At 35.0% G+C, this 72,089-nt stretch overlaps 4 protein-coding genes and 1 non-coding gene across 7 annotated transcripts; 2 read left to right on the plus strand and 3 right to left on the minus strand.

The window, feature by feature from the left end:
• The first annotated feature begins 27,400 nt into the window (after positions 1-27,400).
• LOC141683567 (non-specific lipid transfer protein GPI-anchored 31-like) lies at positions 27,401-31,147 on the plus strand. 2 transcript variants are annotated; one of them, XM_074488312.1, is made up of 3 exons: positions 27,412-27,846; positions 28,319-28,339; positions 30,850-31,147. In XM_074488312.1, exons 1-3 carry the CDS (start codon positions 27,507-27,509, stop codon positions 31,026-31,028), a joined length of 540 nt encoding a protein of 179 aa, XP_074344413.1. In that variant the 5' UTR covers positions 27,412-27,506; the 3' UTR covers positions 31,029-31,147. The 2 variants fall into 2 exon arrangements, with proteins under 2 accessions (XP_074344414.1, XP_074344413.1); XM_074488313.1 differs by lacking the exon at positions 28,319-28,339 and having other exon boundaries at positions 27,401-27,846.
• A 204-nt stretch (positions 31,148-31,351) lies between these two features.
• On the minus strand, positions 31,352-32,392 carry LOC141683566 (PLAT domain-containing protein 3-like). The gene is made up of 2 exons (XM_074488311.1): positions 32,234-32,392; positions 31,352-32,083 (listed from the first exon to the last, which is right to left on the minus strand). Exons 1-2 carry the CDS (start codon positions 32,312-32,314, stop codon positions 31,613-31,615), a joined length of 552 nt encoding a protein of 183 aa, XP_074344412.1. The 5' UTR covers positions 32,315-32,392; the 3' UTR covers positions 31,352-31,612.
• Positions 32,393-34,358: 1,966 nt separating this feature from the next.
• On the plus strand, positions 34,359-39,020 carry LOC141683455 (F-box/kelch-repeat protein At1g22040). Of its 2 annotated transcripts, none has more exons than XM_074488188.1 (2): positions 34,359-34,517; positions 37,363-39,020. In XM_074488188.1, exon 2 carries the CDS (start codon positions 37,401-37,403, stop codon positions 38,820-38,822), a length of 1,422 nt encoding a protein of 473 aa, XP_074344289.1. In that variant the 5' UTR covers positions 34,359-34,517; positions 37,363-37,400; the 3' UTR covers positions 38,823-39,020. The 2 variants fall into 2 exon arrangements, with proteins under 2 accessions (XP_074344289.1, XP_074344290.1); XM_074488189.1 differs by lacking the exon at positions 34,359-34,517 and adding an exon at positions 35,826-35,982.
• A 1,160-nt stretch (positions 39,021-40,180) lies between these two features.
• LOC141684771 (aminotransferase ALD1, chloroplastic-like) lies at positions 40,181-43,317 on the minus strand. The gene is made up of 10 exons (XM_074489889.1): positions 43,138-43,317; positions 42,893-42,918; positions 42,720-42,808; positions 42,506-42,622; positions 42,294-42,356; positions 41,977-42,081; positions 41,844-41,894; positions 41,043-41,363; positions 40,740-40,946; positions 40,181-40,660 (listed from the first exon to the last, which is right to left on the minus strand). Exons 1-10 carry the CDS (start codon positions 43,245-43,247, stop codon positions 40,370-40,372), a joined length of 1,380 nt encoding a protein of 459 aa, XP_074345990.1. The 5' UTR covers positions 43,248-43,317; the 3' UTR covers positions 40,181-40,369.
• Positions 43,318-53,006: 9,689 nt separating this feature from the next.
• Positions 53,007-53,113, minus strand: LOC141688588 (small nucleolar RNA R71). Its single transcript, XR_012562022.1, has one exon. It is a non-coding gene; the product is annotated as a small nucleolar RNA R71 (small nucleolar RNA).
• Between the last annotated feature and the right edge of the window lie 18,976 nt (positions 53,114-72,089).

Consider the following 72,089-nt stretch of genomic DNA (forward strand, 5'->3'; position numbering starts at 1 on the left):
ATGTGTTAAATAATCTTCATAGATTGATAGGTTTGAGGGTAGTACTCTTGAGACGGAGCTATCTAAATCCTCTTCAATTCAATTGAAGGTTCTTATATAGGGACAACTCCCCTCAAAACCCTAGCTGAAATTGCCTTAACAATTGAAGCTAGGAGTCCAATTGCCAATGAGCCTGTTATAGGGGATGCAAGTCAGGCATATTCAAGTGCTAGCTCTTTGCAAGAAGAGCAAGGGTTTGAGGCCATGGTACATGTTAATCTCTTAACAATATGACAAGAATTATAGAAGGGGGTTGAATGGAATTCTTGAAACTTTTTCTTGAAATAAAAATGTTCTAACTCGAATATATATATAAGTGTGAATTGATTAGCATAATGCGGAATAGTTACTTAAATGAATCAAAACACAAGTAATTAAAAACACGAGTCTTTAAAAACTTTCTTGTGGATTTGAATGATTCCACCAGAGATATATAATATATATCGAGAGAACTCTGTGTGCAAAGAGCTCAGAACTGCTTACAAATATTGAACAACTAAGAATGCAGAGAAATGCTAAGAATTCTGCTTACAAATGTTTCTCTACTTGTATCTCTTAGATTATTCCTTAGTTGTTACTTCTTGGTTTATATATCACCAATATTATAAAGTAATGAGACAGGATGATAAAACAAAAACTATCTAGTCTATTACAATACTACTTCATTACTCTATTCTAGCATCTTTTAATATCTTCATAATAGCATGGAAATGGCAATGCTTCTTTGTTCTCGAAAACCCAGTTGAATAGGCTACCATATTCCATTTGCATCCACTCGACGCATGTGACTGTGTTGTCACTGTCAACAGATATTTGAATTTTTTATCCGTCGGGTTCATGATCATCCGTCGAGTTATTGATCATCCGTCGGGTTGTTGATCATCCGTCGAATTCATTATTGTTTATCCGTCGGGTAGTAATCAGGCACTTGACTTCATTTCACTTATGCAGAATTACAAGACATCATCTATGTACAATTAATCAACCTATTCTGCATATCTAACTAAAGTCAATCATGACTCAAATACTACTATAGATTCTAAACAATGTCATGACTCAAATACTACTATAGATTCTAAACAATGTGTATGAAGAAATGTACTACAGACTTATTGTTACATAAGCTACTCACTCGTTGGATAATAAGTCATCATCCGTCGGGACTATATTGAGTCATCCGTTGGGACTGTAAGCCTTATCCGTCGAGTGCTACATAATTTCACTAAGTAAAATCTACCAAAGTGTTTTATTCATAAAATCATCAAGTACACAACATATACACACCAATCTCCCCCAATTTATGTCTACTGGAATTATAGCCATAAATTAAGAGACACTTGATGATAACAAAACACCTTAAAAATACAACTTTTAAAAGACAGTAGATAATACTGAAAAGTGCTTCAATTAACAAAATGTACAAAGTTTTGCTCACAGTCATTTTCAAGATGCTCCTCTAGCCTGAGCAGATTTGTCTAGTTCCTTGAAGGTCTGGATCTCTTTCCAAGCTTTCTATTGTTTTCCTCAATCTGATTTTAGAGCTGCCTGTGGAATTCCAGTTCATCAGATTCTGAGAGATTTAGCTTTCCTTGCATTTCCAAAAGAGTCTCATTGCTAGAGATGCTCAATTGGTCTTATAATCTGAAAAATCTTCTCACTTCTTTGTCATCCATGAACTCCATCAGCCAGTAGGGCCTTAGATGCACTCTTCTCCCTGTGTAAGGGATGATTAGAGTCTTTGGGAGTGCATCTTTAGCTCTAACACTCCTTAGCTTTTCAATCTTCTTCAGTACCAATCTTCTTACAGTAATATTGAACCCAAAGTTCTTCTTGAAGGATGAATAAACTTTAATCAGTACAGCTTGGCTTTCTTGAAGGATCCTGTGAAGTGGCCACTGAATCTCCTTACCTCCTTTGTACTTGAACACTAACCTTTCAGGTAGGTTTCTGTATGCATCAATTCCTCTCACTTCATCTATTTCATCTAGATAGAGGTTTAGATCAAAAAATTCTTTGATGTCACACAAGTACATGTAATCTCCCCTATTGACTTTAGATTGAGCTTTGACTACTGATTTGGATTTGAGAGGCGACAACTTCACTTTCTTGACTGCTCTTGACTTTGTTCTCTTTGGCTTGTTAAGGATTGGCAAATAGAAGTCAGGAATTTGTATGTTCTCCCAATCTACTGGTTCATCCTTAGGCACAATAGGTTCACCATGGATATTCCTGTAGGGATCCACCACCTTGATATCTTCAAATACCACAGAGGGTTTTGATGCTTGAGTTGTAGTTGGAGTGGATTCCTTGGGACACTGATTCTCCAATTCCTTATCAACAATGTCTAGTTTCCTTGTAGTTCTTTTAGCCAATTCCTTGATTCTTGGAGATTTCTTCTGTTGTTCAACTTGCTTCTTTGATTCAATAACTTCAGATGGCTGAGAAGGAATTTGTTGTGATGAATTTACAGCATGTAGCTTAGCCAAGATAACAATTTGCTCTTTCTTTTGTTTAGTCTTTTTAGCATTTAGAGCAGCTTACTTCTTTTCCTGCTTCAATCTAGCCTTTTATTCTCTTTTTGCTTGGGCAAATTGAGGTTGTCCAGCCACCACACAAATTTCTTTCCCATTCCTGAAAATTTTAGCAATTCTCCTTTTAAAAGCTGAATCAGCTGGATCTTTGTAGAAAGCAATTGACCTTGACAGAAGCTTCTTTTCATCAGGCTTAGGTGTCTCATACACAGTATCCAAAGGGTTCTTCAATGATGATTTTGAGTAGTTCACCCTTGGTTTCAGAATTATTTCAGCCTTTGGAGATTTTATGCAGGATGACTGTCCCTTTTCCAGATAGTTCATGCTCATCTCATTCACACTAATTTTCTTGACTTGAGAGTGATGGATGGCTGACTTAACTGGCTCCTTGACAAGTTCAAACTTCTTCTGTATTTCCTCATCAATCTTCTCCCAGTTGACTAAACTCAACTTCTCCTTATCAGCTGCTTTTATGTTGGCTGCTGCTGCATTGATCAGATCTATATTGTCTGTAACTGGTGGCTTTGAGATAGTAATTGAAGGCACAATTACTTTACTAATTTGAATTTGAAGCTTCTCCCCCTCACTTGGTCCTTTCTCCCCCTTTTTGTTATCATCAAGTTGATTAGAGGAGGGGGTTTGAGCAGCCACCAATTTTTTAAGTAAATCTGTCTATTGAGCTTGATGAAGATGAATGGCTGTCAAAGATGCTTCTATGGCTGACATTCTTGTATCCAAGGCATCTATCTTGGTTGCAAGATCAGAATTTTTCCTTAATTGCCTCTTGATGTCAAGCATTGTTGCTTCTGGAAGCTTAGAATCCATTTTGTCTGAAATGGCCTTCTTCATCTCCTCAATATCACCCTTTATGGTGTTTACATCCCTAGCATGTTGGAAGCCTTGGATTTGTTGAAGTTACAGGGAGGCTAGGTGTGCCTGAAGGAGTTTCTTGGTGCTGACATTAGTAGTGGTTTGAAGGGCAGTATTTGTCTGATTGATTAGCTGGATCAGGGTTGTCTTGAAGTAGTGCTCATCACAGTGCTTTGAAAATGCCCATGATGGCATACCTGATCTTAAACTTGAACCTACTTCTCCCCCTATATCTATTGCCTCATCTTCACTTCCCCACTCCCATCACCAAAGAAATCAGCTAAACCACCAGTCTCATAGTCCACATCACCAGCTGTAGAAAGCAAAGCTATGATGGCATCCTTGGCTCTTAGCATTGACTGAGTGGTATGCACCAGATTGAGCATCCTTTCTGCATTGTCATTGCCCTGTTCAGCTAGAAGTTGATAAGCTGGAATAGGGTGAGTAAATGCCTCAGCATCAAGGGAGGTGGAATCTATAACAGCTTTAGGTTGCTGAGATAGTCCCTCCCTGTCTGCATCCTGGACATTCATTAACTCACTAGCAATGACATCCATCCTTATAGCTCCAGTACTCGCATTTCTCTCGTTTTCTCTCTTTTGTTGCATCAGGGTCTCACCCTGGTTCCCCACCCTCACACCCTCACCTTCACCTACTAAGGTGGGACTCCTCTCACTTTCTTTTGCCAATCCCGAAGAAATGGATTGCATAGTTTCACTCATTTCCTCTCCTTTTTCTTGGGAGCAACCCAGACTCTCACTCAAAACACTCTTCTCTCTCAATCCTAAGAGTGACTGTACAACCACTAAATCTTCTGCACTTGAAATAAATAAAGTTTGAAGCTGTGCAGAGATACTCGACGGATGAGTGATATCCATCGAGTGAGTGGTTTGGCTATCCGACGGATAACTGCTGTTAAGCTTATCCGTCGGGATACAATCACTACTCGACGGATGAGCAATATCCATCGAGAGGGTAGAAATGAATGAACTAGGAAAAGAAACTATTGTTGACTCTGTGCTGATTGAAGATATTTTGGGTACAGATGATACAATAGTTCCTGAAAGAATTGGCAAGTGAGCCAACAAATCATCTAAAAGATGATGCTCACTTGTACTACATTTTGGCTTCCTCAACAGAGTTAAAGAAGGGGAATCAGGAATTGATGTGTTTATCATATCCATATCCAGAGAATTTGTTGGTGAGTTTGGTGTTTGAGGTGCTTCTATGAATAGAGATTTTGGCTGTGACTCCACATTTATTGGAGCCACATCAAACTGAATTTGTGAAGGTGCAGTGACTGTGTCTTTTATACCAGTTTGCACAGTGTGTGCCCTGTGCATCCCCAAGGGTTTTATACTTCTTCTTTCTGGCATAAGTTTGGGGTGAGCTTGTGTCCCTAACCCTCTTGTCCTGTGCTCTTGGTTGAGAGCTTTGTTCAATAACTACATCCTTTTGGGAGGATGCAACTAGAAATGAGCTTTTATCCTTTTTAAGCACTGCAGTTTGTTGGGAAACTGCAGTGTGGCTAGGCTGGGATCCACTCAACTCTCCATCCTTATTCTTAGGGTTTCTTTTATGTTCACCCCTTCCCTCACCTATCTTTCCCTCCTTCACACTCCCCTCTTTGGTTTTAGTGGATTTTGCAACTAGCATCTTTTGAGAGATACCAGAGGGGGCTTTCTTAGATTTGAATTTTGAAATAATTGCAGGTTTGGTGGCTTGGGTAGGCAACTTTTGGGTCATTGACACAGTTGCCATTTCCACACTAGAACTCAAAGAAATTAGTGAGGTTGGAATAGTGGTAGGGATAGATGAACTTGCCTCACTTACCTGAGGTGCTTCCATTACAGGAAAATAAAACAATGGCACATCCTTGTGATGATTGGCCCTGTTCAAATCTGCAATGAGCCTTCTCTCTTGAACCCAACAATCTAATTTGTTGTTTGGGTTCTCAAGCACAATCTTTTCACAGAGGTGGTTAGCTAACATCATAAAGAATCTAGCATAGTACACATTCTTACCTCTTTTATTTAACTCTCCTAATTTAAAGCCTAACTCAAACAAGACAAGGTCACTGAAATTATAGAATTTATCTGTAACTAGCATGTAGAGCATGTTAATCATAGATATATTGACTAAATCAAAATTACTGATTTTTCCTGAAAAGACCTTTGTCACACCATCACACATAAAACTCCATTATTTCCTAAGACCCATTCTCCTAATGTCACTTAAATTAGAAGTAGAAAGAGCATAATTCATGGAATTAAGCATATTGATTATATCAGTGTCAGTGTATGGTGAGGTCACAGTGTTATCAGGAATCTTGAAACATGCTTTTATAACATCACTATTGATACAGAACTCTTTACCTTTAATGGTGAGTGTGATTGTCTTATATGTTGAGTTGTAGGTAGCAGTGGTCCACTTCTCTTCAACAATTTCACATAAGATTGTGGGTGATTCCAGCATGGCATAGCTAAGCTTGAAATTCCTTACAAAGTCCATCATCTTGTGATGGTCACCAGATTGTTGAATACCCTTATTCACTAGTGCAGTGAAATTGTTCTTCTCATAAATGAACCCAGTTTGAGACATAATCTTTACAACATGTGTCATTGTTAGAGAATAAGAGCTTGAAGAGAAAGAGAGTAAGTGATTTGAGAGAGAATGAAATTTGAGCAGTTGAATTGAGAATGATAAAAGAAAAGCAATTAAAATGAAATAAGCTTTTATACTATCTCAAAAATAACTGTTAAAAAAATAATAAAGTAAAATAAAGTAACCAATAGAAATTGCCTAAAATAGCCGTTTAAAAATAAACTGTAAAAATTCCACCCATTATCTATCGTGTTATGCTTACAAACTGTAAGTATACTCGATGGATAATGTACAGGGAATTAACGGCTGAGATTAAGACAATTCGATGGATGAGGATAAACTGTTATCCGTCGTGTCATAAAATATTCCAGAAAAATAATTGATTTTTATTAGCAATAATATACCGACGGATGATAAAACTCGATGGATAAAGGTCATCCGCCGAGATGTAAATTTTGACTTAGCCAAAATTTCATCTAAGACTGAAAAATCAATTAAATTTCTGGCTGCATTTCAACTTGCAAATTATCTCATAAAGATTCAAGAATAATTAAGCATACCTAACTCACTTACCAACCTTGAAAAAGTGGATTCATCCAGTGGCTTGGTAAAAATATTTGCAAGCTGCTTCTCACTTGGAACAAAATGTAGTTCCACAGTACCATTCATTACATGTTCCCTTATGAAATGGTACTTGATATCTATGCGCTTTGTCCTTGAATGTTGTACTGGATTTTCAGTGATGGCAATTGCACTTGTGTTATCACATAAGATAGGAATCCTTTTAACTTGCAAACCATAGTCTAGCAATTGATTTGTCATCCATAAAATCTGTGCACAGCAACCGCCAGCAGCAATATATTTAGCTTGAGCTGTAGAAGTAGAAACAGAATTTTGCTTTTTACTGAACCAGGACACAAGCTTGTTTCCTAAAAATTGACAGGTTCCTGTTGTACTTTTTCTATCAATTCTACAACCTGCATAATCTGCATCTGAATAACCAGTTAGATCAAAATCAGAATCTCTAGGGTACCAAATGCCAAGTTTTGGTGTTCCCTTGAGATATCTGAAAATTCTTTTAATACCTATTAAGTGATATTCTCTAGGATCAACCTGAAATCTAGCACATAAACATGTAGTAAACATTATATCTGGCCTACTAGCTGTTAAGTACAAAAGTGAGCCAACCATGCCCCTATAACTTGAAATATCCACAGACTTTTCATTAGTGTTTAATTCAAGCTTAGTTGCAGTGGCCATGGGAGTTTTTGCAGATTTGCAATCCACTAGATCAAACTTCTTTAAAAGATCAAAAATGTATTTAGTTTGACTAATGAATATTCCATCACTAACTTGCTTAACTTGTAAACCAAGAAAGTAAGTCAGTTCTCCCATCATACTCATTTCATACTTGCTTTGCATTAATTTGGCAATTTTTTTGCAAAGTTTCTCATCTGTAGAGCCAAAAATAATATCATATACATAAATTTGAACAAGTATACTAGAGCCATTAACATTTCTGAAAAATAAAGTTTTATCTATAGTACCTCTTGTGAAGTGATTTTCCAAAAGGAACTTTGATAAAGTGTCATACCAGGCTCTAGGTGCTTGCTTCAGTCCATAAAGTGCTTTCAAAAGATAATAGACATGTTCTGGAAAATTTGGATCTTCAAAACCAGGAGGTTGACTAACATAGACTTCCTCCTCCAAATCTCCATTCAGAAAGGCACTTTTGACATCCATTTGATAGACTTTGAAATTGGCATGGGTTGCATAGGCTAAGAAGATTCTGATGGCTTCAAGTCTTGTAACAGGAGCAAATGTTTTATCAAAATCTATTCCTTCTTGTTGATAATAGCCCTTAGCAACCAATCTAGCTTTGTTCCTGACTACTATGCCATTTTCATCCATCTTGTTTCTGAATACCCACTTGGTGTCTATTGGATTCTTTCCTTTAGGCTTGGGCACCAGCTTCATACATTATTCCTTTCAAATTGGTTTAGCTCCTCCTGCATAGCTAAAATCCAATCAGGATCCAACAAAGCTTCTTCTACCTTCTTTGGTTCTTCCTTGGAAAGAAAGCTGTTGTATAGACATTCTTCTTGAGTTGTTCTTCTGGTTTGAACTCTAGAAGAAACATCACCAATAATAAGCTCAAAGGGGTGATCTTTTGTCCATTTCCTTTGTTGAGGTAGATTAGCTCTAGATGAAGAGGCCTCATTGTTGTCTTGATGTGTGATTGAGTTTTAATTATTAGAAACTCCCCCTGAGTTTGTGGATCTTTGATTTGATAAAGGGGAACTTTCTATAGGTGATCTATCTTGATTTCCAGCTTCTCTTGATAACCCGACGGATGGTGAATTTTGAGTTCCGACGGATGAAGCTGGTTGTCTCCTGACGGATAACACAGATTTCCTCCCGTCGGATGAAGCATTATGCAACTCGACAGATGTTGAGTTTTGTGCTTCATTGGTAGTAGATTTTCCTGCATTATCCTTAGATACTGTTTCTTAATCACTTTCATCATCACTATCATCAGTAACCATCTCCATATTGTCGAATTTGAGGCTCTCATGGTAATCTCCATCTTGCAGTCATTCAATCTTTTTATCATCAAACACAACATGTATTGATTCCACAACAATGTTGGTTCTTAGATTGTAGACTCTATATGCTTTACCAAAGCATATCCAGCAAAAATTCCTTCATCTGCTTTAGTATCAAACTTCCCATTTTGATCAGTTTAATTTCTTAGAATATAGCATTTGTAGCCAAATACATAAAGAAAATTTAGAGTTGGTTTCTTGTTCTTGAACAATTGATAGGGAGTCATGCATCTTGCTTGATTAACCAGTGAAATATTCTGAGTGTAGCATGCAGTATTTACAGCTTCAGCCCAGAAATATGTTGGCAGTTTAGATTCTTCAAGCATTGTCCTTGCAGCTTCAATAAGTGATATGTTCTTCATTTCCACTACTCCATTCTGTTGTGGAGTTCTAGCTGCTGAAAACTCATGCAGAATCCCATTTTCCTCACAAAATGATCTCATGACAGAATTCTTGAACTCAGTTCCATTGTCACTCCTGATTCTTCTAACCTTGAAATCAGGATGATTATTGACTTGCCTTATGTGATTGATGATGATTTCACTAGCCTCATCTTTAAACTTTAGGAAATATGTCCAAGAGAACTTTGAGAAATCATCTACAATTACTAGGCAAAATCTTTTCCTTTAGATTGACAACACATTGACTAGTCCAAACAAATCCATGTGTAGCAGTTGCAAAGGTTCTTCAATTGTTGAATCAAGTTTCTTCCTGAATGATGCTTTAATCTGTTTCCCTTTTTGGCAGGCATCACACAATCCATCCTTAGAAAACTCCACCAGAGGAATGCCTCTAACCAGTTCTTACTTTACTAGCTCATTCATGGTCTTGAAGTTTAAATGGGATAGCTTCTTGTGCCATAGCCAACTTTCATCCTGACTTGCTTTACTGAGAAGACAAGTAACAGATTTTGCATTAGATGAGTTGAAAACAGCTAGGTACACATTTCCTTTTTTCACTCCAGTGAGAACCACTTTGTTGCTTCTTTTATTAGTCACAACACAGGCTTCTGAGTTGAAGGTTACCTAGTTGCCTTTATCACAAAGCTGGATGATACTCAACAGATTGTGTTTGAGACCATCCACTAAGGCAACCTCCTCAATGATGACATTGTCCTTTGAAATCAAGCCATGTCCCACATTATAACCCTTGCTATCATCTCCAAAAGTAATACTTGGGCCAACTCTCTCCTTAAACTCTGTGAGCAGGGTAGAATCACCAGTCATGTGTCTTGAACAACCACTATCCAAGTACCAAAGATTCTTTCTGTTTCCCTGCACACATCAAAATCAAATCAAGTTGATTTTGGTACCCAAGTTTCCTTGGGTCCTGCCTTGTTAGCTTTCTTTTTCTATTTCTTAGGCTTTATCTCATTTGACTTGGGGATATCAGATTCATCCTTGGTCATTTAAGTTTGGCCTTTGAAACCATTCTTTGCAACAGAATTATCATGCATTTTATAATCAACAGGGAATGGCATGCTATTAGTAAACATGTTATTCCAGTAAGGTATGCTAAATGGCATTTGTGGCATACTAAATGTAGCATAATAAGGATTAAGTGCAAATGGCATGTTAGCAAACTGTACATTCATATTCTGTGTAGACATAGCATTCATAGGCATGGGAGGCATGGCATTCATGTTGGGAAAGTGAGGTGGCACAGACATGGAAGTAGGCATGACAGATTTGCAATTAACAGACAGATGATTTACACTACCACACTTGACATAGATTTTTGTAGGAGCATATTTATCAGGTGTGTAGTTATTGTGTTTGTTAATCCCTACTTTACCATTTCTATTATTTTTCTTTTTAGCCTCTGTTTTTACCTAAATCTTTTCAAGTCTGTCACTTAACTGTTTGACAGTCATGTGACCAACATTACCCTTTTTCCCTTTCTTAACTTGACTCGATTTTCCTGAAACAAAGTTCTTGGAAACAGATCCATACTTTTCATTCTGCTTAACAAGTTTGGCTTTACCGATAGGCTTGCTCACAGCCGACGAATGAGGATTTTCATCATTCGACGGATAACCCTTTTTGTTATCCGACGGATGATCCTCATCATCCCACTCCATCTACCAAATTTGGTTCTAGTTTCTCTTTGTTCTTTTTCCAGGCTGCATCACAGAAAGACTCAATTTCTTGAACTTTGGTGATTTGAGCATGGACATCCCTAGATGTTTTCCATGCCTTAATCACCTCATGTTCACGCTCGAGCTGCTTCTTCAAAATTTCTTCTTTCTTCAAGGACTCAGTTAATTCCTCCTTGGCAATCTTACACTCAATTCTTAACTTTTCAAAATCAATGAACTGAGACTCAAGCACATTATTCCTCTCACTTAAAAACAAATTGTTTTCTTTGATTTTAGCATTTTCTTTAGTAAGAGACTTAAGTGTAACACGCAAATGATATAACTCTGTAGACATGTCATTTATGGCATCATTACACTCAGCTTTAGATAAATGTGCAAGGTTTGTAGTAATTACCTGATTACTTGAAGAACTTATTTCTGTCTCATCAGACTTGGCCATTAGGGCTAGATTAACATAGCTGACATCGTCAACTTCATCCAGGCCATCTGCTGCCCAGTCATTTTCTTGTGTTATGAAAGCCCTTTCCTTTTGTTTGAGCAGTTCAAAGTATTTTTGCTTATAATCCACAGGCTCAAACTTTTTCTTGCTGGAATCTGACTTTCTACACTCACTGGAAAAATGCTTTGCCAAGCCACATTTGAAACATTTGAATTTTGATTTACCCACCATGTTTCTATTTGGCTTGGCTGCTCCAAAGTTCTTCTTGAACTTGAGCTTGGCAAATCTCCTGGAAAGAAATGTTAGGTGTTCATCAATGTCCTCCATGTCATCTTGGCTCAAAGAATCTTCATTCTCAGCTACCAGCCCTTTGCTCTTGCTTCCACAGACCCTTGAAGTTGACTCAACAACTTCCATCTTCTCTTCCTTCTCTTTTTTCAACTCAGCAACTAGTGCAATGGATCCTCCTTTCTTCTTTCCTCTCTCCATCCTCTCATCTTGCTCTATTTCAAGCTCTTAAGTTTTCAGGATGCCATACAGTCTCTCCAAAGTAAACTCCTTATAATCTTGTGAGTTTCTTAATGAGACTGTCACTGGTTTCCATTCCTTTGGAAGAGATCTAAGGAATTTCAGATTGGAGTCTTTTGTCTGATAGACCCTTCCATGCAACTTTAGAGCATTTAGCAGTTTTTGAAACCTACTAAAAATGTCAGTGAGAGACTCACTTTCTTCATTATGAAAATGCTCATATTGCTGAATCAATAGTTGCATCTTGTTTTCTCTAACTTGCTCAGTGCCATCCCAGATGATCCGTATTGTATCCCAAACATCCTTGGCAGTTTTGCAGTTGATAATGTTTTCAAACATATCACCATCAACTCCATTAAACAGGATATTCATGGCCTTTTTATCCTTCCTGACTTGTTCAATGTCAGGATCAGACCATCCATGCCTTGGCTTGGGGACAGATGGCTCGTTTCCTGTTGCAGCTCTCATGGAAACATGAGGGCCTCTTTCTATGCAGTTGACATAGGCCTCATCTTGAGAAAGCAAATGAAGATGCATCTTTACCTTCCAATGATGGTAATTATCTTTATCCAGAAAAGGAATCTTGACTCCAACATCCTTCTTGTTCATCTTGCTGTATTGTTTTGATCTTTAAACTCTTTGTTTGTTAAGAGCTTGCTCTGATACCAATTGTTAGTCCCTTAACAACAAGAATTACTGAAGGGGGGTTGAATGGAATTTTTGAAACTTTTTCTTGAAATAAAAATGTTTTAACTCGAATATATATATATAAGTGTGAATTGATTAGCACAATGCGGAATAGTTACTTAAATGAATCAAAACACAAGTAATTAAAAACACGAGTCTTTAAAAACTTTCTTATGGATTTGAATGATTCCACCAGAGATATATAATATATATCGAGAGAACTCTGTGTGCAAAGAGCTCACAGCTGCTTACAAATATTGAACAACTAAGAATGCAGAGAAATGCTAAGAATTCTGCTTACAAATGTTTCTCTGCTTGTATCTCTTAAATTATTCCTTAGTTGCTACTTCTTGGTTTATATATCACCAAGATTACAAAGTAATGATGCAGGATGATAAAACAAAAACTATCTAGTCTATTACAATGCTACTTCATTACTCTATTCCAGCATATTTGAATATCTTCATAATAGCATGGAAATGGCAATGCTTCTTTGTTCTCGAAAACCCAGTTGAATAGGCTACCACATTCCATTTGCATCCACTCGACGCATGTGACTGTGTTGTCACTGTCAACAGATATTTGAATTCTTTATCCTTCGGGTTCATGATCATCCGTCGAGTTATTGATCATGCGTCGGGTTGTTGATCATCCGTCAAATTCATTGTTGTTTATCCGTCGTATAGTAATCAGGCACTTGACTTCATTTCACTTATGCAGAATTACAAGACATCATCCATGTACAATTAATCAACCTATTCTGCTTATCTAACTAAAGTCAATCATTACTCAAATACTACTACAGATTCTAAACAATGTGTATGCAGAAATGTGCTACAGACTTATTGTTACGTAAGCTACTCACTCGATGGATAATAAGTCATCATCCGTCGGGACTATATTGAGTCATCCGTCGGGACTGCAAACCTTATCCGTCGAGTGCTACATAATTTCACTAAGTAAAATCTACCAAGGTGTCTTGTTCATAAAATCATCAAGTACACAACATATACACAACAGTACATGACAGTAACCTGGTCAAATCCCCTTCAATTCAAATGGAGGTTCCCACAAGTGATGAACAACACACTGTCTTAACCACAGTTCCAATCGTAGCTTTATAAAATATCTAAATATTATAAAATGATAAATACACACTGTATTTATAACACTGTGTTTAGATATGATAAATATTTAAATATTATAAAATGATGTCCTGCAAATTTTGTTCAACCTTGGTCAATGGTAACTAGGTCAAACGTGGTCAACTGTGGGAGCAACTGCCTCGAAATTTGTGTCCGGACAAAAATTATCGAAATGTTACGAAATTTTTACCATGCATAAAAATACCATTTAAATGATCCATACCAAATTTCAAGTCATTATAGTATGTGGAAGTATTTGATATAGATTTAAAACAGTTCTGCCAGTCTTTTCTTCCGAGTGAAAATACCATTGATCTTGAAATGAAAGAGATGGGTCTTTCGACCAAAGTTTTGACTTGAATAAATACTTATAATATATTTCCTAATATATAAAATATATTTGGATGGTAGGAAATATTTTTGAGTATTTTGGAATTATTTTCTCCAAGAAACGCTAATTTTACGAAACGAGAGAAAATTACGTCAAATATACATGGAGAGGGTTATAAAAATGGATATTAATATTCCAATAATTAATATTAATAAAATTTGAATAAAAACTCTTTTGATGGATGTAAAAATATATTTTAGAGCGAAGATTAAATATTTTTGATATAGCACGAGTCTTCTAAAGAATATTCCTGATATATTCCTTTTTCGAGCTTGTTGCCTTAATGATGTTGCAACAGAGATCTAAAAAATATCATGTCTTGATATTTCTTATTTGATCATATTTCCTTAGAGATATATTCCATACAGATATAATTTTAAAATTTCAGAATAACTGAATATCTTTTTTATATATATAAATATATTTGAAAATAATTTTGCTAGTTTGACCATTTGACTTTGATTTGGATCAATTAAATTCATGTCCTAATGTAGAGGATCTACGTGTACTTCAATTTTATGTTTAATCGTACAAATACCAAAATAAATTATATATCGAAGATATCCTTTCAGTCTCAGAAGGGGGCATCCGTTTCTCAGACAAGGACTTGTTAGTGTTGGCAGATGTTGGGGGATTGTTGTAATGTCTAGCACATCTCCGTACATCAAAAAGTGGCATTAGCTACTACACTATAAAGGTCATAGTTGTGCATTCTTCACAAGTAGTTGCTTTTGGTGTAGTGGTAAGAGTTTGATCCAAACATGGCAGAAACTTAAAAGTAGTCGAATTCATAGCTACAATTACTTTTTAATGCATTTAAAGGGTTACTACTCACCCCTCATCTTAAAAATTAGGCGTGACATTAACTGCCGTAAGGGTTAATTTGTAATTCATGACCATACCCAGAAAATAAATGCAGACCAACATACATATGGTTTCAACATATTACAGCATTAAGATCATGAGCATTCAAGTTGAGAGTGCGTTATGAAATGTGTATATAAATAATATTTTCCAAATAAATATATAATAACATTTTTCAATTTTTTGAAAAATGACTCTCGGTAAAAAAATATAACTTCTTGTCATTTAATTATTATGAAAAAGTTTTATAAAAGACTATGAAAAAGAAGTCCAATATAAAAAAATATTTTTAAAAATTATTTTCAAAATTACAATTTGAAACTATACAACTAGAATTAACCAAAATTAAGCACAATTTTAATTTTAAATGCTATTGAAGTTGAATTTAGTTGTGTAATAAGTTACATTTTCTACATAGAGTTAGAGACTACAAAATAAATTAAAGTAATTAAACACAAATGAAATGTGATAATTTTCCAATATACTTATATTTTTTACTTATATTAATTTAAGGAAAATTATCAATACTAACTTCTTGGCATTGATTTTTCTGAATGGAATTATTCAACATATTTTTATTTCTAAATGGTAACAACTATTGACTTCGTTCATGTACTACCACTCTGTTAGTCATCTGTTAGCCAATTGTTATACATGAGATATCAAATGAAAAATCTAATTTACAGTGTTATCATTAAGGATATAGTTTCTCTTATTTTTAAAATTAAATATAATCTACAATTAACAATTTGATTTAATCAAAAATTTATCATTAAATAATAAAATAATATAATCATTATGATTAGAGAAATAATACAAATTTAGCTAATTTAAAATAATTCAAGAAATTATGAGTATTTTTTAAAATTTTATTCTTATTTTGTGCAAACTATAATTCGAATAAAATGAAATATATTAATTAAAATAAACAAAAATAAGAAATATGGCTATTTCAAGTACTAATAATATTTATTATGTATTATCTATTATTGTATAAAATTTGAACAAAAATAATCATTTTTTAAATTGTTATAAAATTATAAAAGAAATTGTTATATTAAACGAATTGAACCGGTAATTAAAGTATATTATGATTAGAAAAATGCTCAGGAAACTTTTCATAGCTTAAAACGCTTATGCAGTACTGATATGGATAGAAAATGCATCCTAAAGACACATTGAGGCCACAACTTACCTCCGTAGTGATCTTGGCCTACCAGCCAACAAATTGAGGCCTTTCAGCCTATTAGGAACTCCTATAGGAGACCCATGAGGCCTTCAAAAGTTATCCCGGAGACCCTCCAGGGAGGTCCTTGGGAAATTTCTCGAAAACGATAATTCTCAGCAAAACCAAGTTTCCTGAAGACTAGAACGTCTACGAGAACGAGTTGGTTGAGGTGTATAACATCCTATAAGAGAAGTTTATACAAATTTAATGGAGTACAAGACTTCCTATAAAAGGAAAGTTCAATAGAACACAGAGTGTTCAGCAAGAACGAGTACAGAACGTCCATCAGGATGAGTACAGAACATTCGTTGAAACAGCCATACCAGAACCCTGAGGAACTCAAAGGCAACTTTGAAATTAATTCCATGGACTATCAAGGACCACAAGAGCATAGTAAGGTGAGTAGAAACCTATAACACTTAGTGAGAATATCAAAAAAAAAGTGGGGGGCAGGAAACCCTGGGCAACCACCTCCGGGCCAACCAAGAACTGGCCGACCAGGAGGTGGCCGACCACAAGGCTCTCCTCAAAATTGGCCGAGTAGCCCACAATTGGGGGCTTGAGGCCGAGCAGAGCCTCCTGCCCCAGGAGGTTTTGCTCGACCCTGAGCCCGCCCTTCGAAAATTTTTGAAAAATTTCGAAAAAAATAGAAAAAAAATCAGAATTTTTTTTAAATTTTCAGGATTTTAAGATTAAGCCCAGATTTGGGCTGATTAGTGAAATTAAGCCCGGATTAAGGCCAATTAGTGAAATTAAGCCCAGATTAATGCCGATTAGTGTATATTAAGCGTAATTAACCCAAATTAGGGATAATTAGTTATTTATGTGATGAAATTAGCCCAGATTAGGGCCGTTTAACCCGTTCACTCTTGTAATTAGTGTGAATTAAGGATAATTAATGTCTTATGCATAATGATTAGTCTTAATTAGCCTCATTTAGGGCAGATTGGCCTCGATTAAGGCCAATTAGTGCATTATAGCTTAAAATTAGGCTCTTTTAAGCCCAATTAGCAACTTGTACGTAGAAATTAGCCTCGATTATGGTCGACTAGCCCCGATTAGGGCCAATTAACAGCTTTTACCCTATAATTAACCTTGACGAAGGTTAAAGGGTGATAAACGCTCGCTTTATAGTCCCGATTAGGACCATTTAGTGTTGAACACCATCCAAATAGCCTCTATGGGGGCCTTAAGTGTGTATACTCACACTAATAAGCCGTTATAAACGTGTAGGTCGCTCCATACTTTATGATAACGCGGTGATACCCATGAAGGGCCGATACCCGTGAAGGGCCGATACCCGTGAAGGGCCGATACCCGAGAAGGGCCAAAAGTACCCCGAGTCGCGATTAGACCATTATAACTTCCACGAAAACTCGAGCAGTATTCACGGAAGTTGGGGCAAATGATATGGATAGAAAATGCATTCTAAAGACACAATAAATGTTGCATTAATTGTACTTGGGATTCTTGTCCGAAAAGTCCAATACAGACATGTCTGGTCCAAGCTTCATAGTAGACCTGTCTGGTCCAAGGCTTCGTAACAGGCCTATGACGGCCCAAACAACCAAGGCCCACCAGCAGGGGTCGTCCAAGTCCACGAACATGAGCTGTTCACAGACTAGACCCAATACAGCTAGAAGAGCAGAGACATGTGTTCCAAACGAACTCAAAGTCCTACATAGAAGGTTCTGGACCTCCTTCCTCAAGAGGACTCCTAATCACCATCTAAGTTGAAGACTTGTTGATGAGGATCAAGGAATGAATATGTTAATTTGGATTTGGTTATGTGTGCTCGTGGTGATGTTCAATTGGAGAGGACGCAAACATGGGTTATGCAGCTTACTTGGACAACAAGGAATAAAGGAGCAATGCATGAAGTTGGACAAGTAGCTGATTATTATAAAATTATTAATTAGAATTTTGCTTACAAGTTTTTACCTTTCACTTGAAAGGGTTTTTCTTGTTTTAAGCACTTAGGATTTTATTTTCCTATTTGTATTTGGTTTTTGTCTTTTTTCTATTCAGGTTTGGTTTTTAAATTTGTTTCATGGAAGGATTCAGATATTGGATTATTCAAGCTGATGTTGAATTTCTCTTGAAACCCTTTTCGGTTTGGGTTATTATCTAAGCCTATAAATACCCCCCTCATGTAATCTTTTAAGAAAGACAATGGATGATATAAAACTATTGTTTTGAGATAAACTATGAGTAGTTTTTCTTTCCTCTAAACTTCAATTACTGGATTGTTTTGAAGGTTAGATTCGAATTACTTAGTTTTTGGATTGATCTAAGCAATTTGAGATTCAAAGTTCACGTTTCTGGATTGATCGTGTTCTTTTGAAATATCCTCTTCTTCTCTTATCCCTTTTCTTCTTTTTCTTTTCTTTCTCTGTGGAGCGATCCACATCACTTGTCCACCAAGTCTTCCAACAGAAGTCTAACCCTAGACTCACCTCTATATAAAGGGCTCTACCCCTCAATCTAGAACTATGTTTTTGGCTTGATTCTCTACAACACAAAGATACGTAGGCATCTTACAAGGATCGATAGTCCTGGATGCAAGAGCAGCCATTAAAGCTCGAAGCTCACCAACCCTAACATTAAATACTAAAGTACTCAGGTTTTTATTCAACAACAAGTACTAATAGTAAAAATTATTAACTAATTAGTTTGGAATATATATATATATAATTTGTGAAAAATTATGAAAATCTATATGATTTGATTTTTGTAAGGGGATAAGGTACTATTATTGCACAATATAGTATAATAAATGGATAAAGACCCTAAATAATCATATTTTAATAATCATGGTCCAAAATACCCACCAGCAGTTCACCTGAACCTAAATACGAGGGGCCGTATGCTGATAAACGAGAGAATCTTGCTTATTGCTCTTGTTGTTAATAATCGCTAAGTGTCTTAGCAAGTAAAACTATTGTCTACTATGGACTAGTTTGCAATACTTTCATATAAATTCTCGCATACAGGCTACATCCAACATAATGTTGCTTCTAACTCTTTCTAACCTCGCATTCTATAGCTTACAGTCAACACAATATTGTTATTTGAGTTGCTTTATACTCCAACAGTGGCATTCAAGAGGGCTTGGTGGTCTTAAGAATGGTTGTATTTTTTGTTTTATATAGCAGCAAAAGTGACATATCTGGGTGATACGCCACTACCAGTGGAGTACCGGGATGACACGGCTCTTTCAGTGGAGTATTAGAGGTGATAGTAGAGTTTCATGAATTTTTTTGTTGAACCCTAAATATTAAAAATTGAAAAATATCAATAAAATTATTCAAAAAAAGAACAAAAAAAAATTACATGATACTTCACTAATAGTGGAGCATCAGGCCTAATACTCTACTGAGAAAGGAGTAGCAGGCCTGATATCCCACTGGAAAAGTAGTATCACCGGGTTAATACTCCACTGAAAATGACGTATCATCCTGATATTCCATTAGTGAGTATTTAGTACTGCATATTTCAGAATGAGTATTATGGGCCAAGGGACCTCCATAAAGAGGTATTTTGGTCATTTTCTCATAATACATAGACTTTAGACAATACTACTATAGTCGTATCGATGAATTGAAGTAAATGAATATTATATATAAATTCCGTTGATTAAAATATTATATATATCATTTTGAAAGTTATTTTGAATTGTTTCTACCGCATTAGTCAATAAAAAATCATAAATAATTGAGTATTTTTTTTAAAAATAATTGAGTAATTTAAATACATGAATATAAAAAATTAGAGTATAAATAATAAATTTAGGAGGTTGTTTAACAATTTTCTTTATTATTTTTCGCCTATAAAAAAATACAAATTTCATTACAACGTGACTGTATTTAATTTGTGTAAAATCCAGTATGTTCAATAAATATTTTAACAACATTATATCAACAAATTTTTTAAAATAAGTTGAAATCCATAATTAGAAATTTATTTACACATATTTCAAATTTGAGCACAATTGTATTATTCAATGGATTAGAAGTTTATTCAAGTTTTAAATTTTTGGATAGCTCAAATAACTAGGAGTTTATTTCTCGTCTTTCTTCATAGTCATAGGCAGTGTTCTAGATGTTAGCTTTAGAGATATAATACGAACGTAAAAGTTTATTACAATCAACACATAATTTACAATACATATCTGAACTTATATAGAAAATCATTATAAACTAAATACCGAAAATACCCTAATATATATAATATAATAATAAATATAAATATATATTCTAACATCCCCTCTCAAACTCACGATGTTGTAGCAATGAGCATTGAGAGTTTGTCAGACAAGAAACGAAATCGTGAAATAGAGTGAGCCTTTGTAAAAATATCAGCAATCTGAAGCGAAGAAGAAATAAAAGGCAATGAGATAGTGCCTTGCAGCAGATGATGGCGAGTAAGATGACAATCAATCTCAATATGTTTAATGTGCTCATGAAATACCGAATTACGTGCAATATGAATTGCACTCTTATTATCACGATATAATGGGGTGGAACTAGGAAGGCTAACATCCAAATCTGCAAGTAAGCGACGTAACCAAACAATCTCACAAGTAGTAGAAGCCATGGCTTGATATAGAGCTTCTGAAGATGATCTCGAAACAACATCTTGTTTCTTACTCTTCCATGAAATAAAAGAATCACCAAAAAAAATATAAAACCCTGTTGTAGATTTAGGATCCTCGGGATCACCAGCCCAATCGGCACCACTATAAGCACGCAACTCTAAAGATGAGTTAGAAGGAACCAAAAGACTTTGAAACTGAGTCCCACGAAGATATCTGAGAATACGAAGAACTGCAGCCCAATGTAAAGTAGTAGGAAAAGTGACAAATTGACTAACTATATGAACAACATGTGCAATATCCAGGCGAGTAACAGTGAGATAAACAAAACTACCAACAATCGTGTGATATAAAGTAAGATCTGCTAAGGGAAGACCATCAGATGGAGAATATCTAGCATTCATCTCTAAAGGAGTTTTCACAATCTTGTTATCAGTAAGACGTGCACGATCAAGCAAATCAACAATGTACTTAGATTGACATAAAAGATATCCCTTTGGTGAGCTAGCAACTTCAATTCCCAAAAAGTAACGGAGCAAAACCAAATTTTTTATAGCAAAATAACGATCCAACTCACGTTTCAATGACTCAATACCATCACAATCATCACCATTAATAATCATATCATCAACATATAAAGATAATAAGATACGACCAGCACTCATAGATCATACAAAAAGAGCAGAATCATGATTATTAAGACGAAAATCAAGTGAATAAAGTACAGTAGAAAACTTCTCAAACCAACAAGGAGATGATTGACGAAGACCATAAATAGAGTTACGAAGTCTGCAGACATAACCTGGTTGATGCGGAAGACTAGGAGGAGGTGTCATGTAAACTTCCTCGTGAAGATCACTATATAATTATGCATTCTTTACAACCATCTAAAATATTTTCCACTTTCGAATAGAAGCCGCTACAATCAAAGTACGAACAGTCGTCATCTTTGCAACAGGCACAAAAGTCTCTTCATAGTCCAATCAATACTCTTGAGAGTAACCTTTAGCAACAAGTCGAGCCTTATAATGCTCAACGGATCCATCAGCTTTTGTTTTAATTTTATATACCCAACGACAACCAATTGCATGTTTTCCTGGAGGCAATGGGACTAAATCCCATGTATTAGTTTGATGTAAAGCATTAAGTTCCTCGGCCATAGCATTCTTCCATAAAGGATCATGAACAGCCTATCTATATGATGCAGGCTCAGACAAATGGTGAACAGAAGTAACGAATGAAACAAAAGATAGGGAATAAGATGAATAAGCAAAATCAGGTAGTTGGGTGGACTTACGTATGCGAGTAGATTGTCGAACTAGCGGAGAAGTCAAACTTTCGATAGACGATTGAGTGGGAGGAGAAACTAAAATCTCTGGTGACGATTTACTGGTTGTAAAAGCAGTTGGAGACGTCGGAGTCTGAGATGTAGATGTAAAAGTTGGTGGAGACGTGGGAGTTTGAGATGTAGATGTCTCCAGAACTGAAGTATTAGAATTTGTGGTTGAAGCATCCTCCATGTTTGTGTCAAAAGGATCAATACGAATAAGCTCCTCCTGTATCATATGATGCGAACTAGCAGGAACAGAGAAAAACGGAATATGCTTCAAAAAGTGAACATGCCGAGAAACATACAATTTTCCACTAATCGGGTCAAAACAGATATCCTTTCTGGGTAACACCGTAGCCCAAAAACACACATAAAGCAGATTTATCAGATAATTTACTATGCTGGTACAATCAAAGACACGCAACGAATCATAATCAGGCACTTCATCATATAATTTCTCAAAAGGTGACAAACCAGAATTTTGAGCAGTTGAAATTCGGTTAATCACATAAACAGCAGGAAGAAGTGCTTCACCCCAAAATACACTTGGAACATCAGCCGACAACGAAAATGAGTGAGTTGTTTCAACAAGATGACGATATTTTCTTTCAGCAACACCGTTCTGTTGAGGGGTGTTAGTACACGAGGTTTGACGTATAGTCCCATCAGAAGCAAACAAGTGACAAAAAGCGATAGAGCTGTATTCACCTCCCAAATCACAACAAAAACATTTAATGACAGCTTTATGTTGAGTTTTTATATGAGCTCTAAAATCTTTAAAAATATTCAAAAAATCAGACCTACGCTTCATAAGATAAATCCACGTATAACCAGTGAAATCATCAATAAACGAAACATAATATCTAGATCCACCTTTTGTGAGCATAGGAGCAGGTCCCCACACATCAGGATGCACAATATCAAACGGATCAAGAGAATACGGAACACTCTTATGAAAAGGTAAAGCAACAAATTTCGCTAATATACAACCGCTACAGTCAGAAATATCATGAGCTTTTAGTTGTCCCAAGGCTCCAGTTGAAACTAAAAATTGTAAATGAGATTGAGAAACATGACCTAAAAGAGCATGCCATATGTAGAAGTCGGAAGACAAATCACTCAAACAAAAAGATAATAAATCAACACTAGGAGTTCCCGCAGCAAATACATCGAGTTCATCCAAAACATAAAGTCCTCCCTGCTTACGAACTTTACCAATTACCTTTTGAGATCTCGGATCCATAACACAACAAGTAGTAGAAGAAAAAGAAACCAAATAACCAGATTCACATAATTGACTAACCGAAACAAGATTTAACTTAAGATCCGGAATATAATAAACATAAAAGAGAGACATCGTTGGGGTAATTACAGAAGCAACACCTCGTAATGGCATAGGAGTGCCATCAGCAGTCATGATAGATGAAGATGAATCATCAGAAAATGAAACGAAAGATGACCAATGAGGAGACATGTGATGAGATGCACCCGAATCCAGAATCCATAGAAAAGAAAATAAACTTGAAGTACCAGTTAACAAAAGACCTGTTAATGATGAGACATACATGTCGAGATATTGCTGAAACTAAGCTCAAACCAAATCAGAAACAAAGTCGAATCCAAATTCAACACCAAATTTAAACTGTATCCAAATTTAATCAAGAAACCAAACCCGAAATCAAATCCAAACTCAAAATAACCAAATCCAATCCAAAATCAAATCCGAAAGTAGATCAAAAACCAATTTCAATTCCGATTGTAAATCCAAAACTAATATCAAATCTCAAGCAGATAAATCAAGTACTACAATTGCAACATCCTAATAATCGAGTACTACAAAATCCAATCAATCAAATAACCCAAATTACAAGATCAACAACGATGAAAATAATGAACTAAAAGTAAACAGTAACCTGTTGGAACCATCAAAAAAATTGATTTCTGGAGCTCCAAATATTAGCTCCACCTTTCAAAATTTAGATACTGATGCAAAGAAGGCGTGGTTAAAATTTCAGGATGATCCGACGGTTGAAAATCTGAGAATCGTAAAAACAAGTTGGCTGATCTGGGCAGAAAATTCCTGCGAATTTTCAAGAAACTTTTGTTATTGTAACGTAACTCTATCTATTTAATGATTCAACTAAACTTCCAAGATCATCCCTAAACTAGCATAATAACCCGTGCGAGGCACGGGTCATTTTCTAAATTTTTTATGCATCATGCAATTATATTGTTATTAGTTGTTTTCTTATTTGTAAGTGTTGTACAATGTCTAACGTATATCAAATACAAATTGATTGTTTATCAATGTGTATTATTTTAATACATGTCATTACCAAATTACACAACGTTTCTAATATAACTCATTAAATAAAATATATATATGTATGTTTGTGTTGTATAATTTATATTTAATGAATAAATATAAACAAGGTAGTTATTGTACGTTTAAAACGAAATGGTTAAATATCTATAGAATGCCGTTAGTATATTTACAAAGAAAAAGGTAAAAATTAACATATATGTTGAATACAGAGTTTGACAAAAAAAATTAAATTTTATTTAAATAAATTATATGTACTGATCTATATTATTACTGAGTTCCCTACTAACTTACAATTAACTTACTCAATTTAAAAAAATAAAAATGCATAACTGAAATTAGAATGACTTGCAATCATAATATACAATAATGTAAAATTTACACTACTATTAATCTAAAAGTTATTTTTTATAAAAAAATGTTAGTTTTTGAAATTTAACGTATGTATGGAAAAATATTAGTTTTTTATTTACACTACCGTTAACAAAGTAAGATTAAGTTATATGTGTGTGTGTCCGCATGGAAATTATCGTATATTACATTTCCCAGTAAATTACGATGGTTTCAGTTATTTACATGCTAAATATTTGATTTATGTACATGTATAATCATTATTAACATCTAGTGAGACACTTGATTATTTAAATAACATGCATTTATAATTATTCAAAAATTAAAATTATGTAATAAATAAATTGCAATAATTTATATATGTTATTCACATTATCACTGACAAACAATCCATATCTATTTTTCTCGCAACCGAGTATCAATAATAGCTGTAACATAAAAATAAATTATATATTGTAAAGACTTATTATTGATATTCATGATTTGTTTTCAAGAATTTGAAGAAAAAATTGTAACTATATCGTTATTTAAACCGTTTTTAAGTTTCTTTCATTACGACTCTAATATTTCTTCATATAATAATTTGATAATATGATATACTATTCTCCTAAAATTAAATATTTTTCAATTTATAAAATTTTATAAATATCAGTTGAACTGGTTAATTTTTTCAAATTATTGAACAATATATATTTTTTCTTCATATAGCATAAAATGCATTTAATCAAATGCTACAATATAGTATGGATATAACTTTTATTTGAATAATTCAAAATATTAAAATAATTCAAAATATTTGTACAATATTATCTTGATCAATGAATATTGTTTATCTTAAAGAATTCTTTTTAAAAAGCTAGTTTTTTTAAAGTGAAAAATGAAAAATAAATTGATTTAATATATCATCATAATTTTAACAAATCTCTTGAGATCTCATATCAAATTTGGAATATTTTTAAAATCGGGACAAGTCCCAAAAACAATAATGCGCTACTAGTGAAGTTACTAATTTTAATACAAATAATCAATTGACTTGATCTTATAAAGACCTCCAACACATTAAATTATATTATTATAACACATCAAAAAATTTCACACTATTGGTAACGTATTCTCGCCGAGCTTTAAATTTAAATTTACCAAACGTAGAATGTGACGACATTTTTCGGCCGGGTCATATAGTCAAATTTCGAATATTTTTTGAACAACGGGCCAAACTCTAATTTCAAATTTGAAATAAAATAAAATGCATAGATTCATTATAATTAGAACTTATCTAAATATGTAATATCAATATAAATTATTTATATATAAGCGATTTTATTTTCAATATTTTTTTTAAATTATATATGCACATTTTAATTACTTTTTATAATAAAAAATTTGTTAAAATATATGAGATATATTTGCAAACTAAAAAATAATTAATAAATAAGATAATAATACATTTATATAATATGCCTAACTTTATATCTGGAATTCAATTCTTTAAAATTCATCATACAAATATTCAGGTAACTATCTCTTTCTTTTCGGAATTCAAGTAACTATCTTTAAAGTTAATTAGCACAATTACATATCATGTATATGATAAAAAGCACATGTGACAATATGGTGTAATGATATGAGTTTGTATAGATGAATGAAATATCTTGAATTCAATTCCCACAAACCACATATTTTATAAATAATAAAAATAGGGGTAGTTTAGTCTATTCAACGAAACTTTTTAATCTCAAGAATATTATCACCCTGTTCTTGTATTATATTTAGAAGATATTTGATACTCAAATCACTTGAAACCTAACTCTGATACCATGTTAACTTTAGAGATATAATACGAACGTAAAACTTGATTACAATCAACACAAAATTTATAATACATATCTAAACTTATATAGAAAATCAATATAAGCTAACTAAAAATACCCTTATATATATATATATATATATATATATATATAGTCTAACACTAGAAATCGCTAGGCGTCACACGACGGTGAGGGTAACTTCGAGAGATTAATCGGCAAGTCGGAGATTAATCGGGCTGATTAGTCGGAACATTAATCAAAAGAATATAAATATTATTTTTAATTTTTACAATTATATAATGATTAATATGTCAAATATTTGTTTAACAAAAAAAATTAGAATTGTATTAAATAATATCTACACATTTGACATTTGTTATGTATTAATTACTGAGTTTACAATATTAACTATATTTTAATCCACACTGCTAAACTTATTACAATATGTCATTTTTATATTTTAAGTGAGAAAATAAATATATTAGATTACTTATTATTTCATACCAATACTTTATATTAGAAATTATCATGATATTGTGTAAAATTATAAAATTAATGAATTAAAATCATAAAAAAGTAAAAAAATGAATTTTTAATTATTTTCCGTCTAAACCGCCTAGAACCGATATTTAACCGTCTAATCCCGATTTTGATCAGATAATACCTAAATCACTGTTTAGGTCCGAGTCGTGTATCATCGCCTAGCGTTTAGGCACTGCTTAGACAGATTTTTAGAATAGTCGTAATACTCTACCCTCCAGGTGAATTTCTTAAAACATAAAAAACCACTTATTTCTTATTTACAAGAAAAAAAACACTTATTTCAAATTTCTAAAAAAAACCCCTTTACACACACTACAATTCCATAATCACATCCATACACGTAACCGACACCGGCTATCATAGGCACATGCTGCACTTTTCCACCATTTTATTCTTTCCCCACTCCCCCACATAATTAGCATGACTACTTACATATATACACACACTTTCAAAACCCTATAAAACCAAGAACTCCACTTCTAACTCAACCAACCAAACAAAAAAACACACTTTAAACTCAAAACATGACAACCCATCTGTTCATTTTCACGACCCTTTTAATCTTGGGTATGAAAAATGTGAGTAGTGCATCACGCCACACAGCTCCGGCGCCGGCGGTGGACTGTTCGACGGTGGTGTTGAACATGGTGGATTGTTTGTCGTTTGTAACAAGTGGAAGTACAGTTGTGAAGCCAGAAGGGTCGTGTTGTTCTGGTCTGAAATCTGTACTTAAAACTAATGCAGAGTGTTTGTGTGAGGCGTTTAAAAATAGTGCTCAGTTTGGTGTTACTTTGAATGTTACTAAAGCTATGACTCTTCCTGCTGTTTGCAAGATTTCTGCTCCTTCTATTACTAACTGTGGAAGTAAGTCCTTTTTTAAACATTCAAGTATATTTTTGTGTTTTCGTAGCTTAAGAATTACTGTACCAGTTCCGTCCCATTTTACATGATCATAACTCGAATTTCACCGTGTTTAGAAAAAAGTCGAAAATATATTATATAAAAGCAGTGCTTTTCATTTCTGTTGGATGAATTTTATCATTTTATGATTCACGTGATTAGGACAAAAAAACCTAACATAAATTATATTTAAGGACCGAATGTCATGCACTTGGACATAAAGTGTACAAAATGACAAATGACGTTAACTAACATAAAAATTTGGACACAAAATTATTCGGTTTGTATTTCGAGTATAGTTCTGATTTGAGTTGGACCTATGTTAGATATTATGATTGATTTGTAATGCTGTAGTTTATATTACAAATTACAATTCAGAGCTTAATGTAATTTTTTTTCTAGCTGGGAGCTTACGAGATTATTTTTGTGTTTGCAGTTAGTGTTGGGCAGGCACCTGGTGAGTAAAAATTCACTCTAAATTTACTTTTATGTTGATGCTTGCTTTGCTTCCTTTCGGCCACATTTTATTTAGAATAAATACTATACCTTTTATGCTTTATGTACACTTAAGTTTGCCGGAATGAGAGAATAAATTCCCAATCCTTATTCCTTACACACACTGTTTTCACATTGAACAAAAACCCGAGTATAAGTTAATTTTCGTAATTTTGATGGTTATTTGTGGTTATAGTAATTCTTCCTTTCTAGCCTATACTCCTAAAATCTAAGTGTCTAAAATGAAAAAAATGCCGCTAGATGTTAATGAACTGCTATTGTAATAATATAAGTAAAACAGATCTTAATGTTCCCGGTGTAGTATTAGTTTTTTTTTCGAGCCACTATACACTACTCCCTCCGTCCCAAAAAACGTTTCCCGTTTTGACTTTCTGCACTATTTATGGTAAGCGATTGATTACTAACTTACGTCTAATTTATAAGATCAAATATATTAATGAGTGATCTTGTTGGATTCGTATTTATGAGTACTTTAATACAATGAAATTTTATATTTAATACTAATACGAAATTAAAGATATTAATAATTAAAAGTATACATTGACAAACATGTTCAACATAAACGGGAAAAATATTTGAGGACGGAGGAAGTAGTAAATTTGTGCTAGATTTTTTAGAAAATGGTCCCTACTTTGGGGGTTCGATTGCATTCATAAATGTTATGTTTTCTTGTGCAAATTTTGTATGTTTCTTTATCTGTTTTGCCTATGTTTGTATTCATTGTTTAGCAAGTGTTCACGGGAACTGCATTTCTCCTGTTTATTGTGTATTTGGGTTTCCCAATTTTGAAATTTTGAATGACTCTAGTCAAACCCATTCTGTGATAAAAACTTGTGCCCTGTCTGTGTCATGTCAGTTGGTGAAAAAGATGGGGTTGTTGCAAAATAAATAAGGCCTTGGATTATTTTAAAAAGAAACTGTAGTTTATTTAATTTTACATGCCTCCACATGATTTGTCTGTCAGTTAAGTTGTTGTAGGATTATTGTAAGTGCAACTCTATCTTGTGTTGATGTACTGCCCACTTAATTTGTTTTTACTTTTAGGATATTTTGCTCTGTTTGTGTCTTTCAAACTATACAGCCGTCTGTTTCTCGTCCATTTAGTCGTTTCATTTGTAAACTGCAAAGTCCAGCAAAAAACCTTACAACCCGTAAAACCGCCCGCACCGAACCAACCTGCACCGCAAAATGTGGTTTTTAATTTTCGTGATGCGGTTGTGGTCTGAAATTTTGACAAACTGCACGGTGCGGTGCGAGTTGCGGTTTTAATTTTCCAAAGAAGTTTTAACATATGGACCAGAATTTGGGTATTACACCCACAGTCATGCCTCTATTGCGGCTTGAACCCTCACCATCCTTCTACCAAGAGAAGAGGGAACTTCCTTCGGAAACCGTGGATTTCCAGTGGAGTTTCTACGTCATCATGAAGGAGACTAGGAGATTTTAAGCGATTCAGTTAAAGATCTATTTAAATTGTGCGATATTAATTGACTCTGGAGATGGTCAAGTTCACTCCGACACCAGGAGCAATTTGGTTCCAGCCATTCTAAGCATCTTTTTCCTTCGAACACCTAATTCATCTTGTCCTGTTTCAATGTGAACCTGGTTGAGGGATGCGCTAGCGACTATAGAATGTGATACACATATATCAACTTTAAGGAAGCAGCGGTAGGATAAAAAACATCTTGGCCTTCAACAAGCCGAAGCACTAAACAAAGATGGATTAGGTTATTTAGCAAAAAAAGGAGGATGGATTCGGAACCTCTTACATCTAGTTCTAAGATTGCCATCCTTTTGTACTAATGATAGCCTATATTTAAGTGTAGAGGTATGACGGCACGAAGAAATCAGTCATGTTAACAGGCATCAAGTAGGTTAAGTTTTGGAAATATAAAATGTATATAAACAAGTTAAAATAAATAAAATTTATGTAAAAAATATACGGTTTTTCTACCATGTGCCCAAGAGCACGGAATAAGCACTAAATGTTACTGAGTTTGGAGCATTCTTATTGGCCTTCTAATTATATTTATGATGGACCCCCTTCATGTAGAACAATTCCACCAATAAAAATGTTTCAAACTCATTGAAAATAGTGTTTATTGTTTAATCTTGGGCACACATTCGAAAGACCCAAAAATATATGATGCCAAATACTTAGTTGTATAATCCGGTTTTACACTTTATTTTGGTTCAGTACGGATAAATATATATTCTAGATTCTCCTTCTAATTTATAAAATGGTTCTGCTCAGTTTCGCATTTAAATTTGAATAACCTCAAGAAACATAATCAGTTTATCATTAACTTGTGGCCTCCTTAACACAAAAGTTAAATATATTTGGTCAATGATGCCAATCCGGCACTACAAAAATCATTTGAGGGATTTTCCTATTGCATGATTCTTTTTCTTCTAACTGATTGTAATTTAAAATTTCTTCTGATGTTGCAGCTCTGTCTCCGATGCCGATGCCTCCCAGCTCCAATTCAGGTGCACCTGCCATGCCTATGGGAACCGGGGATGCTGCACCAGCACCAACTCCGGGAAGCTCTGGCTCCTCATCTGCATTTGTAGTCTCTGCATCAGTACTTGTTCTTAGCGTAGTTGTTGCGTCTCTGTCTGTCTTCTGAAAAGCCTTTTAGGTTGTCTCGAGTAGAACTTGGAAGCTATTATTGAGATGTTATCTTTTCTATTCTGGTCGCTGAGGATGTATATTATTTGAGAATGTGGACTACTGCTTTCCTCCAAACTTATGTTGGATTTGAGTACTATATTTTTTTTCTGGAATTCACACTTATATATGCCTGTTTGGCCAAGTTTTTTTTTCCCAAAATTTATCTGTCAAATTTAATTGTATGTGTTTTCTTGTTGGGGATTTTTAGGTTTTACCGTAATACACATCGAACAAGTTATTAACAGAAGAGAAAAGAACTACACACCAACAACACACACATAATTCTAAAACTCTTGGATTATCATGCTCGGTGGGTACAAGTGTGCTAGCGGTCCTCCTGATTAGTTGATGTGTGCGAAAGCTGGTCCGGACACCGGATTAATAAAAAAAAATTATAAAACTCTTTGTTCTTCGGAGCACATTACAATCATGAATCAAGCAGGTACAAAAGTGAGTTTCCAGGCCATTTTTGACAAAAATCAGGCCTTTATCTCAACAACTAGTATCAAATAAATGTAAAACCCCAAAACACTCCCCAGCTCAAACAACCTCAAGAACAGACCCGGATCCTTTTAGCATTTTCGGGGCACCATTGTCCTCCTTTGCCTTGCAATAATTTCTCAATGCAGTAAGCTCGTACGGACTCGTATCCGTCGCGAGCCACTGCTCCACCGTGAACGTTTCTTGTGCACAAGGCACATGAGCTCCTGTTGTAGTAACTTCAACATAGTTGCAATACCACCCGTGGTGCGAACCTGACCCGTCTGATGTCAAGTTCATGGAGCAAACTGCTGCACTTAAACACGGAGCTTTACCACTAAAAATGTCAAGATTACCCCTCTCGAAATAATTATAACCCGGACCCATCAACCCACCCCAGGACTCCAGATTCTTGATCCGAACACCCCATCCGTTAGCATCGTATAATGTCACGGTCATGATCGAGTCAGTCCCCGCTTTCAACACTGATCCCGTCCGAACGTACAACGTGTACACACAGTCCGAATCCTCCTGCATTTTTAACAAAAAATGTCGTTACACATCAAATCTCGTAAAATTTTAACATATAGGATTATACTAAATGGATCATGTACATTTAACGGATGTAACATGTGTACACATAAATCAAATGTGTGCGTAGGAAAATAAAAAGAGACTTACAGATCGAACAATGGCGGCAATGGAGATGAGGATGAAGAGATGAAAGTAGAGATGGCTGAGTCCCATGATTTGGTTGTTCATAATGTGTTTTGTTGTGTGTTGTTTATTCTTCAAAATGACCTGTTTTATAGATGTAGTAGTGTGGTGACAGTGTGTTGAATTCGGTGGTATTGTTTTGTGGATCAGGGTAATACAGTTCATACAGGTCCCATGTATTTTTTTCTGCAAAAAAAAAAAGGTCCCATGTATTTTTTATTATTATTATTATTATTAGGGGATCCAAAATTCCTGTTCTAAATACCCTTTGCATATTTTGTACTGCTATTTTTCTTGCAAGTTTTTCTTTAAAAGTAAAAGAAAATAAGAATTCTAAGGTTGATTAGTATTCTAATTCAAAAACATGTAAAATATATGATAAATAAATATTTAATAATAAATTATTAGGATTACGTGTTTACATGTATTTGCGGTGATGTCATGAAAAATATCCTAAGAATCCATTCTTATTATGAAAGTAAAAATATTCCAACAAATGAGAATTACCTTGCACTATTTTGGATTTTGCTCTTTGTTTGTCCGGTGAATAATATTTATTACTCCCTTTGTTTTTAATATTTAACGTTTTGACTTTTGACTTTTGACACATATTTTTTAGATGCTTCGATTGTATAATTATAATTATTTTTTTTTTAATTTTTCTACTTGTGAAAAAAGTACATAATCAAAATTTTAATTTACAATTTTTTTTTAGCTATACCTAGACCTAAAAATGTATATTAAAAGCAGTGTGGTAAAAAACGCAAATCGGACCTAAGCGGTGAGGTCACCTTCTAGCTTAAGCGCTTAAGCGCTAAAGCGGGCGCTTAAGCGGTTTTAAAAGCGGACGCTTAATCGGATTATAAATAAATAAATAAATACGTATATATTAAAAGTAATGAATATTTTTTTGAATAAAGAGATAACATTCACGTATTATAATAAATCAATAAAATAATCATTCATAAAGTCATAATCAACTTAAAAAATACAAGTAACATTTAAAAATATCAAATTATACCTTTTTTATAAATAAGATTTATTTTTTTCTAATTATTTTTAATTTCCCTTTTAATTGGTCAAAAACCGCTTAATCGGTCAGAATCCGCTTAATTCCGCTTAGAGCCGCTTAAATCCGCATAAATTTTATTAAACGCTTAAATATCCGATTTTGCACTAATCCAAGCGCTTTGACCTCCGATTCCGCTTAAGCGTCCGCTTAATGCGCTTTTTACAACATTGTCAAAATATTTCATGATATTTCATGGTCATGGATTTGCTTAAAAGTCTAGAAGTTAGTGTTTTTTAAATGGGCTGCTGTAGTTTGCCGAAGCCCGTTTACTTAAATATGTAGGGAGTGCAGCCGTTGCCCGTTGGGCTTCATCTTTTTATAATTTTGTGATTTCCTTTTTCATCAGACTACGCACAAAGTCAAAATTTTAAAAAAATGAAATAATTTATTTTAATATATCATAATCCAAATTACTTTGACGCTAGAGCTTAAAATTTTATTATTATAAATTTTAGTATAAATTATATATATATATATATATATATATATATATATATATATATCAGTTCAATATTTTGAACTACATAATAAAATAAAGTTTTTAACTTAGATTTTCTTTTTTAATTTCACATAATTTTGTTAGTTTTCCCGATAATAATTAGGAGTTAGGAGTTAGAGCATTTTCATACAAAATATTATATAAAATTATATACAACACATACATATATACATATATATATAAAGTATTAAATTTTTAAAAAATTAATAAAAAGAGCACGCGCGTAGCGCGGGATCCCTAGTCTTCAATATGCATGAATTTTTAGGTAAAAATATGTCTAACATATCTTAAATATATATTTTAGATATTATGAAAAACTAGTCTTCAATATGGATGAATTTTTAGATAAAAATATGTCTAATATATCTTAAATATATATTTTAGATATTATGAAAAAATGTATTTGCTCTAATTTAATGCGCAAAAAAAAAGTATAGAAATGTGAGCTAACCAGATGTGTGGAAAAGTAAAATGGAATGACAATGATTTAAAATACCTATCTAGAAACAGACCCGATACATCACGTTGATTGGTTAATTTAATCCCAAAAACACGACTATTTTACATTTTCCACATAAAACCCGTAAAAATCACACAAACGCGACGACGACCCGAACATTCGTTCCATTCAATTCAGCTCAATTATGATTTAGCTCTGCTTCAATTCTCTTACCACTGTAAGATTTCTACTCAATCAGCCTCTAATTTCACTTTTATATTCTCAATTTTCACTGTTATATTTATCCTATTTTGACCTAGAATTCTCAATTTTGTTTAATTCAATTTCAATTCCCTTTGTTGTAATCACTGTTATTAGGATTATTTGTAACGAAAGTGTTTAGATTATGTGGTTTTACTGTTGGTTTGATGTATTGTTGATTTGTTATCTCTGGAGAGATATGTAGATTATGTAGAGGTTGATTTGTTTTCGGGAAATTAAGTTATCGTAAAAGTTTGTTTTAGCGTTTGTATAGGCTGTTTTTCGTAGTACGTTACATTGTTTGTGTGTGGAGTGGGGAACGGGATGTGTTTCAAATCTTATTTGGCTGTACTTGTGAATTTGTTCGTGTGTTGTTTATTAGTTTCGGATAGTTGATGCTTGACTTATGGGGACTCGAGTTTTTTTTTTCCACTACTGTTTGCGTTGGTTTAAAGAGCTATTTAATTTTTAACTAGAGGAATGGGGGTAAGAGTAGTGCAAAAATTATAAAAATACGAGGTTGATATGATCAAGTAGTATGGTGTGAACTTTCGATATGGAACAACTAGGAGCTACTTTTTACCTTGGTGTAGGATGTGGGTTCTGATTTGATCGGTATTATGCTAAATAACTTATGGATTTTGGTGTGATGTGGGATGTCAGGTAGGGTTTGGTTGTAAGGAATGAAATGGTGGTTGAGAATGGAATGTAGGCTATTTTTTTGGCGTTAGAACTATGCATTGTATCTACTCCGTCCTGCATGCTATTCCGACACGTTGTTTAAGGTTTGTTGCGGACTTCAAGTAAAGCTCATTCTTTTCTTTACTCATTTTCTCATTTCTTCAGTCTCCACAAACTTGACCATAAGTCCCTTTCACTCAGTCATCTACTCCTGACACATTTTCTTCATCCTTTTGCACCTCTAGTGTCATTCCTGAAGTTCTTTTATTTCGGCCCGCTTCAATTTAAACCAACCATATACAACCTCATGGAGTCATGTGGATGCTTTTAGCTATAATAACCAAGGCCTGTATTGATTTTTAGGCCAAACTTTATTTTCTATGTAAAAAGAATTGTCAAAAAGGTTGTGGTATGTTCTTTAGACTTTTTCTATATATTGTACAAACCCGTGCATCAGAACCTGAAATACGCAAATTAGCCTTATCAATGAGTTGCTAAATGATATTATGTGGAAGTAACCAAAAATAAACTCTTTTTTCTTATAGTGTACGTGTAGTAAGCGTCTTGTTGCTGAGATGTAAAATAAATATTTTATTAAACTACAATTCACTATTAGTTGCTCTAACTTTTTACCATTTTAGAAGTATATTTGTTGCTTTCTTGTAGTCATGGTGTCGCCAAGGTTGCAGTGCATCAATTCAGTGTTGTATGCAGCCTGGTCTTCGATGAGGTCGACATGCGCTATAAGATGGGTTAAAATAGTAAGTCTAGTTTAGTCGTAACTACGATGACTCCACTTTGTCAGAATTTGTTGTCTTAGCAATACTATAGTAGAGTAGTATCATATAGTAGTAAGAGTAGTTTAGTCAATTAGTTATAAGTCTGGAGTTCTATAAATAGTTGTTGGGGTCATTATATTTCAGTTTATACTCGATGAAATAACAGAAAATGGAACTTGTTCCACAAGTCTCTCTATCACTTCTCTCTGTAGTTTCCTTCTCTAAAAATTGCTATCTTCTTCTCCAATCTATCTCTATCTGATCTCTATTCTGTTTCGATCTCAATTCTCTTCTATCTCTATCTCTGCTATATTCTTTTAGTTTAATGCTTGTTTGCTACTTCTATCAGTTAAACCCTAGAAAACACCAAAAGCATACATAAAAAATACATTGGTTCATAGTCTAATGGTTGTTTGTGTTTAATCCAAACACTATGGCCTCATTTGGTTAAGTGTAACCCAACACAGTAACTCACAATTCCTTGGAACTTCCTAAATCCCCTGTTTGGTTATGTAATTTTAGATTTAGCTAAGCAACTCAAAGTTCCATGGTACCTCTAGTTCCTACAAAACACCGTAACCTAGTTACTTAGGTGATTAGTGGTTTTTAAGAGTAACGTATTTGTCACATATTCATAATTTTTATAACTTGTATCATATATCAATTACCAAAATTCTTATTTTACAAGATATATAAAAATTTGTAAATTTAGATCAAGTGTTAAAATAAATTAATTTCAAATTAAAATTTATTCATCTTATCATATTTTATATATGTGATTATAAATTTAAATTATTTTTAGTTTTAATTTAATATTATATATTATTTCATATTAATAATTTCATTATATGTCTTTGTTTGTCTTTAAAATATTATATATATTGTATCTTATTTACTATCTTATTTTAAGTTTAATTGCTACATAATAATTCATATTCCTTTATTTTACTATTATTATTTATAATTAAATTGATTTATCATTCAACAAGTAAATTATTTTTAGTATTTTAGATGAATAATAATCAATAATATAGCTTTAGACAGTAAGTCATATTAAAAAAAATAAAGTAACAATGAATCACGTATTTACAAACCAAACACAGGTTTCTACTCTTCACGATAACTAGTACATTGTAACTAGGTTCCATGGAATATCAAGTTACCACGTAACTATAAAACCTGTGAAACAAACGAGGCCTATGTTTCTGCAGCTTGCAAGGATATGCTAATTTATTTATAATTTACAATGGTGAAACCGTATACTTTGTCACAACATTCTGCTGCACTTTCTGAAAACAGAAAAAAATGTGTTTGTGATTCCCATTATGTTTATTTATAGAAACTTCTTTTTGGTTTGAGCAGGGATGGTTTATGTTACATGAACCTAGATCAAGATCTTGATGGGGGCATTATTAAGTTTAAACAATACAAAGGCCAGATCAAACAATCCCTATGAGGTTTCCCAGAGTGAAGCCTGTAAGAGACAGAAGACTTCATCCAGCTTCTGGGAGGAGAATCCACGTTTGATTCCTAGCCTTCCAGATGAAATCTCAATTCAAATTTTAGCAAGGGTTCCCAGAATTTGCTACTTGGACATGAAGTTGGTATCAAGGAGCTGGAAAACTGTGATAACAAGTGAAGAAATTTTTAAATTGAGAAAAGAACTTGGAACAGCAGAACAATGGCTATACATTTTGACCAAGTCTGATGGTGATAAGCTTTTATGGTTTGCTTTAGACCCAGATTCTAAAAAGTGGCAAAGGTTACCACCAATGCCTAATGTTTCGGCAGAAGATGGATGCAGAAGAGGCTTGTCTGCCCTCAATGTGTGGAATATGGTTGGTTCGAGTATTAAAATCGCAGAAGCTGTTAGGGGTTGGCTTGGGAGGAGGCATGCATTGGATCAAATTCCATTCTGTGGATGTGCTGTTGCTGCTGTTGGCGGTTGTCTCTATGTGATAGGCGGATTTTCTAAGGCTTTGCCAATGAAATGTGTTAGGAAGTATGATCCGACACTAAATGCATGGAGTGAAGTAAGTGCCATGTCCGTTGGTAGGGCTTATTGTAAAACAAGTGTATTGAACAACAAACTTTTTGTTGTTGGAGGTGTAAGTAGGGGTCGTGGTGGACTGACCCCTCTACAATCTGCAGAGGTGTTTGATCCGCAAACTGGTGCGTGGTCCGAAGTTCCTAGCATGCCATTCTCAAAAGCTCAGGTGCTTCCGACAGCTTTTCTAGCAGATCTACTCAAGCCAATTGCAACTGGAATGACATCATACAAAGGAAAATTGTATGTTTCTCAAAGTTTATATTGTTGGCCATTTTTTGTTGATGTTGGAGGAGAAGTTTATGATCCCGATACAAATTCATGGGTTGAAATGCCAGTTGGTATGGGAGAAGGTTGGCCTGCAAGACAGGCTGGAACAAAGGTTAGTGTTATTGTTGAGGATGACTTATATGCATTGGATCCTTCTACTTCTCTAGATAGTGCCAGGATCAAAACTTATGATTATGAAGGTGATACTTGGAAAGTGGTAGATGGAGATGTACCGATTCGCGACTTTGCTGAATCCGAATCGCCATACCTACTATCTGGTTTGCTAGGGAAGCTTCATGTGATCACAAAAGATGCCAATCAAAATATATTAGTTATGCAGGCTGGCAAACAAAATCATTTAGGGTCCTCTGCATCGACAGCTGATCTTATTGAAGGGTCCTTACAAGAATCAATTGTAGAATCTGAAACAAATATATGGACGGTTATTGCCACAATGAATGCTAGTTCTGCAGAGCTAATCAGCTGTCAGGTCCTTGATATGTAGGACCCAAGTATGAAAGAATGCCTCATTATTTTTGTGTTTACTCCACTGTTTATATGTAAACTTGTTGGTCAGTTGAGCTGATACTGACATGTTTTGGTAATGATATACTCCTATGTAATATGTGTGTAAATCCGACCTAATGATCATAAATTCATAAATGTAATATCAGTATCATATATGATTGTGTAGTTTGGAATTTTTCTTGATAGCAAATTTATTATAGGTTAATTGTTACAAGATTATACCACAGGTTCTTAAATAGATGGGATCACTTGTAAATTCGGAGTACTACATAGATCATAGTCCACATGTGATTAGGTAGAGATTGTGTATAGATTTTAGTCCTGCGAGTGATTCAACTACAGATACTAGACATACGGATTATCCGAAAGCAAAGAATTTGAAAGTCTCGTCTATCAGACAATGAAACAATGCATTGCTGAGGCTTTCTATTATACTTCTTCTATGGCGGAAAGCAACGACTCTTACATACTCTTAACCTCTTGGACCAAATCCTTCCTGGAACCATAACAATGTTAGCCTTCGCAGGAATCTAGGCAAAAAACGTCCCAAGATCTCAAACTCGGGTCGGGAAGATACCTATCAATCGCTGGCTTCTGGAGTGGGGAAATTATCCCCTAATGTGCTAGTTCCAGTCATCGTGGTAATCGCAAGATGTAGCGAGGTGGAGATCCAGCACTTGTTTCTTGCTTTTTTATTTTTTTCTCTATACCGCCTGAAAAGGATGGGGGTAATTCTAATTTGATATCTGGACGAATTGAGTTCATCAGGATCACATGCCCTCGTCATTTGGGGTGGCCTCTAAATGGTTATATTTCAAGGCTTGACCTGGAGGGGATGAAGCCTCGGTGAGAAATCTACGAAGCTATCATACATGAGTTAAAGTAACATTCCATAAAGGCCTTGTGATATCCTGATGGACTTGTATGGGAGAAAAACTAAGTTTTATGCGAAAAGTTTTTCTAATTCTCGCCTTCTTAATGGCCGTGCTTTAAGCTTTTAGTTGATTATGCCATTGTCTTTGCAATATTTATGTCTTTGTTTCTTCTGTTATTTTGAATACTTCTTGCCGGTGCCTCCATTTTTAACTACTGCAATTTGCCACCAGAGACCTATATAAGATCAGTCTGGAGCATATGTATCTTTTGTTGTTGCCCCAAACCTCGCGAGGCATAGGTGTCCCGCCTTTTCGACATTTCAAAGTGCCTCAGTTTTTACATTTAAGGAAAAATGTATGCCATAGTTCGTGCTTTATACAAGAATTCTAAAGTTAGTAGCTAATAGCGACTATCATCATAAACTTAAATTCTAACAAAATAAACATGACGAGGCAAGAGTAGCAAATTATATGTATACATATGTTTAACTGCAGGCACCATGAATGTTGAATTAAATGTATAAATAGAGATTGTGTGTAGACTATAGATAGATTTTCGTTCTGCTAGTGATGTAAATACATATACTTGATTTATGGATTATTAGAAAGCAAAGAATTTGAAAGTCTTGTCCATCAGACAATGAGACGATCAGTAGAGGCTTTTAAGCCTTGCTGAGGCTTCCAGTATATTCTCTCTATGCCCGAAAGCAGTGACTCTTATATACTCTTCACCTCCTGGACCAAACCCACTTCCTGGAACCGTAATTAAGTTTGCTTTCTCAAGAATCTCGGCAAAAACATCCCAAGATTTTAAACCCGGGAAGTTTACCCAAACATAAGGCGCATTTACTCCCCCGTATGCCTTTAATCCCATTGAAGCAAATGTGTTTAGCAACACATTTGCATTCTCCTTGTAGTAGTCAACCACGGAGTAAATTGCCTGAAAATTATAGAATTTGTGAATACCTAATGCCTGGACGATATAACAGTATCTGTTGAAGTCGTTTTTAAGCAATTACCTTAAGACCGTCCGAGGAAAGGCAAGCTAAACCACCAGCTTGAGCTATACTGGAAGCACCATTGAAGCAAGTGCACACGATACGATTGAAATCATGGATAACTGGAAATCCATTTGAGTATAGTAGCTCCTCTGGTACCACAGTCCACCCAAGACGGACACCAGTAAATCCAGCAATCTTGGAAAATGATGAAATTTCTATGGCAACCTATGCGATGTTAGAAAAGTATAACGACTGTCAAATTATTTGAAGTTCATATCAGTTTAATAATGGTCTTGTCATCTATTTAATTATTTATTTTACCTCTTTAGCTCCAGGAATTTCATAAATGGAGCGAGGAGATCCATCAGTGATATAAGCAGCATACGCAGAGTCATAAACGATGATTGATCCATTTTTCTTGGCAAACTCAACAAGCTGTTGCAATTGTTTGTAAGATGCAGCATGGCCAGTTGGATTATTTGGGGAGCAGAAGAAAATAATGTCTGTTCTAGAAGCTGTTGACAAATCTGGGAAGAAATTGTTCTCAGGTTTGCATGTCATGTACTCAACATTCTTGTACTTGCTCATATTATCTTGGAATTCACCACTTTGACCAATAATCACACTTGAGTCCATATAAGCCTGTTTCAGAAACCATGTTTTGAAATGCTTGATTAGACCAAAGATGTTTTTTAGGTCACGTTTGTTTCAATGGATTACAATTGATTTACTGTTGATCAATTTGCTTTATGTTTTAAATTTATTAAGTGTTAGAGTTATTATATCAACTACTTCAGTCACCTTGAGTTCATTTCTTTAATATAAACAATATCTAGGATGATGGTTGAATTAATAGCCCCCTCAAGAGCTAGAACATGATCAAAGATAACCAGAGTATTATTTTGAAGCATCAAGCGTGATAGGATGATTGCAAATTCTTGAGCTAAAAGCTAATATACGTATCACAGATTTATAGCAAGGATTGAGTATCATAAGCAAATTCTTGATAATTTGATGATTTTAAAACTTGGAGATAAACATAGCTTCTCAGACTAATACTCTCTCATATCCTTTAAAGTCAGCTATTGTTTCTGAAGCAATGAAGGAAATAAATAATTATACCGGAAAGTTTGGATCTTGTACAGCAATCGAAACTTCTGAGCCAAGAAGCAGCTGCAAGTAAAGATGCACACATTTTAAGTTGATGACTCATAAAAACTGTAATAGATTGATCAACATATGAATTCTCGACTACCTGTAGACGTGAAATATCACATTGTGAACCATCAGATATAAAAACTTCGGTATCTTTTACTGCTACGTCTTTATAAAGTGTATCAGCAACTGCTTTCCTTAGTTCCTGTAAATTGAGTTGCACAATTTTCAGGACAAATATATACATGGTATTTAAGAGATTTGTTAAATATGCAAGCATCAAACAGTTGTGCTAGTTTCTCTTTCAAATTGATCCTCATAGTTATATCCTTTTGCCAGAGAACATATCGCAGATCCTTGGAGTGGGATAGAAGGATAACTGGTAATAACAGCATATAAAAGGCTTAAAAATTCTACCTTGTTTCCTTGCTCAGCACCATATCCTCTATACCCTTTACGCGTTGAAAGGTCTCGTGCAAACTGCATTTACATGATATCAGAAAGCATCCATTGGTAAATTTGTTAAGTGCATATTTTAAGTAATATCACACATAATTAGCCCGTTAAACAATTTTTAGAGTACACTTAGAGGCAAAATTAGTGTTAAATGTGTAACTGGTGAAACTTACATCTGACATGGTATGAGCTACAATATCTGGTATAGGCTGTGTTGTGTCACCAATGCCAAGGCTTATAATTTTTGCATCTGGATACTTTTCCATGTGTTCAAGCTCCCGTGCAGATATCTGTAATGGAATGATATTTAAGCCATAGGAACTACTATCTCAGTCTTCAACTCAAACTCAAATAAAGCAAAGTATTAGAAAGTTTGATTGTACTAACCTCAGGGAAAAGATAGTTCTTTTGCAGTCTTTCTAAATTCACATTGCGGGCTACCTTCGTACGATGATGATCAGCGATTCCCTGCAATTCTGCATTTGTAAAAGGTAACTCGATTAAACTGAGATAATAAACAAAACTATATTGGCTGCTAAAATATCAAGTTTGTCACATACCAGTGCCCTCCCTTGGTACAATCAAGCTGCAGAACAACAAAAAAACAAAGAAAAATGATTAGGTATTACAGATTTAAGATTTTCACATCATGGCCACGTAAATCGCCTTGACATGATGATAAGCTACTTTAAAACAGAATCTTGCCTAGTCGTTTAGCAGTTGGTACTTTCCTGACGCCTTAAAATCTATAAAATGCATGAAATTACGACAATTCTAATACATTGGTTCTTAAATAAAAGCATACCGGGCTCTTTCCCCAACCCTATAATTCGCAGAAATCTTGATCAGTGGCACCCTGGGGTGCAAAAGACCATCAGAGGGTGTTAAATTGCAGGTCAGACCCTTGTACATCATTTCGACTAGTTTCTTTGTTATTCTAGGATTAAGTTGTTATATTTCTATTCTTCCCCAATGCTCTCTTTTGTGTATGTGAGAAGTGTTAAGAATGCAAGCGAAGTTTACAAATTTATAGTGATGCATGTCACAGCTTAGTGCGTAAGTGTCACTCTCAGACTTCAATACATAATCAAAAGTTAGAAGAGATCCCCCCATGCACAAAAAAATTATATCTATCAAGTCATGGTATTCAAAAACGTGTAAAAACAGTTCACACCATCCTCTCTTGGAAATTAGTCTGCTTAAACATTTTATTAGTATCTCTAATCCATTATTGGTCCTCTGTAGTTTCTAATTAATCAACACTAATGACCAATTTCCTGTAATCTTTTTAAACTTCAGTCTGTTTGTTTGAAGTTATTGGATATTATCTCGAAAGCCTCTCTACTCTAAAGTCTTTAGGTACAAGCATGCGTACATTTTACTTTTTACCGGCTCATTGAACAGTTATACCGAATATGTATATTTTGGTTTGGATCTCGTATCTCGTATCTCGTATCTCGTATCTCGTATTTCTAACGTTCCTCTCACTTGAAAGTACATATACTTGAAATCAATGATGTAGCGGATTAACCTATAAATCCATATACTAACAGTTTCTATTAGAACATTTGAATTCAAAACCTCTAGTAAACCCTCATAAATCTTACACCAAAACCTAAGTTAGTTGAATAGAGACTTATTTGAATGATATATTTTAAACTGTTTCTCGTTTTTAAAGGACTTTTCTTTTTCATAAATTCTGACTAGACAAATGAAATTTACTATTACACCTGTTACATATTAGATAGCCTTTAAAAAGTGGTTAACTAGAAAAGAGGGAGTGATTATATATGTAGTAGTAATATTTATATAAGTACCATATTCTATAGTAGTAATAAGAAAAGAAAGGTCTATCCCTCATTTTCCACAAACACTCTTTCCTCATTCTTTCTGAGTACCATATTCTTCTATTAGTGATGTTTTGGCTTTCAACAAATGCATTATACATGCATGCATATAAGTTTTCATGGTTGTTTCCTTGATGCTGCAGGGCTCCATAGTCTTTCAAGAATTTTTAGACCTTTTTTGTTGTTTGTGTTGTAAATTGATCAAACCTTTTTTATGATCTGAGGTCCATTTCATTTACAAGAGCAATCCTAACTTTAGAGGGATCCTTCCTAAAGAATTTAAGAACTCTAATATTTCTCATGATAAATTAAATTGTTCTTAAATGCCTTCAATCCTAACAATTGATAATTGGGAAAATAAATTAAATTGTTCTGAAAATATTGTTATTTTATTGTCTAGTTTCCTGAACTTAAACTTTGTGTTCGAGATACTAATTTTTCTTTGGATTAGGTTCATGAAATAAACATTTTTATTAGTATATTTTTTTGTCATTTTTAATAATTTAATAATTTTGTTTATATTTCTAAATTAAACAATTAGTTCACTACAAGAAAAACGGCTAAATACAACCTGTCCAAAACTGGTCGTATTTAACTAAATACACCGCCAGGTTGTATTTAGCCGTGCCCAGTCAAACATCCAGGTTGGCCATAAATTCGACCGAATTCGGTCTAATTTAGACCGGTTGAATTTTGTCGGTTGTATTTAGCCTTATATTCTTATAGTGGTTTTTTGTAAGTAAACTATCACATATTGTTATCACGATATACTTATCTTCACATCTTCATATTTTCATAAATATCATTAAATAACTTGTAACTTAAAAAAATCAAATTTATTTAAAACATCAAAACATTATTAAATCCGATATCGACAATTTAAAAAAAATTGTAGGATTTCTAAAATTATGAATGTCTCAATAATTTAAAATAAAATTGTAATTAATGTTCCTAAAACTCGGCTTGAAAAATAAATAATATTGATTAAGAAATAGATGTAGAGCGTGTGTGTCTATCGCTATAAGATAAAAACTAGTATTTGAAACTTGTAAACCAAAATTATAGTTTAAGATTGATCGAGAATAAAATATACGCCAACTATTATTGGACAACTCGACTTGTTGGAACATATATGGCTTGAGTTCGACTTAACTCAATTGTTTATGAGCAAGCTCGTGTTCGGTTTGGGTTTCGACTCATTTATTAATGATTCAATCTTGAATATGTTGGGCTATTAAACTCCGTATATTTTAATAAAATTTAAATTTGAGCTCGAATCGCATAAATTCCGGCTCTGGCTCTGTTCATTTATAAGTCTACATGCGCATGCAGTAAACAAGTTGAACAGCGGAATTCCAAACTAACTCACGTTCATCTTCTCCTCAAAAAAGTCTGATTTCATATGTTAGAACATCGACAGTCCTACACGTTCCTAAATCTTGAAAATTTGGTCTGTTTTAAGTTGATTGAATCGTTTTATAATGTCATAATAATTTAGTAGTTCTATGTTTTTGACCTATAGAAACCAATTCGTTAAAGCATTTACGGGAGAAGACGGACATGATAACGAGATATATATAATGAAGCGAACCCATAAAGTCAGATTGACTGTCGGAGAATATTTCTGATTTGTCAACCAATTGACTTGCACGACAAGAAATATATAATAATCAAATCGAGTTTGCTAGGTATGAATCAAAGAGAATGCACGAACAATCTTGAATTAAATAAAGATGAGTAAACACCAAACAAATCTTTGAAAAACATAAGTGTAGTTAGTCATGCACAAAAAGACACTTTTAACGTATCGGAAATACTAAGTTTTATAAAATAAATAATACAAGTCGGTCAATCTTATGCATGCCTCTACAGATTGACATCATATAGTTTGTTTATTGTGAGGGTTGTTATAGTTTAAAAATATATTTAATATGTTGAAAAATATGGATTACATCCCTCGAGTCATTTTAAGCTATACTTTAGTGGATGAATGTTATATGCACAATGCTTATAATGAGTTTTTATCCGTAAGAGATTTCCAAGACATTCGAAATTATTCAATGTTATGCATATTTTGTTTATTTTGGGGTTTTTTATAGTTTAAAGATATATTTAATATGTTGGAAATATGGGTTATAGTCCCTCAAGTCATTTTAAGCCGTACTTGAGTAAATGAATATTACATGCATGTGACGAGTAACGTTTAGAATTTGTTCTTCTCCATGAAAGATTTTCAAGGCATTTGAAATTATTCAAATTGGTTAAGCGATGAATGATATATGATCATCTAAAATTTGTCCCCTAAAAGTGAAAATATATTGAAAATATTGTCAAACAACCTTGTATCTCACGTTAAAATGATAAATCCATTTCTTTATATACCAGAACACTCTAGTTGTATCTAAATGTGTTATTAAAGTGTGATCCATGTGCGGCGTGGGTGTAAAGGGTGCAAATAATGAGATTTTAGGGTTTATCCCAAAGTTTGCAAAGACCGCGTGTGCGATGTAAAGACACGATTGTAGTAGAAAATTGGGTTGTCCAATCACGTACTAGTTTTAGTAATTTTATTTTCACTAGATTTGGATTCTTAAATAATTAATTCATTTTTTTTTTGCTAAATAATTAATTCATTTTTGATATTGATAATCTATTTATTATATATAATACAGCAACGGGGGGTTTGATGAGCAATTTAATTAGTATGACGATTATACCCGTACATTAATATTAATGTTTATTTTACTCTCATTCATTTATTAAAATTATTAATTATTGTCTAATTCATATGTGTGTACATACATTAATACATACATACACTAATATATAAATATATATACATATATATAATACATACATACATACACACATACATACGTACATACATATACACATACAAAAATACATGTATGCATACACACATATAAACACACACATACACAAATACACACATATATACATAAGTATAGATTCTTATTTGTTATCAATTTAACATCATACTCTAACACAATGAAATGACAAATATTATATTAAAGTATATGAAATAAAAATAATATAAACTATTTATACACATATATATGATTTATACTTCACTATTAATAATTATGTGACATATATCATATACTCCATACTGTCAAGTAGGTTGTTAATATCGTTATGGAGGTTTGTTGAACAAATTAATTCATATGACAATTATACCTCTGTATTAATATCTATATAATATTTAATTCACATTGTAATTCATTTATTAAAATTATTAATTATTGTATAATTAATATGTGCATACATATATACATACAGACAGTAAATATATACATATATATAAATTAATACAATACAGGGACATACACACACATAAATACTCGTATATTCTTTTTTGTCATCAATCTAAGCTTGTCCTCAAACATAATGCAATAGCAAAATACTATATTAAATTGAATGAAATAAAAAATAAAATAAATTATTTATTCAGATATATACGATTTATACTTCACTATTAATCATTCTATGGCATATATCATATACCCCACCGTCTCATAGGTTGTTAATATCGTTGTTAAACACTGAGATTAAAAAAATGAATGTGTTGAAGAAAAATTAAGAAAACGGAGGTAAATTTTGGAGTCATTATAAAGATAATATGTTATTTTAGGAAGCGTTAACAATTTGTTGGAACATCCCAAAATTAAAAGTTATGGGGACGGAGAATATCATATGTCATTGATTGAGTAAACTTACAATACTGATGTTAATTGCCTATATAGTATAACTCGTCAATCACATTTCTAATACATAAACACATTAAATAATTAGTAAAATTAATAATTATTTTTTATTTAGAGTGATTGATATACATCATGCACACATAATCACTTATATTTATTTTACTTTCTAAGAATTAACATATTACAAATACCATTTAATTATGAAGTGGCAAAAAAATATATACTAACATAATTTATTAGTTCCTGCGAATCCATCATTACAAACATATCTCAATCACTCGTGTTCATACACATAAACAAATAAATTATTCATACATTAGGTAACAACATAAATATATCATCAACAATTATAGAAAAACAGTTTCAATTAACACAATTTATAGCATGTCTGTGCATTGCACGAGCTATAGAGCTATAATACAACATAAGAGTTCAATGAATAAATTTAATCATAAATACTCTAATTATATCCATAAAAATATTCATTTCAACCATTAGTACACATTTATTATTACATATTTAATGCTTATATTTATTTTAACCCATTACTATATAACAATTTAATTATTAATACTTTCATTAATATTTAATAAATATTCTCTAAACATTTGTACTTATATAAAATTTATTTCACACTTATTCCCACAACTAACCCATCTTTAATATGCAAATTTATATCTAAGTCATTATTATATATTTGATTAAAAATACATATATTTAGTGCAAATATTTAATATTACACTAATATTTATTTCATCTCATCATTCATTTATTGAAATATATTAATTGTTATATAATTAATATAAATATTTGTCTATAACTCATATTATATATTGATTAAAAATACACGCATGCATATATTTATTAGTCCATACATACATACATATATAAATACATACATATATACATATATATACATACATACACACATGCATGCATGCATATATAATACCATTTTAGGTAATGATTTTTTTATGGTATTAAATAAAATTGTATTTATCTTTAAACTTAGTTTAAATTCTAAACACGAATTCATACATTATTAATTATCGAATTAATAATATAAACATGTGAATTATAAACGAAAAGTACAAAAAAATGTTCATATTTATAAATTTAAATTTCAATGAGACATAAAAATACGTAATTTGAATTAGATTTTTATTTGAATAGTAGTTATATAATAATAATAATAATAATAATAATAATAATAATAATAATAATAATAATAATAATAATAATAATAATAATACACAGTAATTATATGTGGGAAACTTGATTATAAATTATGATATTTTATGGGTGATGTTTCTATATAAATAAAATTATAGTAACAAAAAAAGTTGTCAAAATTGTTGAATCAGGGGTGTAGGTGACCAAAATGTTAAGCAAACACCGCAAACTAATCAAATGTCGTATCAACTAAATGCGTCACACCAAATAGCATATCTCCGTGTCACACAAGTTCAGATACCGAAACAACTCTCATATGAAAACATCAACAATACGCTAAACATAATCATGTATAATTTCGAAATATTAGAGGCAACAAAGTACATATGAAATGCAGAATGCTACTTTAGGATGGGTTACACATGTATATAAGATAAGATATGGAAATGAAGCTTATACTAATTCCAATAAATTTGTGTAAATGTATCATTTGAGTACTTAAATCATCCAACAAAGTTATGAGTACAAGAGAATGTTAAAAAGAATAATATCAACTGAACACAGTGGAGAATTAATTGTGCTAATTGAGGTCTAAATTGACTCAGTTCATTCAATGACTCGTAAACAAAGTTAATAAGTTTAAGCCTAAATATGGAAAAGAAAGAGAAAATAAAGTGAACCACTTGGACAGAGGTCGTTAAAGGCGGCTATGAAGCAAAAAGTAAAGGTATGAGGTTGAGCGAAGATATGAGTACATATTATGCATATATTAACATAAATTAAATATGCTATTTTGGTTAGAGTTTTACATGGGTATCTATGATCAACAAACCGACAACATATATATTGGGTCGAAGTATACAAAAAAATGAGAATACTGGTTATTTTCTCTTATTTTATAATCCCTCTGTTTTTTTATATGTCGCTTTGACTTTTGCACACATTTCAATGTCTTTTGACCGGCTAGTTAAAATTATCATTTATAAAATTTTATTTTTGTAAATAAAAGTAGACAGCTTATATTTTAATTTACAAAAAGAAAATTTTTAAAATCATATCTCTAACTAGCCGGTCAAACCACATTGAAATACGTGCAAAAGTCAAAGCGACAAATAAAAAAAACAGAGGGAGTAAATAAGTTGCAATACATTTAAATGATAATAGAGTTTATTATTACAAAAATATAATTGTTTGTCATAAATTTTAATGATTTTCGTCACACCCTTTCTATGATAATTTATCACACGATTTGATGACATATACCATATGTCACATTAATGCTAATATTTAGATCCACTAAATATTGAAATATCAACTGAAAAGTATGTATTAAGCATGAATGTGTGTGTGTGTATTGTTTAGCTTATAGTATTCATAAAACATGTGATCATGCTGGTTGATATTGGTGTTTGGATGCGTCCTTACATGCCACAACGTGAATGAATGGTATGAATTAAAATGAATAATTATGGTAAGATTTCTGTATCAAATGCAAACATGAGGCGCTCAACATGTTAGGAGTTGTGTATATTGAACAATGGAGGGGGAGATTCATTAAGGACAAAAATAAAAAATCAAGAAGACATAAATTTAAATAACAGTTATAAATTAAAAGTATATGTGAATAAACTACTATATTTTGCAATAGTTCAAACAAACACATACATTTCCGTAACAATAATCCATATAAATCACCCAGTAGATAATAAGGAATACAGTACAAATGTCGTTTCAGCTTAATGTCAAATGTCGAAGAATATATTCTGCATTAATGTCATCATACCCCAAAAACTACTCATTATATAAACAAATACATCATCTACTATCCACCTGAAGATAATATGAATATACCGTCAACAACTGCAATTAAAATAACATATTCGTGCACTTTAGAGCATGCCCGTGTGTTGTGTGGAATTTATATATTTGATGTATTTTTTTGTAGTATTTTGCAATTCAGGGCATAATCGGGAGCATGAATGGTTTTACATTATTTTTGTGCTAGAAGAGTGTTAGGATGGAGCCTTGATCATTTGCGTGAAGAAATCAACAAGTGAAGGCAATTAAATAAGAAGAAATAAGTTTTTCTAGAAGCTCAGCGCGGCTGAGCTACACTTGGGAGCGGCGCCGCCATACTCAGGGCGGCCGCCCGCGCAGGATCCCAGGGCGGCCGCGCTAGGTCGGTTTTCCAGAATCCTGTTTCTAATAGAATATTGATATGTTGGAATTCTGGTCGATTTGGGATGCTATATAAAGACTTTTTAAAGACATTTTTCATAACAAAGAGCAAGGAGATAACAGCAAGAAGACCTAACATCACAATTTGAACGAAGGAGAAGAAGAGCTTGTTTTTACTTGTGAATTTTTGCTTAAATTGTAATCTTGGATGCTTGTTTTCTTTATAGTTGAACCTAATACTCTTGTTAACGTACTTTTGGTTATTATTTAGTTTATAAAGACGTAGTTTATTTACCATGCTTTCATCGGAACTCACAGTGATGATGAGTTCGGTTATGAACTAATCGTTATCGTGGGGTTATAACGGATTTACTTATGGATTTCAATAGTTAATTTGTTTCGATACCTAAGTGTGTGGTGATTGTATGATATCCTAGTATTGGTTGTGCTTATTCATCTTATAAGCGTCGCAAACTTATAAGATAACGTGTTAATCTAAATTGAAGCGGCATTGAATATAGAGGTTTAGAACTTGCCATGCTAGCATACGTTCATGTATTTGTTATGCATGATTCGTAGGTAATTTTAACCATCTTACTTGCCCTATGTAATCACGATAGATAACTTGTACATTAAACCTTTATGTTGTCAAATTCTATAGACATATAGCGTCTCAATATAATTGGTGTCTATTCAGCTTCCATCTCTTTTGTGGATATCTGGTAGTAGGGTATTTGTACAACGAAAGTTGGTGTTTACTAGTTTCGTGTTATCTGATTAGTTGTCATCACCATTGCATGCTAAGGATAAGAACAATGACTTTGAATGAAGTATTTAATGACGTTAGAATCCCATGTTTGTCCCATATAAGTAATTCAACCTCAATTCTCTTAGTTAATACTAGTTAGTATAATCGCTTAGTTTAATCAAAACCCAAATTGGTATTTGTCTTAACATTGAACGATAGTCATATCATTGTTGCATAAGTGCATAAATTAAATTTAACCTAAACCTGTCTCTGTGGGAACGAACTAGAAAGAATTCTATATTACTTACGAACGCGTATACTTGCGTGTAATTTTAGTGCGTGTTTTCGTCCTAACAAGTTTTTGGCGCCGCTGCCGGGGACTCGGTGTTAATTTTTAGTTTATGCGCTTGACATCATTGGTCGTTAAAGTTCACTGACTCGGATATTTTACTTACTTGTTTGCTTGTTGGTATTTCAGGTACTCTAGAGAGCGTTTATGCTAACGCGTTCTCGATCTCGAAAGAGAACACTGGATAAAGCGGAGGAAGAAGTCGAAGTAGTTGAAGAAGTTTTTGAAGAAGTTGAAAAAGTTGAAAAAGAAGTTGTTATTGCAATGGAAGAACCAACAGCGAATCCGAAGGCTTTGATGGATTACTCTCAACCGAAGATCAATGATATTCAGTCTAGCATTGTTAGACCAGCCATCACGGCTAACACTTTTGAAATCAAGGCTAGTACGATTCAGATGGTACATAATTCAGTCCAGTTTGAGGGTTCTCCAACGGAAGATCCCAACATGCATATTAGAGATTTCATCGAGATCTGCGACACTTCTAAATTCAACAATATTTTTGAAGATGTTGTTAAGCTGAGGCTTTTCCCATTCTCTTTGAGGGATAAAGCTAAGTGTTGGTTGCATTCTCTACCACCAGGATCTATTACTACTTGGGAAGACCTTGCTCAAAAGTTTCTTACTAAATTTTCCCCTATGGCAAATACAGCTGCAATCAGAAATGCTCTTACTCAATTTGTGCAACAATCGGGAGAGTCTTTATGTGAAGCTTGGGATCGCTATAAGGAGATATTTAGGAAGTGTCCTCATCATGGGATGCCTGAATGGATGATTATCAACTGCTTTTATAATGGTTTTGGAGCACAGTCCAGACCCATGCTTGATGCAGCATCAGGTGGAGCCTTTGGGCTAAGAGCTACGATGAAGTTTATGAGTTTATTGAACTAATGGATGCTAATGAATACCAGAACCCTTCTCAGAGACTACCTCAAGGCAAGGTAGCATAAATTCTGGAGTGGGATACAGCTACCGCTATAGCTGCTCAGCTTAAGGCTTTAACGATGAATGTGGATTCTTTGGCTAATTATGGAGTTAATCAAATCACTAGTGTTTGTGAGCTTTATGCTGGTGTGCATGAGACGGAGTAGTGTGCTATTTCTAGTGAATCAGCTTAGTTCGTGAGCAACTTTCAGAGGTCACAACAACCAGTTTCATCCACCTATAATCCCAATAACCGCAATCATCCTAAATTTAGCTGAAACAACAATCAGAATGTGGTGCAACAGACTTATCAGCAGTATGCAGCAAAGCAATTCAACCCTCCTGGTTTTCAGCAACCGTAATATGCACAAAGATAACAACTCCAACTTCAACAATCTAATGAAAAATCTGAATTGGAGGAGTTGAGGCTCATGTACAAGAGCCAAGCGGATTTTATTAAGGCCCTGGAGAATCAAATTGGGCATATTGCCAATACCTTGTTAAATCGACAACCTGGAACACTCTCTAGTGACACATAAGTTCCAGGAAAGAAGGAAGCAAAAGAACAGGTTAAGGCAATTACATTGAGGTCTGGGAAGGTTGCGAACCCCGAAAAATCTCAAACTTCAGAATATGAAGTTGTGGCTGAAGAAGATATGCAGAAGGAAGCAGAAGTTGAACCAAGGAAGAAAATTGTGGAACACACTCCTCCTGAGGGTAATACAGGGGAGAAACAGGTCTATCCTCCACCTCCTTTTCCTAAGAGGCTGCAGAAGCAAAAGTTGGATAAGCAATTTGCTAAGTTTCTGGAGGTGTTCAAGAAACTTCATATCAACATACCTTTCACTGAAGCTCTTGAACAGATGCCTAGCTATGCGAAGTTTATGAAAGGTATTCTCTCTCGAAAAGTGAAGTTCGATGATTTAGAGACCGTTGCTCTTACGGAGGAATGCAGTATTGTGCTACAACAAAAGTTGCCTCCAAAGCTTAAAGATCTTGGAAGCTTCACTATTTTTTGCACCATCGGAAAGTTGTCGTTCGACAAGTGTTTATGTGATTTGGGAGCTAGCATCAATCTGATGCCTTTGTCTGTCTTCAAGAAGTTGGATTTACCTGATCCAAAGCCTACATATATGTCCTTGCAGTTGGCCGATCGTTCTATTACATATCCACGAGGCATTGTGGAGGATGTCTTGGTCAAGGTGGACAAACTCATCTTTCCTACTGACTTTGTAATTCTTGATTTCGAGGAGGATAAAAAGAATCCCATAACCTTGGGAAGACCATTCTTGGCTACTAGCTGAACCTTAATTAATGTGTAGAAGAGTGAGCTCACTATGTGATTATTGGATCAGAATGTGACGTTTAATATTTTCAATGCCATGAAATTTCCTACTGATAAAGAGGAGTGCATAAAAGTGGAATTGGTCGATTCTGTGGTTACTTTAGAACTTGATCAAATGCTAAGGTCTGATGCCTTAGAGAAAGCCTTGATATGGAATTCAGATAGTGAAAATGACGAAGGTGAGGAGCAGTTGCAATATTTGAATGGTTCTCCTTGGAAGCGAAGGCTGGATATGCCTTTTGAATCTCTTGGAATATTAGAACTCAAAAATACTGAGGGGCGTCTCAAGCCATCTTTTGAGGAAACTCCTACACTCGAGCTTAAACCTTTGCCCGAACACTTGAGGTATGCTTTTTTAGGTGATGCATCTACTTTGCCTGTTATTATTGCATCTGAACTTTCAGGTAGTGATGAGGAAAAGCTCTTGAGAATTTTGAGAGAGTTCAAATCGGCAATTGGATGGACTATAGCAGATATTAAGGAAATCAACCCTTCTTATTGCATGCATAAAATTCTGCTAGAGGAAGGAAGTAAGCCGACTGTTGAGCAACAAAGAAGGCTAAATCCGATTATGAAAGAGGGTATGAAGAATGAAATTCTTAAATGGATAGATGCAGGGATCATCTATCCTATTTCTGACAGTTCTTGGGTGAGCCCAGTTCAGTGTGTACAGATTAAAGGAGGCATCACTGTGGTTACTAATGAAAATAATGAGCTTATTTCTACTCGAACAGTCACGGGGTGGAGAGTTTGTATGGATTACAGGAAGCTAAAAAAGGCCACGAGGAAGGATCACTTCCCTCTTCCTTTTATTGATCAAATGCTTGATAGGTTGGATGGGCATGAATACTACTGTCTTTTGGATGGCTATTCGGGCTATAATCAGATTTGCATCGCTCCAAAAGATCAGGAAAAGACTACCTTCACGTGTCTGTTTGGTACTTTTGCTTTCAGAAGAGTTTCTTTTGGGTTATGTAGTGTACCTGCCATATTTTAGAGATGCATGATGGCTATCTTCTATGACATGATTGGTCAGAATATGGAGGTGTTTACGGATGATTTTTCTATGTCCGAGGATTCTTTTGATGAGTGCTTGCAAAATCTTGGCGCAGTTCCTAAAAGGTGTGTTGAGACCAATCTGGTTGTCAACTGGGAGAAATGTCACTTTATGGTGCAACAGGGCATTATTCTTGGGCACAAGGTCTCTAGTAAAGGTCTTGAGGTGGACAAAGCTAAGGTGGGGGTCACTGAAAACCTTCCTCAACCAATTTCTGTTAAGGGAGTCCGCAGCTTTCTTGGTCATGCGGGTTTCTATCGACGGTTCATCAAGGATTTCTCAAAAATCTCTAAACCATTGTGTAATCTATTAGAGAAAGATGCTCCTTTCAAGTTTGATGATGAGTGCCTAGCTGCTTTTGAGAGCTTAAAGAAGAGCTTGATCATGACACCTGTCATAACTGCACCTGATTGGAATGAGCCTTTTGTAATGATGTGTGATGCAAGTGACTATGCAGTTGGAGCGGTTCTCGGGCAAAGGAGTAAGATCATTAATGGTGCTCAACTGAACTATACTACTACTAAGAAATAACTCTTAGCCATTGTCTATGGTTTTGAGAAGTTTCAATCTTATTTTCTTGGGACGAAGGTGACAATTTTCACTGTTTACGTCGTGATTCGTTATCTCATCTCGAAGGACTCGAAGCCTAGATTGATTCGATGGGTTCTTTTACTTCAAGAGTTTGAGTTGGAGATCAAGGATAGAAAAGGTACTGAGAATCAAGTTGCTATTCATCTCTCTCGTTTAGAAGATCCAGGTACAACTTCACATGACAAGACATTGATAAAAGAGTCTTTTCCCGATGAGCAGTTGTTTGGGGTGAAAGACGAAAAACCGTGGTTCGTAGATATTATGAACTAGCTTGTGAGCAACATTATGCCCCCTGAATTATCTTCTGCTCAAAGGAAAAAGTTTCTTCATGAGGTGAAGTGGTAAATGTGAGATGAACCATTTTTGTTTCGTCAAGGAGCTAACCAAATCATCCGGAGATGTATTCCGTACAGCGAAACAGAGGGTATCTTGCGAGACTGTCATTCGACTATTTATGGAGGACACTATGGTGGAGAAAAGATAGCAGCTCGTATCCTTCAAGCAGGATTCTTCTGGCCTATATTATTTAAGGATGCGCATCAGTTTGTTTTGAAGTGTGATCGCTGCCAGCGTGTTGGTAATATGTCAAAGAAGAATGAGATGCCTCTTACTATGCTTCTAGAGGTTGAGGTCTTCGATGTTTGAGGAATTAACTTCATGGGGCCATTTGTCACATCTTGCAATAATCAGTATGTCTTGTTGGCGGTCGATTATGTGTCAAAATGGGTGGAAGTTAAAGCTTTGCCGATAAATGATGCGAAGGTAGTGCTTAATTTTCTTCACAAGCAGATATTCACAAGATTTGGGACTCAAAGAGTCATAATCAGTGACGAGGGATCGCATTTCTGCAATTACAAGTTCACTGCTATGATGCAGAGATATAATGTGAATCATCGCATTGCTACAGCCTACCATCCTCAGACTAATGGTCAAGCTGAGGTATCTAAAAGAGAGATCAAGCGTATTCTGGAGAAAGTTATATGTCCATCGAGAAAGGATTGGTCTTTGAAGCAGGATGAAGCTGTTTGGGAGTATCGAACAGCATTCCAGACTCTGCTAGGCATGTTACCGTTTCAGCTGGTTTATGGTAAATGATGTCATTTGTCTGTGGAATTAGAGCACAAAGCATATTGGGCTTTAAAGAAATTGAACCTTGATATGGATGCAGCTGGTAAGAAAAGAATGCTTCAGTTGAATGAACTTGATGAGTTTCGACTTCAAGCATATGAGAACAATAAAATGTACAAGGAGAAAGTCAAGAGGTGGCACGATAGGGGTCTAATGCTCAAATCATTTATGCCGGGGCAACAAGTCCTTTTGTTCAACTCTCATCTGTGTCTTTTTCCTGGAAAATTGAAGTCGAGATGGTCAGGTTCGTTTGTTATCAAAACTGTGTTTCCACATGAAGCGGTGGAAATTTTTGAGAATAATCCAGGCCAAGCATTCAAGGTGAATCGACAACGTTTGAAGCATTAATATGGAAATATGGCAAACCGTGAGGTGGTTAGTTTTGTTTTATTATTAACTTGATCTCAGAATTCTACGTCAAACTAGCGACCTAAACCAAGCGCTTCTTGGGAGGCAACCCAAACTTGTTGTATATTAGTAGGAAGGAAAGAAGATAGAAGGAAGAAAAACCAGAAGAAAACACAAAAAAATCAGAAAAATAGAAAAAAAATAGGGTATTTTCTACAGAAGCACGGCGCGCCCGTGCTATTTGGCGGGGCGGCCGCGCTGAGATTACAGAAGCACGGCGCGCCCTCGCTGGTAAGCGAGGAGGCCGCGCTGTATCAGCAGAAACACGGCGCGCCCGCGCTGCCTGGAAGGGCGGCCGCGCTGAGCCCCTGCGAAAAAAAAGAAGAGAAGAACAAATCCGAAAATCAGAAGAAAAAAAAGAGTTGCCCACATCAGTTCTACAATCTCTTTTACCCAATTTTTACTCCTCAAAACATCCCATTATCCCCACTAAACCCACAATCAATTCCCACTTCTATTCTAATTCAATTTCTAATTCCCTATATATACATACACTTACATACATCCATCTCCATCACTTTTCATATTCTCTCAAAACCTACTTCTCTTTACACATCTCTCTTTTCTCACTTTATCAATTTCAATGGCACCCAAGAGAGCTCGCACTCAAGTTAGCAACAGCACTAACCCCGCCACTACTGATTCTTCGAGTGTTGGGGGTACGAGGCCTAGTTTTGCTACTCCGGAGGCTGAAGCGGAGTACACGAGGCCATTGACGAAGCAAATAATGAAGGAGAGGGGTTTTCTACCATCGGGTAAGGATGGTAAGCTTCTTGAGATGATTTTGAAGATGGGTTGGGTTTCTTTTTGTGAGGCACCCGCTGCTGTGCCTATGAGTGTTGTTCGCGAGTTCTATCCGAATGCGAAGGCCGATAAGAATGGGTATACGGTGGTGCGGGGGTTGACGGTGGATTACAACCCTAAGGCTATTCTTAGGGTTATCAACCAACCCGGGCGATAGCCAACTCGGGAGGAGTGGGTGAACAAGACGGGAGATGATTTTGACTTGGATTTGATTGTGGCTATGTTGTGTGTCCCGGATATACATTGGAAGTTCAAGAGGGGATCAAACGAGTATACCACTTTCCCTTCCTTATGCATGAACAGGTTTGCTCGTGCTTGGAATGCCTTTATTTGTGTGAACATCATGCCTTCTTCTCATGTGCATGATGTAACTGTGGATCATGCAAAATTATTTTAGAAGATTTTGCAGGGAGATTATGTGGATCTTGGTTCCATTATTTATCAGGGTATTCTGAGGTTTTTGCGTGGGAGCACTACGGTGTCTATTCTTTAGGCCTCGATTGTGACCAAGATTTGTGTGGTGGTAGGAGTTCATTGGTCCACACACGAGCAACTTCAGTTACCGAATGCCCCAATTGACAGTTCGACGATCTTGTAGGAGTGGTTTGGTGGGAAGGCTGACGAGAAGGGCCTGGGGTACACCTATGATCATTTCCTGGGTGACCAGCCAGCTGATCAGACTTATGCTGGTGGTTCAACTCAGGCACGCAGAGCAGCGTGGAGACATCAGATGGGTGAGACCGGTTCTTCGCAGCAGCAGCAACAGAAGGTAGAGGACAGTGCTGGTTTGGGCTCGGCGCAGTATAGACGCTTGACGAAGCGGATGGATGCGATGTATGACATCCATAGTAGGTTTGAACAGGATCTTACCCAGGCGTTGGGTACAGCTTTTAGATCCACGGGGGTTGACATCCAGTGGCCAGTTTTTAGAGAGGATTTTGTGTACCCTCCTCCTGACACTCTACCCGCGGAGGGTGATGACCATCATGATTCGAGTATGTATGCCTTGATTTCTTACTATTATTTTCATTGTGGACAGTGAAAATTTCAAGTATGGGGGTGGTAGTTAAGGAATATTTGTGTGTGAGTCCATTTAGATGCATATTCATGATAGTTTAGTTCATATAGTTTGCATATTTATCATGTAGTTATTTGTTTTTGTTTTGCATATTTGTTATCATGATACTATGTTGCATATAGTTGCATTGGTATTATATCATGATCCCTTAAGTTTGCTTTTTCGATTAATTTGTGATGTTGATTTGAGTGTAGTGATGTCGTATAGAGGAATGTTAAGGCCTAACGAGTTGATTTGCATGCTAGAACAAGAAAAAATTTCACTAAGTCTTATAGGTTGCTTGAGTGCTAGATCATGATCATGGGTTGTTTGTTTGTCGAGGTTTATCACTTGTTTATGTCTCGAATATATGATATTCTCTCAGTGACGAAATAACATGGATATTTAAAAATTGGATAAAAACTTGGATTTCAATGCTAGTTGTGGCTAGGTGTCAAATGGCTAGTAGCCGGCTCATATTTATATGGGTAGTATAGGGTTGAGCGAGATGGAGCAAAACGCACTCGTTCAGAAATTGTTGAAAAAAAGGAATAAAAGGAAAAAGAGAAAAAAAACTATGTGTTTTGCATAATTGATCATGAGTGGGCTCTTTAATACTCGAGTTATTAAGTTCTAGGGGACTTTGTGCCTAGTGACCTAAGACTTTTATGGTCTGGGATCGCTAACCTAACGCTCACTACATGGGTATTATTGCATAAGTCTTTTGTGGACCTCACTCATTGTACGATCAAATAAGAATATATGTGTTTTGTTTTGTGTAGCAATAAAAGCATGAATCTTTGTATAACTCCGACAAAATTGAAGTTTTGTCAGTTATTTTGAGTTTATCGTTTATTCTATTTATAACATTGTGATTACCTTGATGAGTGGTGAGTTATGATTACTGATCTAGTTTCGAGAGTATATCTGTTAAGCAAATGTACACACGCACGTTTCTAGCTTGAGAGTTGATTTGTGGGATTTGATTGAACTTTGTGCGAATAATTGCGATCATTGAGATGTTGTTTATTGGTTGGTTTAATTATTCTGAGGGGATCATTGCATTCATGTTAGTTGCATTCATGTATTTTTATTTCTTATTTTTGAGTCTTTTATGCTTGAGGACAAGCATCGATTCAAGTTTGGGGGTGTGTTAAGTGGCATTTATATCCACTTCGAATGCTTCGTAAAGGCTCGAATTAGTGTTGTGTACTCAAGTTGTTTGTGTATTTGATGTGTATTTTTGTAGTGTTTTATATTTCAGGGCATAATCGGGAGCATGAATGGTTTAACATTATTTTTATGCTAGAAGAGTGTTAGGATGGAGTCTTGATCATTTGCGCGAAGAAACCAGCAAGTGAAGGTAATTAAATAAGAATAAATAAGTATTTCCAGAAGCTCAGCGTGGCCGCGATACACTTGGGAGTGGCCGCGCCATACTCAGAGCGGCCGTGCGGGATCCCAGGGCGGCCGCGCTAGGTCAATTTTCCAGAATCCTGTTTCTAGTAGAATATTGATCTGCTAGACTTCTGGTCGATTTGGGATGAAACAGATGAGTAAGATGTTTATCACTCAATTTAGGGCTTTAGTGGCATACGACACACCTTCCAATATTATGATGAACATCAAGCAAAGAGATAATGAAATCATGAATGAGTACTTCAAGCACTTCAACGCCGAGGTGCCAAAAGTGAAGAAAGCATCTCAAGAACCAAAAAAAAATTCTTGATAGTCGGAGTTAAGCCTGATACATAATTCCGGAAGGAGCTCCAGTAGCGTGAACCCAATCACTATGAATGGTGATGGTTCACAAAGAACAGTAGGTTATAAATACCTCGTGAATAGGGTTACTGCTAAGTATACGGAATACACCCCTTTGACCGCCGCGGTAGGAAATATATTTGAAAGGGGGGTAAACGCAGTAATTTTTGAAAGCCGCCCTAAAATGGGCCTCTTGGGAGGAAAGATATGGCCAAACATTGTGTGTTTCATAATGTTAATGGACACAAGACAATGAAATGCCGTCAATTGAAAGACTATATAGAAGACCTAATCAGGTTGGGATTTCTAACTAAGTTCGTGGTTGAGGAAGCCAAAAGGTATAAGGATGATAAGATCAAAAAATAAGGGGATAAGGAGAATCCTGGGAGGCTTGTGAGGGCCAAAAGCATCCATAAAATCATATAGGGTCCTTACATTGAAAGCTCAAGCAGGTTCACCATGAAAATTCTATAGGTAAGGCCCTAGGTGCACCCCTCACAAATGTGTGCAATCTAGCAAAAAGGCCTTTAAATACTTTAAATTGTAATTAGTAGACACAAAGAAGATATTTGTAAACATGATCATTATCCTCATGGATGCTTCTGGACCTCACAGGCCTTTCGAAATTTGCCTTATCCCTTTATTTCCCGGCCTTATCATCCTCATACGTTCTTGTCTTCCTCATCCACAAACTCAGTTAGAATTCCCTTCCTCATTAGGTATTTTATATAGTCTTTAAAGTGCCGGCATTTCATCGTCTCGTGTCCATTAGCATCATGACACGAACAATACCTTGCCTTATCTTTCCTACTAGGAGGCCCATTCCGGGCCGGCTAGCGAAAAATACCAATTTTATCCGCCGCTTTAAAAATATGCCCTCGGGGCGGTCAAAGGGGTGTATTTCGGATATTTAGCAGTATCCCTCTTTGTGGGGTATTTTTAACCTACTTTTCTTTGCGATCCAGCAACATTCACAGTAATTGGGGGCAATTTTTAATCACTTATTTCTGCTTTATCAGCTTGGGTTTCACTATACGGGTTGCCCCGTAAGAGGTTCCATGAGTAAAGCCCCTTTCTTTTGGGCTACAAGATTTATTCCGCTTATTATTGCTCCAGTTACACGTACCCTCTGGGTTATTATTATTTTTAAGCTTTGTCATTGATTCCTCAACTACCTAAATCTTAACATAGAAGGATGCAAGAGTTTTGGGTTCACGCCGCTAGAGCTCCTTTAAGAAATCTTTACCAGGCTTAACTCTGGCTATCAAGAAATTTTTAGGTTTCTTGAGAGGCCTTCTTCACTTTTGGCACCTCGGTGTTGAAGCACTTGAAGTATTCATTCAGGATTTCATGATCTCTTTGCTTGATGTTCGCCGAAGTATTGGCGGGCAGGGCGGATGCCACTGAAACTTTGAATTAATTTATAAACTTACGCTTATTTTCCTCCAAGACCTGATTGAGTTGGTTGGAAGTCTCTTACATCATAGATGAACGTTATCCATTAGTTTGGCAGCTAATAAACGACATTTGGTTAGATGCTTAATCTGATATACCTCCATTTTTGTGTTAAAACGGCTTAGATATTCCATCTAGGCAAGGGTTTCATCAAATTTTAGGTTTCTTACCCCTCGGTATGAGCCTGGGATGGGTGATTCTCTTACCCTCCTGGTAAATGGGGATGCAACCGGCAAGTCGCATCGGGAATACTTCTCAACCTTCAACTTCCTTAAGGCTTTTCTCAGGTATTTCACCTTATATTGCTTATCCGCCCAATCCGAGAAGCGGTTTCCCTCGACATTTATCTCATAAGTGGAACTCCCACTTGAGTGACACACAGTATGTGGTGAGAGCTTGCACTTTGTTCTTCCTCCATCATCGTTATAGCCTTAACTAAACGAGATTTTCTGTCTTGTGTAGGAACCCGAGACCCTAACTTTTCATTCTACGAAGCCATGGTTACTTACCTTTCTTTTTGGGAGCCCTTGAATGCTGACCTTTCTGTCTACTTATTCCATTCAACCTTATCCCGGAATCTTATCAGCTTGTGAAGCAAGTCTTTGTTGTTCATCTTCTCCCCCATTCTATCAAACAGGATTACACTACGTGTGGAGGAACCCCCAGATTCATGGTATTTCTCATCCCCAATATCTCAATCAGGGTCTTCTTGATCAGTTTTAACTTCCAAAAATGTCAATTTTTTATGTTCAATTTGTCCTCAAAATTGAGTTGGGCTCAGAAACCTGAGGTTTCTGATCGGTATTGTCGTATTTCCAGTTCCATTTTTTTGTCCTTTGGGACTTTGTTTTCGAAGATTTAATCATATGTTTATCAATTTCATCTTTTACATGAGCTCCTAGTTCGTAGCCCCATCATTCTCTTCTCAATGGCCCTCTCGACTATCACTCAGTGTTCGTTCATCATCGGTATTATCCCGATATCTCTCCTTTTTAGAGATTAATCCAAATGTGCCCCCCTCCTTTTAGCACAAATTATGCTATGAGAAGAATTTATTACATCACTTTTCAGAAGAAATTGTTGGAATAAAGGAAGAATCACTAAAATTTAGGCATGAAATAGGGCCTAAACGTGACCACAGAGAAGGCCTCAACCGCTGGAATTCGGTTGTATTTAAAGTTGTGTTTGGACTGAATTTTCAAGTTAGCCGAGCTATGATAGCATAGTAATTCCTACTCGGCCTTGAGAGTGCTTAAAAATGATGTCATAAATACTTTTACTCGATAAATAGTAGAGAATGTAAGTGTGTAATCCTAAAAATGACCTACATATCCTATATTTATAGGAATTAAGTCCATATGTAGTTCTATTGCACTTGGACTCTCTCATAATGGCCTGCCCACATTTTTCATAAGCCACTACAGTCTCCAATCCTTATCCAATTAGGTTTATACTAGCCATTAAGAGACCTACTCAAAGTATGCCACTAGAAACCTAATACATCCTAAAAAACCTCAAAGTATGGCCAGGTGTTAATCTTCTACCATGACATTACCTCTGTTGGGATTTTACAATTGTATCCCCCGTAGAAGCCCATAAACGTAGCCCTTGAAGTATCCATTTAATCCGACGGTAAGAAACCCAAATAGCAACTATGATGGAAACTTTGCTGGAAACCCTGATGGAAGCCCCTAGATAGAAACCCGTCAAGGAAGCCTCAATTTTCCAGCCTATAAATTGCCCTTTGTTCACTCTCATCACCTTCCATGGGCCTCTTCTCCCTAATCATCGTTCTAGCAGGCCTAGCCAACATGCTTACCAAACATATTCCTTTGTTGGCCACAAATCGTGTCCAAACCTGATTTTAGGCACAACAAAGAGTAATGTTCAAGATACTGAACCTGAGTACCAAACATTTGATACAACATAATGAAATATTTTAATCGATGAAATTAATGTGAATACATGAGGGATTGATGGCACAATATATTTTAATGAGTTATTTAGCAGGATACATGATATTATAAATTGTTTATTAATGAATTTGATACCTCTAAACTTATTTTATGTTTGTAACTTATTAGAGCATCTCCAATGGTGAAAAACCCTTAGCTAAATTATTTATGTGAAATCTATGTGGCATCTCAGTGGCAATATTTAGATATTATGTAAAATTTGAAGAACTCCAACTACAGTTCCCCTTATCAAAAAATATAGATAATCATATTTGGTTGGTTATATTTGTCGAATCACTAAATCCCTTATGTACAATTTTGCTACCGTTAGAGTGTTTGCCCTTCTCCTTAGGTAAAGATTTACATAATTACTTAATCATATTATATCTAACAGTTCTTGTAATTATCATTGGAGATTCTCTTATGATTTCTTATAAATCGTGAAAGATATTCTGAAATTTAGATACAATAATTCCAATATTATACTACAATGTCAATGTCATTATAATTAAGATTTTTAAACATCCGCCAAGTTGTTTAAGAACACAAGAATGTACATGTTTTACTTGCATCAGAGAGCAAAATTTATTAAGAACAGATATGAGGTGGATTAACTAGATGAATGTGTAAACATAAATAATGTTATAATTGGATAGTTTCATTAATATAATAGTCTCCTTATTAGGATATTTTTCTTTATCAATGTTCGGTTGTTGACTATATAAGCCCATCTTCTAATTGTAATCATGAATATGTTTATAAAATAAAATCCTACTTTTATCTTGTCTCTTTATATTTTATCATGATATCAGGAGTTAGGTAGATATGATCTGAGATTGGTTAATGGAGAATTGATCGTAGTAGTTTTCACATGTTGGGTTCAAAACATATGTTTCGGTTTTCTTTACGTGTACTTCCTCAAATCGGTTACATTTTTGTTCTTGGATGATTATGAGTTTAATCGTGAGTAATGTTTTTGTTGCTTCAAATTGTTTGATTTCTCGCGAATACATATTTTGATTTTGGTTTAGCGATTTCTACTGGTTTCATTTTATTTTGATTGGGACTCACACATACGCTCTTTTTCTCTCTCTCTTTGATTATACTGGCTCAGTGATAAAATTGTTTTATTTTCTCATTCTTTCCCTCTCGTCTTATTTTTTCTTTCCCATGATCAATGATGAGATAACCCTAGGTACATTTGTATACCTTCTCCACCTTTTTTTAGCTAGTGCTCTAAGCACATTGGCCCTTCGAGAGATTGTTTTAGTTTATTTGGTGCTTTAGGAACATTGGCCCTTCGACGGATTGTTTTAGTTTATTTGGTGCTCTAGGTATACTGGCTCTTTCTGGGATTGTTTTAGTTTATTTGGTACACTAGGCACATTGGCCATTCGAGGGATTATTTTAATATATCTAGTGATCTAGGCACATTTGTCCTTCGCAGGATTATTTTAGTTTATCTGGTGCTCTAGGGACATTGGCCCTTCGAGGGATTTTTAAGTTAATTTGTTGCTCTGCGCATATTGGTCCTTTGCAAGATTTGGTTTTGGATTTGATTTTGTTGTTAATTAGATGTTAGAATTGAATACAGTTTTGATGGTTAAATTTAGATTAAGTTTGTTGTTTTTTCGGTACGGATTGGATTTGATTTTTATTTTAGATTAAATTTGGAGTTGGTTTAGAATGGATTAGATTGGTTATTGGGTTTGTTTTTAGATTTTGATTCAGTTTCTCTTGTAGTTTTGGTATTGGTCGCAGATTTGGTTTACTATTAAATTTATTCTCTTTGGTTATTAGATGACATGGATGGCTTTTGTTCTCTAATTGGATACTCTATTTTCTCTTATTTTGTGGTTGCATCTTTACTCATATTTTACGATTGTGGTAGCTTCAGATTCGATTGGAAATTTTTTGTTTGTTTGAATTCGTGACTACGATTTCAATTGATTAGATTTTCTTGTTTCATGTGTTATGCCTTAGATTCGTTGGTTACATGACTTTGTTTTGGAGTCGTTTAGATGCTCTTATTTCTGGTGTTGCACTGATGTTTGCAACTTTGGATTTGTTTAGCTACATGTCTCCATTTCTTGTTTGCCAAACTCTCCATTTATCATCATGAGTTTGAGGAAGGATGTTAACATATATAATATTATTATTGAATAATTTCATTCCTATAATAGTTTACTTTTTAAGATATTTTCCTTTATTGTTGTTTGGTTGTTGGCTATATAAACGGAGCATGTTGCACAATCTTGAAATCTAGACCCCTTCTCTTTAAGGTAAAGATCCTCCGGAGTATTGGGTAGCTCTTGAAATTAGAATAAAATCGCTTTACTGAGCTAAATTGTTGATATGGATGAAAAAGTAATTCGTAAAGACACAATTAATGCTGAATTAATTGTGTCCTAAAACTGACTGTTTAAACCCGTGACGCCATGACCCAGAGTAGGTCGTCACAACCACTGTCCAATATGAGTCTTGACAATCCAAGCAGATTGTGAAGACCACGACCCAAAGTGGGTCGTGTAGCCCATGGCCCAAAATCAGCTACGTGATAGGCCAGCCAAGCAGATTTGAGAATGAAGCCCATAATGACACCAATATCGTATCCAACATGAAAACGGACTCCTTCTAGGAAGGATCCAAAATCCACCGTATAGGAGAGTCATACTTACCATATAAGTAGGAGACTTGTCCACCAAGTCTCCCTACCCTAGTATAACCCTAGGCTCAACATCTAGATAAAGGGCTCTACCCCTCAACTTAGAATTGCATTTTTGGCTTGATTCCCTACAACACAGAGATACGTAGGCATCTTGCAAGGACATCTAGTCCTCACCGCGAGAACAACCATTAAAGCTCGAAGCTCAACAACCCTAGCATTAAATACAAACGAAACCCTGGTTTTTATTCCACAACATTTGGCGCCATCTATGGGAAAAAACTTCAACCATAATGAACACACGGAGCTGAAGCAACAATGGAATTGATGAACCAATCCCATCGTAGACACTCTCATCCATGATGGAGATCCCTCCACACTCAAGCTATGCCACCATAGGAGGAGGAGCTCCTATGAGGGCAACTGAGACTCAGACTCAAGGGACGAATTCCCCAATCCATGATCCTTTACTAGGGATGAATTCCCCTCATTCTAAATCCGCTCACAGGGACGAATCCCCGACTCCATCCACTGCCAGAACCGTTGAATTCTCGACCCATTGGGTATGATATTTCTACCGTCGTGACCCAAGGAACCATTAATCTTCTTTACGGGATGCTCTTATACCTTGAGATTGGAGGAAGTGGTCTCTCACGTCAAGAAGAAGGACAAGGAGAGACGCCCCAATACATCTGTGGCTTAGCCCCTATCCCTGAAGGACGAGACTTCTATGGGCCTAAAATCTGAAAAAGATTCAGATTCATCGGATGAGGACACTGCTCCAAGGAGGAGATGTGCTAGAAAAAAACCTCAACTAAGAGGCTATCAACAGCCTCGAAGCACCCAAGGGATGATTCCCTGGGATATACAAGAAAGGATTAAGGCTTATGAAGCCGAGATGTAAAGTTGAAACATGATATGGAGATGCATTAGGCACTGAGGCCCCCTCCGATAGCAAGAGCAAGGGATTTTCCTCCTATCATGGACCTGAAAGATCCAACGCCATGGTAAAGGGCTGCGACCCCAAGGGCTGATCCAACTGACTTAATGCCCTAGGATATCCTGATGATCTAAACCTCCATTTACTGAGGAGATAATGAACACCCACATCTCAAGAAAGTTTAAAATGCCCACCATCAAGGTATATGATGGTACTTACGACCCCGCGAATCCTGTCAGGACGTTCTCCAATGCCTTGTTGGTGCATCCCGTGAATGTTAGGACGAAAACACGTGCTAATATTCATGCAAGTATACACGATCTCAAGTAATATAGAATTAATTCTAGTTCATTGCCATAAAGACTCTTTTAAGTTAAGTTCAATTTATGCGCTCATGCAACAATGTTATGGTTATTGTTCAATGTTAAGATGAGTAACAATTTGAGATGGTTTATAACTACGATTAACTAAGAGATTATGCTAAAAAATATTAACTAAGAGATTAAAAGGGTTGATTTACTTATATAACACAAACATGGGATTCTAACTTTATTACTACTGCATTCAATAGCCTTTTTGTTCTTAACCTTAGCATGCAATGGTGATGACACCAATCAGATAACACGAAACTAGTAAACGCCAATTTTCATTTTACGAATACCCTACTACCAAACATCCACAAAAGAGATAGAAGCTGAATAGACACCAATTATATTGAGACCATATATGTCTATAGAATTTGATAATATAAAGGTTTAATGAACAAGTTATCTATCGTGATTACATAGGGCAAGTAAGATGGTTAAAGTTACCTATGAATCATGCATATTAAATACATGAACCTATGCTAGCATGAAAAGTTTTAAACCTCTAAATTCACCGTCGCTTCATTAGAGATTAACACGCTATTTTATAAGTTCACGACGCTCATAAGACGAATAAGCACAACCAATACTAGGATATCATACAATCACCACACACTAAGACGAATATGCATAACCAATACTAAGATATCATACAATCACCACACACTAAGTCTTTATAAATACGAATAATAATCAAAGTACGTAATCCAGAGTATAGATTCAACAAAACAAGAAACGAGCATCCAAGATTACAACTTAGAACAAATAATCACAAGAATAAACTAGATCTTCTTCGCCTTCGTTGAATTGTTCTATAGGTCTTCTCGATGTCTTCTCCTTAAGCTCTGTTATGAAAAACGTCTTCAAGTTGTCTTTAAATAGCAGCCCAATTAATCCAGAGCCCAGAAAATAGTCTTCTAATTAAAACAGTATTCTGAAATCCTGATACGGCGCGGGTGCGCACTTCATCAGTGTGGGCGCGCTGTCCTTCTGCATCTTCGGCGCGGTCGCACGCTAGCACGACGCGGGCGCGCTGACCTTCTGGAAAAAAATTAATTTGCCTTCTTTATTTTGCTGGTTCTTGATGGCTTTCCACGAGTAATCTTCACGACACCTTCCTAACACCATTTTAGCATCAAAACAATGCTAAATCACCTCGATCCCGTATATATGCCTGAAATGCAAAACACTACCAAAAACACATCAAAAATACAAATAACTTGAGTACAAAACATCAATCCAAGCCTTTATAGAGCATTCTAAGTGGACATAAATGTCACTTAACACACCCCCAAACTTGAACCGATGTTTGTCTTTAAGCATAAACAGACTCAAAGAACAAGAAATAAAAATGCATGAATGCAAGCTACATGAATGCAACGATCCCCTCAGAATAACTAACTAGCCAATAAGTAACATCTCAACAAATGCAGTTATTCACATAAAGATCAATAAAATCCTGCAAATCAACTTACAAGCCAGAAACGTGCGTGTGTGCATTTGCTTAACAGATATACTATCGCAACTAGATCAATAATCATGACTCACTACTCATCAAGGCAATCACTAGGTTATAAATAGAATGAAAGCTAAACTCAAAATGACTGACAACACTTCAATTCTTATAACAGAGTTATTACATGGATTCATGCTTTTATTCATAACACATAAACAACACAAATATACTTATTTGACCGTGCAATGAGTGAGGTCCACAAAAGACTTATGCAATAATACCCATGTAGCGAGCGTTAGGTTAGTGCATCCCAGATTATAAAACCTTAGGTCACTAGGCACAAAGTCCCCTAAGAACTTAATAACTCGAGTATTAAAGAGCCCACTCGTGATCAATTATTCATAACACATATTTTTTTCCTTTTTTTCACATGATTTTTGAACGAGTGCGTTTCGCTCCATCTCATTCAACCCTAGACTACTCATATAAATATGAGTTGACTACTAGCCATTTGACACCTAGCCACAACCACTAGCAATGAAATCCAATTTTTTCTCTAATTTTTAAATATCCATGTTATATTGCCATTAAGAGAATATCCTAAATTCTAAATATAAACAAGTGATTAAACCTCAACAAATAAACAAACCATGATCATGATCTAGCACTCAAGCAACCTATAAGACTTAGTGAAATTTTATTGCTTTTAGCATGCAAATCAACTCGATAGGACCTAATATCACTATACACGACATCACTACCCTAGCATCAATATCACAAATCAATCGAAAAAGTAAACTTAAGGGATCATGCTATAATGCACATGCATGAACTCTATGCAACATCCTAATATGCAAAATAAAAAAACTATTACATGGCAACTATGCAACTATATGAACTAAAATATCATGAATATGCAACCTATATGGACACACACATAACATATATTCCTTAACTACCACCCCCAAACTAAAAATATTCAATGTCCTCAGTGAAGGTAATAGTAAGGAATCAGGCATACCTACTCGGAATCAGGGTCATCACCCTCATGGATGGTGTGTCAGGAATGTCAGGCATCGGGTACACATAATCTTCACCAAATACTGGCCACTGGATGTTAACTCCTGTGGCTCTGAATGCTGTACCTAATGCCTGGGTAAGGTCATGTGCCAACCGACTATGGATGTCATGCATCGCATCCATCCTCCTCATCAAGCGCCTAAACTGCGCTGAACTCAAACCAACACTGCTCTCATCTGCTTCCTGTTGCTGCTACTGCTGCGAAGGACCAGCCTCACACAACTGAGCTCTCCATGCCGCTCTGCTCACCTGAGTCATACCACCAGCATATGTCTGATCAGCTGGATGACCACCCAGCAAGTGATCATAAGAGTAACTGAGCCCCTTCGGATCAGGCTTCACACCGTACCACTCCTGCATAACTGTTATCATCGTACTATCAATTGGGGCACCAGGTAGCTACAGCTACTCATGTGAAAGCCAATGAACTCTCACGGCCACACAAAGCTTCGTCATAATAGACGCATAGGGAATAGCCCCCATACTGCTACCTCGCAAAAACCTCAATATACCCTGATAAATCACAGACCCCAAGTCCACATAATCACCCTGGAGAATACCCCACAACAGCTTTTCCCGGTCCACCGTAATATCATGCACATGTGATGAAGGCATAATGTTAACACAAATAAACGAGTTCCATGCACGGGCATACCTGTTGATGCACGAAGTCGGGAAAGTAGCATACTCATTCGTGCCCCTCTTGAACTTACAGTGAGTCTCAGGAACACACAATGTAGCAACAA

This window comes from Apium graveolens, chromosome 9 (assembly GCF_009905375.1).
Source record: "Apium graveolens cultivar Ventura chromosome 9, ASM990537v1, whole genome shotgun sequence".
NCBI classification, from domain to species: Eukaryota; Viridiplantae; Streptophyta; class Magnoliopsida; order Apiales; family Apiaceae; genus Apium; species Apium graveolens.

Excerpts from the sequence above, each read along its gene's own strand:
- LOC141683567 (XM_074488312.1), top strand. The coding sequence starts at position 27,507 with ATGACAACCCATCTGTTCATTTTCACGACCCTTTTAATCTTGGGTATG. Across the intron at positions 27,847-28,318 it reads TTCTATTACTAACTGTGGAA|TTAGTGTTGGGCAGGCACCT; the intron begins GTAAGTCCTTTT and ends TTGTGTTTGCAG. Across the intron at positions 28,340-30,849 it reads TAGTGTTGGGCAGGCACCTG|CTCTGTCTCCGATGCCGATG; the intron begins GTGAGTAAAAAT and ends CTGATGTTGCAG.
- LOC141683566 (XM_074488311.1), bottom strand. The coding sequence starts at position 32,314 with ATGAACAACCAAATCATGGGACTCAGCCATCTCTACTTTCATCTCTTC. Across the intron at positions 32,084-32,233 it reads TTGCCGCCATTGTTCGATCT|GAGGATTCGGACTGTGTGTA; the intron begins GTAAGTCTCTTT and ends TTAAAAATGCAG.
- LOC141683455 (XM_074488188.1), top strand. The coding sequence starts at position 37,401 with ATGGGGGCATTATTAAGTTTAAACAATACAAAGGCCAGATCAAACAAT.
- LOC141684771 (XM_074489889.1), bottom strand. The coding sequence starts at position 43,247 with ATGATGTACAAGGGTCTGACCTGCAATTTAACACCCTCTGATGGTCTT. Across the intron at positions 42,082-42,293 it reads GTGCTGAGCAAGGAAACAAG|GAACTAAGGAAAGCAGTTGC; the intron begins GTAGAATTTTTA and ends CTCAATTTACAG. Across the intron at positions 40,661-40,739 it reads TTTCCTCGGACGGTCTTAAG|GCAATTTACTCCGTGGTTGA; the intron begins GTAATTGCTTAA and ends TATAATTTTCAG.